This window comes from Chrysoperla carnea, chromosome 2 (assembly GCF_905475395.1).
Source record: "Chrysoperla carnea chromosome 2, inChrCarn1.1, whole genome shotgun sequence".
Classification (NCBI taxonomy): domain Eukaryota; kingdom Metazoa; phylum Arthropoda; class Insecta; order Neuroptera; family Chrysopidae; genus Chrysoperla; species Chrysoperla carnea.
Window position 1 is genome coordinate 32,636,396 of NC_058338.1, and position 72,089 is coordinate 32,708,484.

Genomic DNA, 72,089 nt, shown 5'->3' on the forward strand with positions numbered 1-72,089 from the left:
AATATAATATCGATGTATTTTTTTCGCATTTCTTCTCAAAATATAAAAATATCGCAAGAGAGATGACAAAAAATGATTTTAAAATTAAATTCGGTCAAGAAAAATGAATATTTAAATATTATAAATACTAATGGTCTAAGAAATGGTAAAAAGCAAGTACGAATGTAGTAAAGATGTAATATGATAAAATTATGTTCCTCCTAAATGATATAAATAAATAAAACTCGACTGTCGCTAGTAAGAGGTATAGATAGGTAGCAGTCTCACTTACGGAGGTCCATGAGGGAAAAACGACTCTCTCTTACAGAGGTTTCTGTTTCTCGCTAATAGAGGTTTTGGGAGCTTAAAATGACGGTTCCTGGCTATTACTCTCACTTATAGAGTTTTCTCACTTATCCAGTTCTCACTTACCCAGGTTTGACTGTATTTTAATTTTTCCATTCAATTAAACCAGTATGTGGACCATTTTTAAAAATGTAGGTATAATTTTTTGTTAACTTTTAAATGATTGTCATATTATTTTGATTTACAAACCAGTTTGTATTTATTTCTAATTAAACACACGCAATATAGAATTATCACTAATGATCGTAATAAGTATGTTCAATGTTAATTAACACATCATTAGTGTAAAAATGATTGAAAATCTTCTTCTTTTATTTCCAGGAAGGTATCCATATTCCATCCATAAAACAAGTCATCAAAATCTAAAAGAATTTATGTTTTAAGTTCAGTGACTTTATATAAAGACTAATTAGCTAAATCATTAAGACAAATTAGGACAATTTGAAAATAATGCAACCCATCATAAAGATATTTATAAATTAAAGTAATATTAAAAAACACTCATGAGCACCAGAGCTGCAACTCTAAGTCACATTCCCCCTTCGTTAAATATTCTTTACTTAAATAAGTTTCTTGCTAAAAGAAAAGAGCTTTTTATTGAAACTGGATTTATATGTTTTTAAGTTTTTTAAAACATGTAATATCTACATAAAATTGGTGGTGCGCAGGGCCGGAAAGTTTATATTTTGTAAAGACACATCCTTGCACTCGAATATATAACGTAACTCAAATTTTTTCAAGTTTTATTTAATATGCTTCATACATCTGCTGATCTATTTGGTTCCAATCGTGTATTTGAAAAGTTAATTTCTTATGGGATACCCATAGAATCCCCGTCTCCCAAATAACTCCTCCCTAAACAAATTTCCATTCTCAATTCGCCTCCAAGAAATTACACCTCCCCTTTCCAGAGATTCATATATACCTTATAAAAGAATTGCTCGTTTAAATATATAAGATTCAAGAAGCGTGAAAAAACTTCACCGGCAAAGCAACTAAGTCAAAGAAAACAGTATTCATCAGGATCGGAGCCGAAACGAGAACTAGCCAAAATGTCAAAAATTACGAACGAAATAAATTTTTTAATTTAATTTAAACATGTCCCGGTGTAGTGTCATGCTAAAACTAATTTGCAATTCCAGTCTCTTTGTTTCACTCCAATGAATCCCCCCCCTTTACCACACTTCGTTCGAAAGATGTACGCGGCGCGCATATTTATCCACTGCGATCAGTTACCCCAAATGGCTCTAACACAATTTAAAAGGCACAATAGGAGGCTATTTCCAAAAGAGCAAAATTTAAAAAAACTAACACGTTATTTTTCTCTAAAATTAAATTACAAATGAAATGAATCTCCGTCACAATTTGTCCAGGTTCTAAAAATTATGCTTCGAAAACACTGAATGACTGCTTTAATAGTATAGCAAATAGGTAACAAATATACAATATTTTTAGCTCCGATTGTCACGAGTATACCACCTTAAGACACTATATATAATGACTGGAACAGTATGTTAGTGGGCTCCTTCATAAATACTTACATCTCTGTGTAGTAGTTGCAATGTATATTACGGTAATAACTCATAATTCTGGGTCACATGATCATAATATTAGCAAAACTGTCAAGAATTTTTCTTATATTCCCAATAAGATATTAACAATAATTAATTATAACATAGAATTTCACATAAGGAAAGATTGTATCAAATTTTTTTTACATTTTATTGCAAACATACTTCAAATAGTTTTAATAGTCTTCAATAAATATAAATATTACATAATGAAAAATTTCTCATATCTTTTATTTGTCTAATTGAAAATATTTCGAGCAATTGTCGAATTTCATTAAAAATTAACACAAAGTTATAAAATTAATTTAGGTTTTACAATACATATGCATAACTTTATGACTCAACAAATTTCCTAATCCTCCAACTTTTTTCTCTAACACTTTTTAAATCAAAGAAAATGCTCCTAAAAATTACATGAACAGCGGAATAATAAATATTTGTTAACATTGTTAGTCCCATCAAGTTAAGCGAAATTTCATAAGATACTAGCTGACTCCGTGAACTTCGTTTCCTATAATTAATTAATTTTATTATAACTTTGATCACCGATTAATTAATTCTAAATTAATACCTCCAGCTCTAATTTTGATCCAAAAAGTATAAAAATCAGGTTAATTTAATGATTGGATACAGAATTTATGAGATATCGCAATAATTGGATCGATTTTAGTCCGAATTTCAAAAACTATTCGACCAGTCATCAAATGCATCCGATTTTTGTACTTTTTGGGTTACAATTACTTAATATACTAAGTTTTATCGAAATTAGAAATTTAAAAAAATTCTCGAAAAAAATTTTGAAGAAATCGAGAAAATCGCAAAAAAAATTTTGTTTTGAAGCGAGCAAAATCCTCAAATGATTTTAATAATAAATAAATATCATTTTTCTCTAACTAATCTTTTCACCCAAAAATAATATTACTTCGTGCATGTGCATATAAAATATTTTCGAATAAATCAACCTTCATGTTAAATAAAATTTAATTCAAAATAATTTAAAGATGATTTCTCTTGAGGGTATAATTAAAATGTATAACAGAGATCCTCAACCGCCGGTTCACGGAAGAATTCAACCAGTCCGCGGCGTTCGGGATAAAAATGAAATAAGACTATTAAATATTATTGTTTTATTCTTTGACCAAAAACCATGGAATATCCACGTCCCGTATATGATGTCATTCGCCATGCTGCTTTGAGACATTTAACTAGAGTCCAAATATTTGGAAAGTTGGAAAATAAACCGTGTGAATTTTTTGAACGAACAAAAGCAAGGATTCTAGAATTACAAACTAAAGCATTTGAACAAAATTTTGCTCATAATAAGGTAAAACCAAAAAAACATTGATCACAAAACCAGTTCCAATAGGTAGACGTTATAATAAGAGATACGTCAGACAACAGCTGCTGATAAAATTAAATCGTTTCCCTTAGTTAACGAAAACAAACAAAAAAAAATAATTTCAAAACTTTCAGAAAATGTGATATCCCAATAATAAAATAATAATGAAAATTTCATTTTTAATTTATGCAGTATCGCTTTATAATACCGGGTAAACAAAAATCCGCATTTCGAAAAAGGTTGAGAAACACTGCTATATAATATCTTAATATTAATTTGCCAACAGGTTTAGGTCATTTGTATTTCTTTTATCAACATGCAAGTGTGTTACAATTTTCTAATAATATGATTAATTTTAAATTATTAAAAGACTAACTAAAAAATTCACACATAATTTGAGAATGACTACTTAATTTAAATATTAAATTAGATTTATAATTTCTCAAATGAAAAATTAATTATTTATTTATTTTTATTTAATACTAATTAATTGTTCTTTCTTTTTAACTAATGTCGTATTTTTAGATTTTGCTGTCATGAGATAAAACATTTCTTTTAAGAGAAACGTTAAAAGATTTATGAAATTAATGAACCTCTTTACATAAAAATTAATAGATACTTTTATTTAATAAACCAATAAATATTATACCATGCAATTATTTTCCCTAAGAAACTACTCTGCGGGTAGTTTTCGTATCCTCCAATTAGAGTAAGCAAGAGAGGTATCTTCTGAGGTCAGACTCATTCAGTGTAAATACAAAGTATCGTAGCAATTTTTTTTTTTAATTTAATTGGCATATGTATAGTAAATTAAAATTCCTCTTGTTTAACAACAGTAAACTATTTTCTGTGACACTCTGTATTTAAACTATTTTTAACACTTCATAACATACCTTTCTTGTTTAAACCCATAAAGAGTAAACCAAAGTCAAAGCCTGCCCAGCACTGTCTTAGGCTCTAAGACAATGCTGGGCTTTGACTTAGAGTACACTTATTAGAGCAGGCATGGGAAAACGTGACTTACAGAAGTCCCTCGGACTTTTGTATCTAAAATACGAGTAAGACAGTGACAATATAAACAGTGACAACCAAAAATACGAGTAAGACAGAGAGACAACATTTTTTCTACCTATCTCATTACTATAAGAGAAACTGAGATAGGTAGAAGAGTTGTATACCCGTCTCGCTTTCTCCTCTATGAGCAATGCGGATTTAGATAAAGAGACGCACAATAAAGTTGATGGCACACAATAAAGTTATAACAATGGTGAAATCTACTTAAAATAACTCGCCCATGCCTGACTTAGAGTATATAGATTTACTCTAAGTTAAAATAAACACAAAATTTATTATTTTGCAACTTTTAATAATACTTTACTTGTTTAAATAGTGTTTTCTAGTTGAACAATAATAAATTTCATTGAAATTTGTCAATATAATTTAATTTTTAAATGAATACAATATATTTTTATTATACACTTAGGTATTTATAAATATTTACAAAAAAAACACCATATGGTCGGTCATCACAATAACATGTGTATTTTAAAAATTAAGATGAAAAATGAAAGTGAAATTTTATGTTATTACGTACGTTTACGTTTTGTACAGTATGATTTTTATTTTTTTATTTTTGCCCAATTCATATTTTACAAGCCAAAAATATTATTAAAATTTGATACTCGATTTCCAGCCCTTATTGATGATGTATGACCTCAAATTTGTATTTGTAGGATTACATACTTGGTTTATCAAAATTGGATAAAATTTGGATGTGATAGAGCAAAATTAAATTTTTTTGATTCTGATGACGTCATAAAGTTGAAAAATTCGATTTTTTTGATAATACAGGCATATTTGATCCGATCTAATTGGAATTTTTTTTGAAACCCACTAATTTTGGGTCATTCTTTTCAGCTACGATGTCAGTTTTTCGCTAGCTATCACTAATGTGCTCAATACCGGGACCATGACTCCACATTCTTGAAATCTATTAAAGCTAGGTTAATTTTGATCACAAATTTGAAAAGAATGACCCAAATTAAGTAGGATTACATGTTTGGTTTATCAAAATTGGATAAAATTCGGATGTGATAGAGCAAAAGTAAATTTTTTGGATTCTGATGACGTCATAAAGTTGAAAAATTCGATTTTTTGGATAACACAGGCAAATTTGATCCGATCTAATTGGAATTTTTTTTGAAACCCACTAATTTTGGGTCATTCTTTTCAGCTACGATGTCAGTTTTTCGCTAGCTATCACTAATGTGCTCAATACCGGGACCATGACTCCACATTCTTGAAATCTATTAAAGCTAGGTTAATTTTGATCACAAATTTGAAAAGCATGACCCAAATTTAGTAGGATTACATGCTTGGTTTATCAAAATTGGATAAAATTCGGATGTGATAGAGCAAAAGTAAATTTTTTGGATTCTGATGACGTCATAAAGTTGAAAAATTCGATTTTTTGGATAACACAGGCAAATTTGATCCGATCTTGATGGAATTTTTTTTGAAACCCACTAATTTTGAGTCATTTTTTTCAGCTGCGATGTCAGTTTTTCGCTAGCTATCACTAATGTGCTCAATACCGGGACCATGACTCCACATTCTTGAAATCTATTAAAGCTAGGTTAATTTTGATCACAAATTTGAAAAGAATGACCCAAATTTAGTAAGATTACATGCTAGGTTTATCAAAATTGGATAAAATTTGGATGTGATAGAGCAAAATTAAATTTTTTGGATTCTGATGACGTCATAAAGTTGAAAAATTCGATTTTTTGGATAACACAGGCAAATTTGATCCGATCTAATTGGAATTTTTTTTGAAACCCACTAATTTTGGGTCATTCTCTTCAGCTGCGATGTCAGTTTTTCGCTAGCTATCACTAATGTGCTCAATTCCGGGACCATGACTCCACATTCTTGAAATCTTTTAAAGCTAAGTTAATTTTGATCACAAATTTGAAAAGAATGGCCCAAATTTAGTAGGATTACATACTTGGTTCATCAAAATTGCCAATATGGTACTTTTTGATACCTTTAATAAACAACGAATATATTAATAATAATTACAATTTTAATCCAATTTTGTTTGTATTAATTACTCTGTATTATTTACTTTATTTATTATCAAGTAGATTTGCATTTTGGAGGTTAATCAGTTTCTTATGCAAAATACCCCAGTCTCATTTAGGAGAGTAACGAATTCCTGGTTTTGCTCGGAAACGTAGAGAGAAATCAATATAATTTGATACTCTATCATTTGAATTAACTAAAAAGCTTATCAATTAAATGTACAGACTATTTAAGGTAAAATGGCTCGATTATGGCGACTCTCCTCTATTTTGCCTTTACTCTTATGTTAAATACTATCAGTATACAAATTTGGATCAAAATCGTTAGAGGCCATCCCGATATATATCAGGCGCAACTTAAATATTTGCCATCGCATCGACGCCGATTAAATATATGAATGAAAACAAAACATAATATTAAGTATAAATGTTTAAATAACAAGCGATATATTTACAACATATACATTTACTTAAAATAATAGATAGATTTCTAAATATTGACATAACTATATTTTAATAATATATGGTTAGATTTTGACGATTACACCTACACTATGTAGAATTATAAATAGTGTTGCCGGTTTAATTTCTAAATCGAAAGTATATAAATAAAACCTCAAAACAAACAAAAATTTCCTCTGGAAGTTGTATTATTATCAATATATTCGTTGTTCATTAAAAGGTATCAAAAAGTACCATTGGCAATTTTGATAAACCAAGTATGTAATCCTACTAAATTTTTGTCATACTTTTCAAATTTGATCTTAAGGAAGTTTGCTTACGAGTTCAAGAAATAACGAGTTTTTAAATCGAGTTGTATTATTTTCAGAACAGTAGGAATGAAAAATATAGAAATAATGTAGGGTTTTTGATTGCTTTAGAGTATCCAAAATTTATTATTAAATAATTTTAAATAAAATTTAAAATATCTAATAAATAAATTAATTATGTTAAACATTTTTTTTATTAAATAATTTTTAAAATATTTAAAAAATTAATTTTCGCTTTTTTTTTTAAATTTTGGTCATAATTAATTTAATTTCACTATATCCGGACTTTCTAGTTTATGTACCGACTTCCCCTGAATTTTGAGGTGGCAACTTTATTATTACGTCATCATCTTGAAAGAGGTTTAGAGATGTTTTGCAAGTATCTACAACCCCGGATCTATAAACTGGAAATGTTCATATTAAGAAACCAGCCTTCTTTCTTGAATAGAGGGCTGATTATAAGGTCACAAAAGCCTGAATAGCTCAAAATAGAATATGATCATGCTTTAGACGAATTTTCGGGAAAATAAAAAAATGTTGGTACAAAGCAATCATAAAAATAGAATAGTAAGCCGCCTGCTGATAGGATACTAAATATAGCTCAAAAAACAATTTCAAGAAAACATTACAAGTTCCATGCAAGAATGGAGAAACGATATCTTTTCAGAATTTCAAGGAGGAACAACTATTATTAATTATATTTTATGGCTTTGTGCACTATACAAATGGTAAGTGTCCATTATAGACAAATACTCTCAAGAGAAGCTAAGAATATTTTCAAGTATCCACGTGTCGGAGAGCGATTACCAACTTTCAGACGGTTTATGTACTATCAGTGAAGAGTATTGCTCTCAAGTGTACACTTAGCATAACTCATACATTAATTAAATGATTTATTCCTGTTTAAGGATGTATGATCACCAAGGCAATTTTTAATAAAAAGCTTGGTTTTTTTTAAATGAAGTTGGACTTAGTCTAAATCAATTCTGAAAATTTTAGGGGGGGGGGGGTTATTGTTCGTCTACATTCATAAACTTATAACAAAATTCATCACCAAAGTTGAAAATAAGGAACAAATTATTTTAACCCTAAATCTGAAAGTTAGTGCTCTTACTGCGTTGAGCTACTTGCATCAAAGAATCACATAAAGATAAATTTTTAGTATTAATACAACGGTATTATTTTAATATATAAATAATTTTTATCACTGCATAAATTATACTGTTCGATCTTTTATTATTAGGTACTCGTGCAAACACTTTTACTATTGATTTTACAAGTGTTTATTACTCGTAAACTAAGTAATAAACACTAATTATAGAAAGCAATTTAAACGAACAATGGCGTAGCCATTGACACATTCACATTAAGTTTTTATATTTAAGACCAGCGATGTCAAATGGAAACATATTTAAATAGGTGTCAGTCAACTAGGGTGTCTGCATTACCTAGCCTCAAATTTAAGAAAATTATCTTTAGTCGAGGCGGGAAAAAACGCCTTGAGAACTCGAGAAATCAATTCCATGCGAAAAAAAAAATAAGGTGGCATTTGAATTTAAACTGCGCGCGTTTGTTGTGCATTATGAATTCCTTCCGCCCAGCAAAACAGTCAACAAAGAAAATTATTTTATCGTTATGCGTCATTTGCGTATCCGTCTAAAAAGGCCGGAATTGTGGAAAGACAATTCATGGTTTTTATCCCATATCGTTCCGCAACCACCGTATTCACCTGATTTGGCGCCGTACGACTTTGGCTGTTCGGCAATCTCAAAAGACCGCTCCGGGGACATCGTTTTGATACGATAGGGGAGATTGAAGCCGCAGCGAAGACAAAACTGAAGGCAATCCCGGAAAGTGACTACAACCAGTGTTTCGAAGATTGGAAAATCCGTTGGCATAAATGCATTGCATCGGGAGGGGATTACTTTGAAGGAGATGAAATTGATTTGGAAGAATAGATAAAGAATTATCAAAATAAATACAATGTCACCTTATTTTTTGGACACAGTAGTATATAATAGATTATATCCAAAATATATTATCGTAAAAAGTTTTCTGGCGGAGGGGTACCACAGTATACGTAACGCGGTAGTGACGTAATGAGTGATCTGGCGGAAGAAGGAGAAATTATTTATATTCTACCCACTGTTATTACTTGAACCTACCTCAATACCAACAAAATTTAATGAATATTCATGTGAAATAAATCATCCTATACTTAAAATAGTAGTACTTAGTAGTAAAGTAAATAATATTTAATATACAATAATCATAATAATAAAAGTTAGCACACAAGCAAGTACAACTCATTCTATCACCAGAGTGCGAGTTATTATTTTCTCTTTTTGTGTACACACCAGAGAAGGGAGTAAAAATAAAGTTATTTGAAATATTCAACGTTCTTTTACAAACAACTTACTCTACCATAAGTTTTAAAATGATTATGGTCTGAATTTTTTACTTGAACAGAAGATGTCAAACTATTAAGAAGAGAACTACCATAAGAAAGTTAATTTCTACTTAATACATTAAGAGAGTAACATGATACTTTTATAATAACTTCTTTTTTTTTTTGTTGGTTCATGGTGAATTAAACAGACAAAAAATAAAACAGATTTAAGGATTGTTATTATTTTGTGTGACAAATTTAAATTAAATAAAAATTAAAGATGAAGTGTTATCAGAATAAAAGGACGCTATTATTTATGTTACAGTGGTGTTTAATATTTTTTATTCCATTGTTAATTGTTAATGTTCAAACTGATGAAGTGATTGTTGATAATAATAATGAAGATGAAACGTTATTAGTTAGTGATAGTAAACCTAAAAATGATTTTTTAGTTAATGAACATGTAAGTATTTATTAATTAAGTGGAAATAAAAATGTAAATATTAAAGAATATACTAGAAATTATTTTAAATAAAATGAGGCCACCAATGTGATTTATTATATCCTATATTCATTAACTTAAGGATATGATAACTTAAGTATATCCTTTAACCATCGTGTAGATTATCTCAATTAGATAAGAAATAGTTTGTTTAAAATTTGGCGCGTTTTTTAACGGTAATTTCAAAATAAATGAATGTTTGTTTCGAATTACAACTTCCTTCAGGTTGTTTTGTTATAAACTTGAAAAAAGCTTCGTAAATCCTCACAACAATTTAATTGTACAAAAAAGCTTTTAAGGGAATCTACGCTTCAACATTACTTTTTATGGAATAGGTCTATTAAAAATCTTTTGATTGCCACAAAGAAAAATGGGCTTGACGTTCGTTGCTTCTTGTGAGATACATTATCCAAAGTTTTGCATAAATGAAAACTTTCATTGAAAAAGCTGCATATCGTTACTGTAATTTCTAGAAGTGGTATGTCAAAATTTAAAGTTAGCTTTTATTCTATTTAGACGATTTTTCATTCCCGGCTGATTTTTGTGATTGATTTTTGAAATATAATCGACCATTAGTTGACCTTACATTATTTTCGGACATTTAAGGGACGCAAAACAGCCTTTAATATCATCAATAAAAAAATGTTAAAAATTAAAACCTTTGAAAAAAAAAATGATATTAGAATACAAAACAATAAAAACAGCATCAATCAAAACTAAACACCCAGAAATAGTGTATGTTGCAGGAAAAAAGGAAAAATAAACAATAGTTAACTGATTTTAATAACTTCCCTGCGCCAACACCAAAAATAGATATAATTTCTGTAAACCCAGCAAAAAAAATTGTTTACAAACAACCCAAGCCGAACCATTTTGAAAATCGAGGCTTTAAAAATTAATTTTTATAGATGTATTTTGCACGATTTGTTTTGAATATGCGTGGAAATAAAATTAAAAAAGGAACAGTTTTCTCCAAAATATGTTTTCTGTACCATAAAACATAATACCTTGTATATATGTGGCCAATATTTTTTACTAGCAAGCCAGTAACACACTTAGGCCATAAGTCCCATTGTGATACCATATATGGGTTTTACCATCTTTTCCGCTGATAATTTCTACCATTTCATCACTGCCATTAATAAAATTAATTTTTTGTTTTGACGGCGAAAATCGAACCCGCTACCCTAGCATACCGTGCACGGAAATTGGTTACGTTTTGACCAACTGATCTACTAGGGTTGACTAGCAAGCCCGTAATGCTGTTTAAAAAAATCATCAGAACCAGCACTAACCCTAACTACAAGAACATTTCAAGACAGCAAGCTAATAAACTGGCGTCGTGTAAACAAAACAGTCCTGGGTTTTTAAGACAGTAAGAATAGAATGAATTAATGAATTCTTAGTTACTGGCTTACCTACTACAAACCACATATACACTCGAGACCAATTTTTCAAACCAGTAAGCCAGTAAACTGATTTCGTGCAAACAAAATTTAATTTATTATTAAATCAGCGAATCAATAAAAATAAAAATGAAATATAATGATTCAACTACAGACTAAACTTATAACACCATTGTAAATAACATCTATAAACGGTATACAAAAGACAAAATTATTCATTCCTATTTCTATAACATTAAATTAGTCATATAGAATTATCTATATCCACAAGATATACGCATGAAGATTAAACAATTTACATATCTATTTTATACAATTATTTAAATACCTATCTGTATATAACTTATAGAAATTTGAAAGCAATACGTAAATTGCCACTGATAAGTGATAACAATGGTTCCAGTAGAGTCAGAATACCGCTTGGAATTTTGATATCTAATTGGAATCATTTCTATGCGCTACTAGTTAAATTAGTTTTTCAAGTTTAAAATTTTAAAACAATAAAATGTTTTACAATTATGCTTCTCCATGTGACTATGAATAACAATAAACCGAAAAAAAAATTCCCATTGATTTGAAAGCAGAAAAGTCGAATTTCATCGATTTATTATTTAAGTTCAAGGGAGCCTTGACTTTTTCAAGGGTCGAGTCGGTCTGTCCATCAACTCAGACCTATTCTGTACACTTCGAGGAACAATTATATACCAACAAAAAAAATATAAAAAAATTCTTATTAACTAGAGAAGCAAAATTTCGAATTTCACCAATTTATTCAAGGTCTAGAGACTCCAGACCTTTTTTAAAGGTCGAGTCCGTCTGTTCAATCACCTGGGCCTCTTCTGTACACTTCAAGGAACAAGTACAAACCAAAATAACCAGAATAAAAAAATTCATACCGCGGGCGGAATTGATTAACCAACGCCTTAACCAACTGAGCTAACAGGGCGACAAAATTAGTGAAAAACAATCCAGGAACGAGTTTAACCAGCGTATAATTTAAACTTGTCTAGATTATCAATGCTTCTTCTTCTTGTTAGGCTTTAAGTAGCATAAAATAAACTACCAAATAATTTTCAACACTTGCAAATGTGTTGAAACTAATTTAGACGGTATATTTCTTAAAATATCATTTTTACAATCCGAATTGACCATGGGACAGAAAGGGTGCTTTTTTAAATGATATTAGCACATACTTGAAACTTCGTGAGTTGCTTCCTTTTGGCAAGTCTACCAAACTTTGTCTCTACATCTTGCTGCGAAAGTGCTGCGTTTTCAAATAAACATGATAACGTCTTTAGTCTGACAAAATACAGCAGGTAAACCACACCATGATAAGGAAACCACGATTATTAACTTCACACTTTAAACACGTTTTCATCGAATTTTTTTTTAAAACATCTATAGCTTCCTTGAACCAGAAGCAACGTTTTTTTAAGGAATACTTTTGAATTGATGATTTTCTCTCACTAAAAATGTCAAAAGAAATTGAATTTATTTACTTTAAAATATTCGTTTATTATAAAAAATATAATTAATTAAATGTAGGTAATGAACCAAAACAAAGTGAAGTATACTATAAGTATATATAAAAACATTTCCATGTATAATGACCACACGAAGGTAATTAATGTGCATTCATTATAACTTTTTAGAGATGTAAACAAATTAAGATATCTTTCATTATACATTTTTTTTAAAAACACTTGCTTTTTAAATTAGAAATGTTAATTGTATATATAGTATTAACGTGGCGCTTAAAAATTAAATAATCAATGAATCTTAAAGAAGCTTCTTCTTAAGGGGGTCGTTTCGCCTACCATGTTAATTAAAAAAATAAGATTAAATAAAAATAATTTTTTTTATAATAGTTTAAGTCTTAATATATCGTATATAGTGGAGTTTCAATCATACCTTACCTCACCTCATACTCTACGAACTTTTCTTGAATTATACTACAGAAAATTAGCTTTTCGAAATACTCTTTTGATTTCTATTTTTGCACTGAAATATACAAATTATCGTGAAATTTATTGAGAAATAAATAAGAAACTGAAAAAAAGTACTGGCAGGAAAATTTTCTTAAGGCAGCAAGTAAATACTTTGATTTAAGACAATATTTTCTTGCTATACAATCAATAAGCAAATGCTTATTAAATTTCGAAAAAGTAACCATGCAATCATGAATAAGAGAGAATAAATCGGTAGTAAACTGAGCGAGAAAAGCTGCGCGTAAATTATAGCTTGAATTAATAATTCTATCTTTATTACGGAATAAAATAAATGGTTTAATTCATTTTCGAGAATCCAAGAAAATCGGTAATTCATTTTTATCTATTTGTTGAGATATTTAAATTAATATGTCATTTGATAGGCTCAGGTAACCTATTTTGAGTCCCATACTAGATAGAGTGAAATATTTTAAAGCTGAAAATGTTAAATTTCAACTAATACCAATTATGGGTAAAGAAAAAAGTAGAATATTAAAGTGATTTTAATTGTTTGAGCAAAAAAACATATATATTGAATAATGGTGGAAGCGCAAGTTACTCATATGAAATATACCGTTATAACATACAGTTTGTCTACCCTGCGCTTCAAATATTTCTTATATTACGTGTTCATCTAGAACGTCATGAAATAGCTTAAAAATACGTTCTTTGATAATTGCAATATAATACCTTTATTAATCTAATGTGAAAAGGAACAGAGTTGTGATTAAACTTCACTAAAGACAACCCAATAAAAAAAAAATTATAATTTCGTTTTTCTTATCTCAATAAGATTGAAGTTATTCGATATGCACACTCAAAAAATTTCGAGTTATAGAGATATGTTTTATCAATAAACCCCTTTTATAAAGAAGACAAAAATAATAGCTAAGGAAATCAAAAAACTAGAATAATAGCTAAGGAAATTACAATATTTTCTCTTTCTTTAAAAATATGCACAAAGTTAACAAATTTATTGTAACATATGTAATGTTGAACTATATAGTAATTATCTTGAAAGTTTAACAATAATTATCATTAGGAAATTTAATTACAAAATATTTAGGTTGCTTCACGAAATGATAAAATATTTTTTGTTGTATTTTGTGTGTCTTTTTGTAAGTGCGGCTAATGATCACACATCTCTGCCTAACGTAGTGTAATGATTGCTCGATATTCAACATACTATTAATTTTGTTGTGCAAATTAAAAATTTGCAAAAATATTAATTTTGTCAAAAAATGTAGGTTTTACATTTACTATATTTACATATGGACGAAGAAATAAAGTTCCAAAATTTGAGTAGTAAGTCGGATTTGAATGCAGTTTTCGGCATTCGATTCGTTAGAGCGTCAGGAAATTTTTTGATCTAGTCTGATTTATAAGAAATTACAAATATGCAATTGGTATAATTAATATGTATTTATAATTACATTTTATATTGACCGTTAATTTTAAATTCACAATTCGGTTAATAGTCATGAAAATGATTTCAAACTTGTTACACGGGGGTTTTTGGGGTCGCTGAACACGAATATCGTGACAGTGTTGGTCTCAGAGGTATCTGGTGCTCAGGGTAAATTTTTCCTCACCGCCTAGTATATTTTCCGGGAAATTTGTTATATAATCGGTCAAAACTCGTTATACGAGGGTTTTTGGGGTCGCTGAACACGAATATCGTAACAGAATTGGTCTCAAAGGTACCTTGTTCAACGGTATCGTCACGTCGCCTCCTGGAAAAACGCAGATATTATCCCATTTGTAAGAAATACAAAAACTATAAACATTATTTTCAAAATTTCAGAGAATTCTTTGAAGTTATAATTATGGAATGAATAATTATAATAAAAATTATCTTTTATAAATTATAGATAGTTCCGTGTAGATATTACTTAGATAGTACGTTTATGACAGATATAATTTCATAATTTAATTTTTTGTTTGCCTTGTTCGCGAGGTAATCAATAAGAAAAATACAATGCACGTTTTACACGTGGGCTTACAAATTCTCTAAATATTTTGTAGAAAAAAGAAGGTATTATTTTATCTCTTTTGGATTTATATTCACGTATTTTTAAATAATTTTAATAGATAATAATACCCAAGAGTAAAAACTTAAATTAATTCGTATTATTAATTATTACATAAACAAAAATTATTTAATTATAAGTGTATAAGACTGGAAGTATGAATCCATAAACGCAAGAACGTATTTGGGTACATAAAGAACCCCGCACACTGCACACAGAACATTGGTATCCAATCAAATTAGCTCTTAATGGCGAAATTATGTTGCTGATATTGTAAAAGAATCCCCTTTCGACACTTCGCACAAAAAACTTTTAAATTGTAAAGAATGGAATAATTAGAATATTTATATTTAATATATAAGAGATCTTTTTATTTAAAGTGGAAAAATATCAACCAAAGTCTAATTCTACCATTTCAACCCCTTAGGTGTTCAATCAGTCATGAGAAGTTTTTGCTCAACTTCGATTCTCTCACAGTCATGACAAAGTCGCTATTATATATTTTTTTAGTTAAATATAAAATTCAATTTTAAATCTTATGAAGAAACATTAAATATTGAGGAAAAAATTAGTAGCGTATTCCAAAAACCAAATTAACAAATCAATAAATATTTATATCAATAGTTTATTTAATTCCTAATTTTTATTAATTCGAGCGGAAACCGGATATAACGGCTTTAATAATATGATTAACGGAAAATATAACATTTCAATTGTATTTTTATCATTAATTTTTTTCATTGCCTATTTTTAATAGAATTTTTGACACACATTCAATACAAATATATAAATTGATGTTTTATCCACTAATTTGAATATGTTTCAATAAATAATAAACACATTTATTTTGTTTGTTTAGTTTATTTGTTTATTTATTAGAGTAAATCAAAGACAAAAAAAAGTCGGTCAAAGTTTTCAATGACAATTTGTTGTAGGTGTAAACCATAGATAAAAAACTTGTGTGTAAACTGCAAAATGACCAGTGTTCAAAATGGCAAAATGGGCAGTTATTTTTGTATGAAAAACCACAAAAACACCTTTAAATGCTTTCATAAAAGAGAAAAAACTATAAAAAAACTTCATTAATCTGACATATATTATAATCGTGAAAGTTTAGATGGGTGGATGGAAACAACTAAACGGATTTGGATGAAATTTTGAACACAGATAGTTTATAGCCTGGATTAACACATTGGCTATTAATGCGAAAAAAGGCGGTGAGGGGTTGAAATAGGGAATGAAATGGGTGTGCTTCAAAAACTTAAAAAGTTGTCCATTTTCAAACATACCCAAGTGGAGTATCAAATAAAAGAGCATGACGTGTGCATTACAAAACTGTAATCCCGACGCAAAAGGGTATAGGGAGGGGTAAAAGTTGGGTTGAGCCCCTAAATATACCCAAGTCTGATATCAAATAAAACTGCATGATGTGTACATTAAAAAACTTACAAAGTTACATGAAAATTAGTTTAGCCGTTTAAAAGTTGTTTCTCATCTATTTTTAGACATCCATAATGTTCTAAAGAGAAGCGTAGCAGGGTACAGTTAGGGCTTTTGTCCAACAACTAAGGTTCCGCACCAAAATAATAAAATCGATGAAATTGTGGACAAAAATGACGGCATACGAAGTGAAGGCAATATAGCTCATACATCAGAATAACCATGAGCTATAAATTAAAAAAATATAGATACTGAAAAACAAAAATTTTTTTCAATAAATTTAACCTGCGTTTTACTAATTTAAATGTTTACAGAAATTTTTAATTTATGGTTCAAAATGATAATCACAGGTGGAGCAGAGTTATGATCATCATTTTGAACCGTAAATTAAAGATTTCTGTAAAAATTTAAAATAGTAAATGACACAATTCATGGCTACCTTTTCTGATATACTCAATAAATTATGACTACTTTACAATTGAAAACTGATTGAAAACTGTGTGAAAAAAATTGAAAACTGTGCATATCTTTTCGCTGCGTTAAACAATCCCTACAAGTGTTATGGAACGTTGATAAGTGAGATCAAAAGAGGTGGAGGCTATAAAACGGTGGTTTTTACTTTTTAGCCCAGTGAAGCGGGCGGGTATCAAGTTAGTATAAATATATTTTTATAACAAATACCTATTATTCATGGAAAGTATTATAATTTTTATGCAAAAATCATGTTTTATTATTTCAAATAGTTTTATAGAAAGCTAATCAAATGTTTTTTTTTTTTTTTTTTTTTTCAAATTTCACAATCGTTTAAATATAATTATTATTTTAGATGATACTAACTAATTAATAAGTAATTCTTTATCCACACATAAATAATATCTATTTTAATTAAAATTAAATACTAATTTATATATTTATATTAATGAATATAATTAATTATTAATAAAAAAATATTTCAATAAATAAAATAAAAATACTTTTATATTGCTTTACATCCGAAAACGAATAATTAAGAGTAAAGTACTTCCGAAAGTTATTTATTTTTTTCCTTTACAAATCTGGTGAATGTAGTTAAGTTTTCAAAATTCCGATGATTATCTCTTATTAAATAAGCTCAATACACTGTTACAGATTGTTACAGATTTTGGAACTTAATTTTTTCCCTTTCGCTCCGCAGGGGAAAATGATTGGAAGGGAGTCCGAATTTTTCGTTTAGGAGCGGGCTATATGTTAAATATTCTAATATTTCTAGACTTCTAATAGTTGTTGATGAATAGACCAATCGGCTCATTGGGCATTAAGTCCTAGAAATTCGAACTTTCGAGATACGGCTCTTTAAAATCTGGTATATACAAATTTGTAGTTAATTGAATGAATCAAGTTTTTAATTATAAGAAATGTACAAAAATTCAATAGACGTCAATGCATATTTGTCCATGGAAAAATATAAAAAATTTCAAATAAATACTAAGCACTTATCAAAGTTGAATCATTTTAATTGTGTAATATTATTTAATATTTATGCGATAATCAAATTTAACTATTCCACCAAAAACAATTCTTGCAAAATTGAAACCTTATTGGTCTCAATGTTAAATAAGAACACTGAGTGTTGATATTAAAAGTTTTGACCCGAAAAATTACCTTGTGTACTGAGGCTTATTGTAATCGAAGACCAAGAATTTTTCTCGATTTTTTACAATTTTCTGAAAGTTATCACACAGAAAAAATCATAAACATTTTTTCGAAATTATGTCTGGTTTTCGAAGCAAAATAATCATTTCAAATATTTTGACCAATTATTTATAATAGGTGAATGCTCTTAACTAGATTAGATAAGATTTAATTCTAGTTAAGAGTAAGTCTTATTAGAGATTTGTACTGCGACCAATTTTAACTATTATTCCTCCGTTGCTTCAAAGGTGCTCCTGCAAAAGTGGAATGGAGATAAATCCATCCCAAATAATGGTGTCGTTTGAGAGAGGTTTTTACACATTAGCATTCCAGTTTCCTCCTTTGAATGACAAAATCTGCAGAGATTTGCAATGGCCTGTAGGTATACTCAATGAATTTTTTCTTAGTTGCAAGGGTTCTAAGTCCTTCAGTTGCAAAGGAAAAATATTTTATAAACTTTTGCATAGTCTTGGTCTTGAATGTTTCGCCCAAGAGTAGTTGGACTAGTGTACCATCTATTTTATTCTTTTTATTCTTTTTGTGTTTTTCGGTACACCGGGAAATGGCTTTTCGTCGTTTAAATGCTCTTCGTTTCCAATCGATTCCTGACTATCCGGTCTATAATTAGTTCGTTATGTTTATCCAGAGTTTTAGTGATTTGATACACTCCAAAAAAGTTATTATTTTAAACAGTATATCAAATTTTTGTTAACATAACTAATATTAGGTATAGGCATTTGACAAGAAAGCGTGCCCTTGAATTATTTCTACAATACGGTGACTTAGATATAATAGAATTGTACAGGCAAGCATAATGTATTGTGTTCGATGTTCACATCATTTATTAAGAACTTAGCCAATTTTTAATCTCATTTGTAATTTTAAACAGTTTTGCTAAATTTCAAATACCTTTGTTTAGCAAATAATTTTATTACAACATAAATAATTTTGGCTTATTTAATTTTGTATTGTTTTTAATTCTTAATTATATTTTGTACACAAAAGTGTATGTACCATATTGTTAGTTATTGTTTCTACATTAATTGACTATGAACTAACGATTATTATTAATACTTTAAATTTTATTTTAAAACAAGCAGTTACCCAACCGCTTCGATGACCAATTTCAACTTTAAAAACAATGGCTACAGCGTTATAGCCTTCACTTCCACTGCCTTCACTTATCTTTCCTTGTATTAACAATTGCATGTGTTTCAATTTTATGTTATAGAACCCTAATTATTTTTCTAAAAAAAAGTCATCCTTTATTATCCCGGAACAATGTTTCATGACACATCTTAATCAAATTTCAAGTTTTTGAAAATTCTATTTTTACGAGATATATGTGTTAATCCAGGTAATAAACTATCTGCGTCCCAAAATTAATCCAAATACGTTCAGCCGTCTTTGTGTGATTCAGTAGCAAACTTCGTAAAATTAAATGAGACCTCGATTAACTTGATACTAATATGACAGGTTGTTGATACAAAATAAAAATTAAACTTTTTAAAAAACAAATTCTGTTATGTAAGCAATCCAGATCCTGTGGAAACGTTAGAACGCCGTAATAAAAAAAAAGGCCATTAAAAAATCTGTGAAAATTTTAATCTGAAGCGCTCTATGTGATATACATTGAATCCGTTTCTCAAATCGGTTTCCAACTATTGCTCAATCTGAAGGGCCTGTACAAATGTATATAGCCATAAAAAGTCGTTAAAAGAGGTTTTTCAACCGAAAATCCCCTCCAAGTTTCCGAAAACGAATTCCGCTTTTAAAAATCGAGCCGCCTAGGAGGCAACAATACACAATGAATTTTAGCTCATTTGAGCTAAAGGAAGTCGCTAAATATGTCCAAAATCAGTTGGAAACAAACCTTCGTCTGCCCCTCCCTCCAGTAGACCTTCGACACAGAGAATAAGTCTATATTATCGGGGGAAATAAAAATTATTATCATAGCTTTATAGGTTAAAAAATTTTTATAAAATTTCAACTGTTATTCAAAAAGTTGTGAATTTGTAAAGTTCATGATTTGAAAGGTGGAAATAGCTTTTTCGTTTATAAAACAAATACTCTTTTTGTAAAAGGAACGGAACTCTAAGTGCATAAGTTATACTTATACTTTCTGAATGTTTGTTTTTTATCATTCAGCACAAAAGTTCTAACTCAATACAATTAATGTTGGTATTAATATTTTTTTTTTATATAAGTACGTAAATCAAATAACAATAATTACATTGTTTATATGATTCACAAGAATGAAGAATAAGTATTTTAATTTTTAAATTATTATAATTAAAATCGGATTTAATATTCATAAAAATTAATTCGAAAAAAATAAATTTGTTTTATATTAAGATAAAAAAAAATTAATTATTAAATTAAATACAACAAAAACAATTAAATAAGTTAATCGTTTAAACACCCTGCATGCTTAGAGTAGTAATATTTGAAATATTTATTATTATTAATTTTATCTTGAACTACAGTTATTGCGAATTTATAAAGTTTATGAAAAAATAGTTCAAGTAGTTTCTATTTCCGACATATTTGTTTAAAATTTGGTGGAAGTTACCAATAATTTTTTTTAAATTTTAGATATTATTTTATGGCATTTTTATTTAAAAATGATTTCGTGTTAACAACCGCCACTTAGACATCAAACAAACCCAGTTTCATTTTCAAATATGAGATCCAAGTACATTTCTAACCACAAACGTAAGTCAAACAGTTAATTTTGTGGATTTTAACTTGATTCATGAACATATTGATTTATCATGGAGTTTCGACTTCAAATGCGGCAATCTATGTTGAAGTAGGTTCACTATTTCATAAGAAGTCGCTGAAACTCATCTTTGGTTAAATGGCTCCGTGAATAAGCAAAATTGTTGCTTTGGAGTTAAGAATGCTGTTCATTAATCATGTGTACATTAACAAAAATTAGCAGGTTAATGTGGTTTTACGGTATGGAAGTGTAAGAGGCGTTCTCTTACCTACATGAAATCAGATTTAAATATAAAAATCCTATGATCCAATGTCTAAATTTTTTTAAATCGTACATACGATATCTCATACGTACGATTTATCTCATTCCGTTTTGCTTTTATTTTATATTACAAATGTATAAACTCAATTTGATAAGCATTGGTTTAAAAAAAATCTAGATTCAAAAATAAATAATTTAAAGAAAAAACACGTTTTATTCAAATGTGTAAACTAAAATTATCAAAACAATTTAGAATAATAAAATAAGAGCTAAATGATCCATTATCAAAAATCACCGTGGCATATCGTGTGGCGATAAATTTAGTTCGAAACAAAACCGTAGTTGATTAATTATTTTTGAAGTTAATTGTACGTCTTTGTTTGGCATTGACATTTATTTTTTATTTTTCAAATAATTTTCATCTTCATGATTTTTCTTACATGTTTTATTTATACATCAATGCACATGCAAAACAGCGCATAATAAATTTGACGAAGATAAATACAATAGTTTCCTTGTATTGTTTAAGTAGAATCTTACAAACAAATTTTAATTAGTAAAATAAGAGTTTTATTGAATCTACACTGAGATATTAATCATACATCTCAGAATTATCTCAGTATTAATCATATACCTCAAAATTAGATAAAAATCACTAAGAGTAAATTAAAACTGAAAACATATAAATTTCAACCTTTCCAAGCACACACAGACAAAAAAGTGCTCAATATATTCAAACATCTCATTGGATTTTCAATAAACCTAGCTCTAAAAGCTATCCAAATTAAACTCCAAATTGAAATACCATAAAACTTAAGTTGTGGTTACTTTTGCTCAAGTTATAAATGACTTTGAACAAATAGTTTACCGTTTACGCGGCGAGACTGAACGTCTCAACATAAAAGCTGTTAATACACTTTCGTGTTTTACTCCACCCATATCGCCTACTGTCTCATATTAAATGCATGTTCACAAATAAATGAATTATGTCTGAAATTCAACATTTGTAATGAATTACTTCTGATGAATTACACTTGCAATGGCATCACACTTGACCTTTTAATTATAAGAACTATTTATCCTTCGTAAAATATTGAAACATATGTGCAGCATATCTAACGAATTAAAATTTTAATCAGTTTTTTATTTGAATTTCAGAAATGGCGTGCCATAGATGAAGTTCGAGGTGGAGATCATGCAATAGAAGATTTAACAGTACCTTATGATGCAAATCATTCAGAAATAACTGTTACCCAAGGTGAAAGATATGATCAACCAAAACGTCGCCGTACGGTACGAAAACGTAAACGACGGCCGTATCCACCACCAATATCCAGTGATTATAATGATCACGATGACAATGATAGAATATTAAAACCAAGGCGATTACCATTACGCGAACAAGAACATTATTTAGATGATCATTGGCAGGGAGCTGCATTTGCTGCTGAACAATTAACTCATAAACGACCATATCATAAACGTCGAAGGCAAAATCCTGTATATGAAGAGGACGAAAATGATGAATTTATTCGACGGGATGAAGAAAATGCTTATCGAGATACTAAGGATGAGGAAAATATAACTTATGATTTACCAAAACATGAAAACAGTGATGCACAAAGGAGACATGAAACTAGATTTAACGAACAAACAGAATCGAATAATGAAGAAAAAGTTAATTTTAAACCAAAAAGCTATCGTAAACCGTATAGCACACATAAAAACACTGAAGATGAGCCAGATAATGGTACAAATTTAAAATCGTTATTAAAACAAAGTGGAGGATCATTGAGTTTAGTTGAAATATTACAACAACGCAATTTATCACTAGCCGATTTCTTAAAAGAAAAAGAAAATGCGATATCATTATTAAAAAATCCACCAATTTTGGATCGTGTCGACAACAATGAAAAGGAAGAAACTGAATTACCAAACAGAAAATTACAACCACAAAATTTCCATGGAGAGAGTGAAATGTCACCTTTAGGAGAAGTTTACAGTACAAATGAAAAAGACAATAATCGATTTTCAAATACAATTAGCCGACGATTACCACCAGCTCGATTGCCGAAAGTACGAACTGAGGATGCAACAGTACGAAATGTACGTAAAGAACAATCGGCTATGAAAGAACATATGAATGCCCAACGGAAACGTTTATCAAGTTTACGCACTGAAAAAGATAATCGCATCTTTGGTGAAATTAAACATTTCGATGTTGTCACAGAAGCTACTACAGAAAAGCGAATATTTATTCCATCAAAATATAATAATGAAAACTTAGATTCAACCTCGATGAGCACTACCCGTTTCCAACCGTCTACATCACGATTCACAACGACCTCTACTACTACAACAACGGAACCGCCTACGAAAGCAGCTGAAATTACGTCAAGTACCTCGACAACAACGCCAACTACATCCACCATACATGTAAATCCAGATCTTATTATCAAAGGAAATGGTATGGCCGTAACCCGAAATCGTTTAGCTTTAAAACCACGGTTAAAAATACCTATATTCGAGAATGTAAAAACAAAACCACCTCAATTATCAACATCAACAACCAAAAAACCAATCGAAACCACAGAAATTCCAAAGAATGCTTTTGCGATTGATATCAAAGAACTTGTAGGTATCAATAAATTTATAAAAGAAATCAAATCAACCGAATTAACTGAGTCGGAAAAAGATGAACCTTTGAAGATATCAATGAATATTAATGAGATGTTAAATAAATCCGAACAAATCAACAGCACACCAAAAACGAATAATCTTATATCAAACACAAATGATTATACAGATAATATAATTACTGATTACACATCCACATATAAATCGCCAAGTGCAAAAGACGAAATTATGGAAATACTCAAAGATAATAATATAAGGGTTCGATTAGCAAAAGTATTAGCTGTTCGAAATATGACATTCGCTGAATTGGTAGCGTTAAGAGAACGTGGATCTAGTCATGTTCATCTAGCAGATATATTTCATAGTCAATCAAAAGAACCAAGTCCAATCGAAAAAGAAACTATAGAAATAAATAATGATGGAAAAAAGTCTGAAGAAAAACTTTCAAGTTTTAGGTTAAATCCATTAACAAAAGATGACTCTGAAAACTATTATACACCATTGATTAAAATAACACCACCAAAATCAATAAATCGTGAGGCACGTAATCATAAGTTTTTTAAAATTAATAATCCTGATTATTCAACAGTCATTGATTTATTAAATCAACAGAATGTTGAAAATTTACCACCTCAATGGAATAAAAATACTCATTCAGATATTTCTTATCTTACAGAAAATATTCCAAATCCAATAAAAAATTATCAGAAAATGTTAAAACATGAAGAACGTATTGAAGCAATTGAGAATAGTATCGTTGCAACTAGTGATACAACACAAAATAATTACAATTATGCAGATAAACACATATTCGATGATGAAGATGATTATATGCAATTACCTTCTGGTGTTCGTTCAGCAATTGTAGCAAGTTTTGCAATTATTGCAAGTTCAATATTTATATTTATGACTATATTTATTATATTTAAATGGCAACAGAAAAAACGTCGACGATTACGTTACAATAGTAGTATTAGTACAATGAAAGGGCGTTTACCTATTTTACAAAAAAGTAAAAGGAAAAATGGCACAAAGGATGTAAATCCTATAATGGTGAATGTAACAAGTAATTCGAAGAATGTCCTGTACAATAATAATGGAGAAACTAATAATAATGCAAACAGCGAAGAATATCTATGGGATAGTTTACGTAAACCATTCCATTAAAACTGATTATCATAAGACTTTTAAAGCAGGAATTAAAGTTAATGTTTCAAAAAACTATTGAACTGGCATTGACATTGAATTAAAGAAATTTAGACATCTTTAGAATTTTACTTAATTACACTCATTGAAATTTTTTGCTTAAGTTGTTTTAAGTTTAAAAATGGCAGTTCACAGATTAAGTAAATATTAATTACTAAATAAAAGAGAGAAAGATATAACAATAATAATTGCAACAATTGCAAATATATCTATGGAATACTCTATTTATTATATATTGGACGCTATGGTTACATTATTCAAAAGAACTGCGCTCGCCATTAGTCCGTAAGGATGTAAGCATGGCAGTGAATGTTCTGGAATTCATCCTAAAATTATACATCAATAAAAATATTAAATAGCTTCATATCCGAACAATTTGTCATGTTAACAGTTTCTTATGAACTTCAAGTCCTTGCCTTACAGAATTGCAATTATGTACTTCAATTTTTTGTTTTATTTTTGAAACCAGGTTAAGAGTACATGAAAATTTTACATTACATGTAGGTATCATAATATAGTAAAAAAAGCTAGCAACGGCACGAAGAGGTGATTTCAAAACGGCTGGATTTTTGATATTTCTTTTCTTATTAAAATTAAGTACCCATGAATGAAGCACGCTTGGTAATTGCAAATATTGCTTATTTTAAAATCATTTTAAGACAATAATTTTTCTTGTTTTTTTAGCTATATAAATTATAGTTACCTAACAGACAAAGTTTTGACGTTGCTAACATCGCGCAGATATTATTCTAATTATTACAACAACAAAATGTTTTCTAATCACAGTTTTATAATTAAAAAATGTAATTTTAATTTGCCAGGCAGAAATGCGATAGCTTTACTAATGCGCATCCGGCGTTAATTAATAAAACCGCTCTAAAGCTGTCAAGCTTATGCGAAACGTACTTACTCCCTACTGTTTATGCCCGAAATTCAATCGTCTTATAATAAACTCTCAAAAACGTTGCCAACTCTCGTACTATTTGAAAAATATCTAAATTTCATTTAATTTAATATCAATAAAGGTTTTATTAATAATTTTTTAAACATTAACATTTATCCTGTATTTTTATATTTTTATATTATCATATTGATAAATTTTTAACTTAAAACATAACAAAATTCATACTTGTAATTTTAATTGTTACCAGAGTATTTTTTAAATAAAATATAATTTTAAGATAAGTATTTTTAGAAATAATAAAGAAAAACAAAATGTTTCGAATAGATTTAGAAGCCATGACGTATCCATAAAAATAATTCATTTTTTCAAATCACATAAAATTAATGATAGATAATAGACCTTTTTCACACTTTTTTTCTTTTTTTTAAATGAAAGTAAATGTCTTGATAAATGGGCTAATTTTTTTCCCCGATTTTTTTGAAGCCATATGACCGAGAAAACAGACAATGAAAATCATTAAAATTCAAATTGGCGAAAACGATTCGGAAACACACGATGTTACACGAAGGTTGGTTTGACGTCATTTAAATTTGATAATAGTGATATATTAATAAAACTGTTGACACTGTTTTACTGTCATTGCTTTTTGGATTGACATCACAGGTCACGTGTGCGGTGGAGCCAAAAAAAATCGTTTTAAAATATTTTAAATATTGTAACTTTTTAACAATTTTTTTCATAGTGTTTTTATTATCATAAAAAATCAAAAAGCATTTCTGTTTTTCGTGAAAAAGGTATATTAATAATATGTGCAATATTTGTATTTTAGCCATTGTTTTTGTCAACCAAATAAATTTTATTGTTTTTTTTTTTTTCTTTTTTTAATTATTATTTAATAAACAAATGAATAATTTATTGTTTTACCTTTAAACAAAAATACAATAAATCTTTTTTTAATAAAATTGTACAATTTATTTATATACGTACCTATATTCCTCATACGTAAATCGATCACCAAGTAATAATTCTATCGCTGGTAAACTATTTTTTACTGGTAAAGTCTTAAAATAAGCATATTGTCGAGCAATATTTTTACATTGTTTTAAAGCTCCCTCAAATACGGATGAACCTTTCAATTCTAATAATTCATCCGATGTGAAATATAAAACTGTTGAGTATGTATCCGGTAAAATATCAATATACGGTTTCCAAAATGAATCAGAACGAAATTTTTCATATAATAATATAAAAGCTAAACTAACATTTGGCATGGTTTGTAAAATTGGATCCTCATTAAGAAATTTTTTGATATCAGGTGTATCCACTGTTTCAATTGATAACATTAACGACTTTGGTATAGCCATTATCAAATCTCCTTGTGATATGGGTTTTAAGGTTTTTACACCGAGTCCCAGATTAGGAAACGTTTCCAATTCTAAATTTTCAAATAACGCGCCATTTGTTTTCATAAATGTTATGAAAGTATTTAAATATTCGTTTGATCTGTTACCAACATCATTAAATATGCCATTATCTTTTTGTATTAATTTAATCTTATCTTTTATTTCCTCATATTTTAAATGCGCTTCCCAAGCATTTTTCGATTGATTATCATGTAGTGGAATACTTGAGGTTGCAACAAGTAAATTATCACAAAGTCGTGTTAATAATTCATTTTGTTTATTATTTGCGGTTATTTTATTATTTTTCCCTCCTTTATTTTGATGTTTCTTCCCCATATTTTAAAATTAAAGAATTATAGACACAAAATTTTAATATTTGACTTATTAATTTCAAAGTTAACAAATTTTTAATCACATGGAATTTAGGATGTACTTTTCACACTTCGTTAACTAATGAAGAAACCATATTAGGTTATACATGCTGTAAATACTGAGAATTCTAACCAAACAGAAAACTCAACAATATGTCAACAAAGATTTATTTATAACGTAAGACGAATTTTTTTCTAAAATTTCAAGAATATTTCTTTCAGTTTAACTCATTAAATTTAAAAATGTTAAATTAAAAAAAGTTTAAAATGAGATAACTTATAAAAATCAGTTTTTAACTTAGGTTAAAGTTGAAACGATTATTCCCAATCCCTGCTTATTAGACTAAGTAGGTACTTCAAGTAAATTTACTGAGCAACAATATACTAATTTATGTTTATCTCAATTATTGTGACTGGGCGAAGCAGCGAGAAAGAACCTGCTAAATTTCATTGGTAATGATTACCTTTTGGTCCCTCTTTATATTTTTTAGTCTGCCAGTTTCAAGTTCATATTTATCCTAATGATTACTAGTAAATGCTTTTAACTGTTTGGATAAAAAAAGATTTTTGATTTTAAAAGAATATAAGAATATTAACGTAAAAACTTTGTACGTTTTTACTGTGATGCTTTGAAAAGCATTTTTCGTTGGTTTACTCGGAGTTAGTTAAGGGCGGAACAACTAGGTCGCTGGTCTAGGAAATAAAAGCAAACCATGACATGATTGATGGTGCCTAATACGATCTACTGACCACGCGGCATTTACATTAAACAAAATCAATAACAGTACCATGAACAGCTTCTGAGATGTAGCACACGGTTACCTATTACGATTACCGTCATTGGCTAGAACTAACATGCTTTCTGATTAATTATCGCGATTGTACGCGTGTATTTGCCGCATCATTTGAATACAATCTTAATAATACTTTGAGATTATGTTATATTTTGGCACCACTTTATTGACGTGGAAAATATGGCTTCTGTTAGGTTTGCCATATACCAAGATGTTCGTTATACTATCATATACTGTGCAAATGGAGCTGAGCTTTAATAGTAGTCGCATTGGTAATATTCACAGCATACGTAAAAACAAACAATTGACTGAGTTAATTGTTGAAATACCATGTATAGACAGTGTTGATTATTCTGTCACATTACACATACATACATGTCACATAACTGATATTCCCGTATAATACATACTATACAATTTGCGCTCTCACGGGTAAACAGTGATGTTTACAAAAAAATGTTTCAAACAAAAGTTGTATTTTTTATAAGAAACATTTTTTACATTTAAATTTTTGTTCGATCTCTAACGGTTTACAAGATAGGTCCTACGGACCCAAGATCAACTTGATCTATGTTGCTCATTTACGAACTCGACCTCACTTTTAACGTCCTAAGCACGCTATCGTGATGACAGACGGACAGATGAAAGACAGACAGACAGCCGGAAATTGGCTAATAAGGTGATTTTATGAATATCTAAACCAAAATTTTGTTCACAGTATCAATATTTTTAAGCGTTACAAACTTGGGACTAAACTTAGTATACCTTAGTATATTTCATATACATGGTATAACAACTGAAGATATTAAGATATAATTTAAAATGAATTACTTCCTGCCTTATAAGACTTACAGACTTGGAACTGTCTAGATAAAGGATGCAGTCACCCGCTAATTTTCAATATACAATTCTAACATATAATTTTATAAATAATAATCTTTTTAATGTTTAAAAAGAGCTTTGAATATTTATTATTAAATTTTATTTGTATAAATCATACATGTAATTAATCATTAAAAACAAAATTACACTCAGCGTCATAACAAAAAATATTTACATACAACATACGAAAACGTACTCACAGGGATCAATTTTTTTTTCAAATTCTTTATTGACAACTCAAATAAAAAGTAACTGATGATTAAACTATATCATAAAAAAAACACTATGTACATTTACTATTTAATCGATTCACTGGATTACATCAGTAATACTTTGTCTCCAAGTTGCATGAAATGGTATTTTTAATATTTTAACTTTTGTATCTTGTAACTTATTTGTTAAAAGTTTTTGTAAAGCTTGTAAAGATAAAATTTCAACTTGTGTATTGTCTTGTATTGTATCACTAGAACTTTTGGAATCTTCCATAAATGGCACTGGTTTTAAAATTGGGATACTATCCCCACTACCTTTTTTATCCTTCTTTGGTGGAGTTTTCTTTTTTGGCGTCTGGTCACATTGATCAATGAATAGTTCAGTAACACGTAATAATTCTAGCGTCACTCCCCAAATAAAGTGTGTTAAGCTTCCCGATAATTGAAATATTCCATTTAGAACCATATTGTTTGTTGTCGCAGATTGTGTGATGTAAGTAGGTATTAAAAGTAGTCGTTTAATGTTGGTGCATAGTGCAAGCGCTTCATCGAAACCAGGTTTAACATCAAAATTAACTAATTCAATTTGCTGTAATTTCGAAAGCTTACTAATTGATTCTAGAATATTGTAAGTACTGGAACCAGATGGACCTTTTTCTAATCGTAATTTTTCAATGTTTTCAAATTTAGATAACACATCTGTACCAAAATTTTCAGACAAACCATCACATTCGCCCAACTCTAACGATTCTAAATCAATTAGATTTGCAATTTTTTCAATATTTTTTTTACCCAAATCTTTAAATGATAATAACGATAAATGCCGTAATTGTTTCAAATGTTCTAAAAATGAGAAATCATCTTTTAAATTAATACCAGTTTGTGATTTCAGTCGTAATTCTCGTAAGTTTTGTAATTTTGTATACATAGACAAATCAATTGTCGTACAACGAATCGCAACGGCATTAATAATTTCTAAATTACTATTCGAATTTGCTAATTGTTCTACAACAATTGCTGGACATTTACATAAATCAATTTTTCGAAGTGAATCAGCATTTCCTATTTCATTTGAAAAGGTACTCCACATTTCATCTCCATTACCAGGAATCAACATTTTTCGTAAATCAAGTGACACAGTCCCATATCGTTTTAGAGATGTTACCAATCCTTCCCAATCTCGAACTTGAGAATTTTTCATGCGAACAATACGCCATAAGGCTGAATTGCTAGCTATATCACGCCACATTCGACACACTCGGCTTGCTCGTAAAAGTTCTTGCACTTTTAAATATTGAAATACTTGAAATAGTACTGAGTATCCAACAGATACATGAGATAAGAAATTTTGCATGTACTGTTCTTTCTCTAACGTTTCTACTTTAGTTTTTTCACTTCTATCCGTTGATGATTGAGTTGATGAAGATGACATTCGTTGACTGTTGCGTTTACTTCTCGCTGATACTTTCTCTGGAACTGATGTATTCAATCTGTAACAATGTAGAAACAAAAAATTAACATATAAATTATAAAAGGCAACTTTTTTTAATTAAAAAAAAAAATTATATGTATTGGAATTTTGGATAGAAAATTAGAAAGGATGCACAGGAGATATTCTGTAACAAAAGCAAATGAAAAGTCACTAAATAATCCTGATAACCATGCAAAAGTTATTTACTCCTTTAAAACACTTGTGCAAAGCAAACACCAAAAAAATTGATACCTTTATTAGAAAATTTCTTACATCATTTTATGCAAAAAAAAAATAAATAAATAATAAATTTTAAATAATTTTACTTTGCGTATATAAAAAAGAAAATGTTGCTAATGACGTAAGAAAAATTAAATAACTAGCACATACCAAAAAGTGTGATATAATTATATAATCATAATAACAACACTCACTGTTTTAATTGAGGCCCACCATCTTTCTGCCATAATGTTCTTGAATGGATGTCAACTGGACTGGGTGACTCTGGCAGAGAATGTTCAAGAGGTAATACAGGCTGTGATGCCTGATGAGAATGAGCATTATTAGTTGTAATCGTTATTACTTCGGAATTGTATGTAAGAGGCCCTAAGGATGCGGCTGTATCAGACAATTTATCTGTTGCGGATGGAACTGGTACAGTGTCTAAACTATTTATAGTTGAGGGTGTTTGAGCATTTTCGGATGGGGGTACAACATTAGTTTGTTCATTGGGATGTATTGATAATAAATTTTGTTTTGGAATGATTATGAATTTACGACCTCCGATTGTTGCTTGTGATTGAGCCGATTCAGTATTATTAGTTAATGAAGCAATTGATTCACTATTCGATTGAATCATTTGAATTTGTGAACTAGGTTGTAACCAGGTTGTTACTGATCCAACAATACTTTTAGAAGTCTCTGGTCGATAATTTCCAGAAAGATTAGACGTATCGTTTAATTTTAAATGTCGAGGTGGATTTAATAATTTAGAAGAACGTGAACTTTTCTTAGGTGAATCGCGCAAGGTCTCAGTATTAATTTTATGAAGTCGGGGAGGAATCGTTGAAATTGGTGCATGTGTTTTAATAGCACTAAAAGGAGTAAGTGGTGGTAAAGAAGATACTGCTTCCGCTGCTTCTCCATCCTTGAATGTTTCCTCTTCTGGTTGGCAATTCTACAGATATGGAATTTAAAGATTAAAAAAGTAAACGGTAGAGCATAATACCCAAAACAATGCAGCAGTACCTTGCAAACATAATGTTCTTGTACATCAATGATGAGAGGTGTTAATCCAACACACTCTGGATGATACAAACAGAGACAAAGACTGCATTGTAATGTCGGTACCACAGGATCGACCCCCTTACATCGAATTGAACACTGTTCGGTAAGCTTCACTTTCTCCAATGTGCTGCCACCTTGTCTGCAACGCGTGCAATGGATGGAAAATTTTAAGGAACAAGGACAAATAGGATAAGGAAACAAACATTTCATAGCAAAATAAGAAACAATTTATTTGCTGTTGAGAAATTATTTTAGCAACGATCAAATTTATTACAATCATTTCAGTGGAAGAAAATCATTATTGGCAAACTTATCATAAAATTTAAATATCAACCGTTAAAGCAAAATATCAATATCTCTTGGATTTACTAAAATTTTATGATTATCACATACATCATCAAACAAACACATTTGGTGTTTGTAAACCAGAATATAAAAGGATCAAAGCGACGTTATCATTTTTGAAAATGATAATTATAATTAATTTTTTTATTTAGAGTATATTTTGAAATTTCATTTGTTTTTATGTAGAATCAAAAAATTAACTTTTTACGAGCCGTCGTTATTAAAGACAATTATTAATAACAAGTCTAAGGAGAAATTAGATTTAAAATACATCTAGAAGTAATTGAATCGGTATTTCAAAAAAATCCACAAAGATGATTTCTGACAAAAATTCATTTTGTTGTCTAAAATATTTAATCGCAAATGTCCGGATACAGAAATAACATGTAAATCCGTTGCTTATATTTTGTGGCTGTATAATTGACTAGCCGTCAAATAACAAGACTGTGTCAAAGATTCCTCCAGTTTGTTATTCCGTTAAATGTATCCCAAGTTAAAAAGTTACTCGTACGAACTAAGTTCAATTTAATACTTGAAACAGATCCAGATGCTATTCAAATACTTAGAGCTTCTGACATATCATAAATCATTGCTTTAAGTGTCAGTTAAGTACTTTCAAAGCACATATAATCGTAGTACGCTAACTCTGAATAATTTGTCTCAGAATCTTCAAAATGTGATTTAAGCAAAAGTTTGTGTTGTCTTTTATTATTTATTGGTATTTACATGTATTCATCTTTATTGTGGGACACTTGAATCTGAGGAATAGGAAAGGGTTGTGCATCGAAAATTCAAAGAATAGCAGTACCACGAAAAAGCCTTGTTACTTGAGGGTTAAAGTTATATTTTAATTGACACCTGTAGAATTACTGCCTATGCTATATTTATTTAATTTTTAAAATTGCCAATTCAATTATGTAAAGCACATCTGGTAATAATTACAAGCGAACATTTATTGTGCAAATTTGAATTATAGTTGAACTGAATCAATCCAAAAAATGTTTATATAATTATTTCAAATTATTAAATTTTATTTCAAAATTATTACTTTTTTTTTTACTTAATTTTAGTAAATTTCCCAAACAAAATTTTGAGCATAATGCTTTAATTACTATAAACAATAAAAGTTTAAATAACTGTAATAAAAATGACCGTAAATATTATGCACAACTTACAATTTTTCCGAATTTTTCTTGGAAGGCGATTGCCAACCTGGTGGTAGTGTTCCCATTTGTAGTTGTGTTTTTGCTGATTTATTTTTCTTATCTGATTTACTACTATTCGATAGCGATCGTTTGCCTTGACTTAATCTAGCCCCTGAAAATTTTACCTAAAATAAAAAGATAATATTTTAACTAAATATATTTTTTGTTTGGTCATGGATACAAAGAAAATTGTAGCGTAAAGTCAATGGGGTAGTTAGCCCCAAATCTCACGAAGAGAGCAAAATTAATTATCAAATAAAAATCTTCAAAAAGAACAATAGTTTAATTTCATACTTATACTTTTTAAAGATTCAAAAAATAAACTTACTTTTAATGCATTTCCAAATTTAGGAGTTTTAGATTTCGTAATGATAGGTTTTTCAATAACTTTTTGTTTTTCTTTAACCTTTAAAACTTTTTTACTAGGTGTAAACCCAGTTGTCGGTGTTGGAACTCCTTTTACTTTAGCCACTCGAATGATTTCTAATTCAGGATTATTCATTCCAAGAGGTTCTTTATAAAATGTAAAATTTTCAGTTGATAATTCTTTATTTTTTAAATTTTCCAATACTTCTCGCATGGATCGTACTTTTTTACCATCGGGTGTAAAGTAATAAATATCACCATTTCGTTTTGGTCCACTTTCGGAATTTGCCCGATAAACCAATTCTCGTCTCCAACCATATTTGAACGGTTCTTTATATGCTGGATTTGACATATCTGTTGGCAGTTTTGGTTTTTTAACTAAAAACGCGGCTGGATTGCTGTTTCTATTTGCTCGAACACTCTGTCTAGTAGCTTCAGTAGGCGTTTGTGGACTTTTTTGTAATTTTTGTTTTGGAGATTCTTCCAACTTATCTTCGGACTTAATCATATTAGGTACTTCATTTTTTGTAATGTTATCTTCACTTTTGGTAATGACATCTTCACTTCTAGATTCTACCGATTCTTCACTAGTTTTATTAACAGTATCTAATGTTTCATCATTTGGTTTTTCATCTTTTTCATCCGTAATCGATTCAGATTTTGAAATATCTTTTTCCTCGGTTTGGGAGTTCGATGAGGAATCAAGATCAATACCATCACTATTTACAGAGTCTTCTTGACCATTTTCATCGTCTAAAAAAAAGTCAGAATATGAAATAAAATTATGAAAAAATAATAAATCCATAGCCGAAGAAAATCTTAAATTTATCCAGTCAAATTAGTCCATAAAATATAAGTAAGGTTACAAAAATTCCCATAGAGCTAAAAATTGGTATGAATGTTCAGAATACTATTATAAATGAATTGTGAAAAGTCCCCATCAATCCCCCTTGTGCAAAAAATTTTATTAAGGGGGGAAGTTTGCAAAAATAGGCTTTTCGCATTTTTCAGCAAAACGATGAGTTTCACAGCAAAAATTATAGATAATCCGATTCTCTACCAAAAGTGTCTCTACACCTTTTTTCATAAGTATTACCATTTTCGTGATATAGCGGTTCAAAGAATTTAACAAATTATTTTTTTTCTAATACATTTTTGAACCGTTATACGAGTAAAAATATGAGGACTTATTTTTGATGAACCAGCTTCTTCTTCTTGGCGCTGTCTTTTCACAGCATCAATGCTACTCTATCGATTATAATTTTTTCGACACTGCACAAGAATTTTTACAGATGTCTGGTCTTTCAGGTACTCCGAAAATTCACCACCTCTTTCAATACTTACGACTAACAGTATTTTGTGGAGTATGAGACCTTTGAAACGAGGCAGGTATACGAGCATCACCACCCTGACAATTGAATGGAAGACAGATGTTACTCAGGCCATGCTACTAAATAAAAATAAGGACGGAGTTCTTGCCGTTGATTTATATTCTAAAAATTCTAAAATTTGTATGTATAAGATATAAGGACTATTACGAATAAAATATGACAGCACTTATGGAAAATTTTTTGTAGCAAATTGAATAATCTACAATTTTTGTCTGAGCTATTTTTGCTGTTAAACTCACCGTTTTGCTGAAAAACGCGAAAAACCTATTTTTGCAAACTTCCCCCGTCAATAAAATTTTTTGCACAAAGGGGAGTGATGGAGACTTTTCACAATTCATTTATAATAGTATTCTGAACATTCATGCTAATTTTTAGCTCTATGGGAATTTTTGTAACCTTCAAAGTGTAATTTGACTGGATCTAATACTTCAACACTGGTTAGGATTAAAATTTGAAAGTTTATATTCAGTTGTAAGCAGTATGAATGTTAAATATTGAAATATAAAATCAAAAATTAAACAAGAAAGCATTAAATATTAAACATATTAAAAATTTAACATTTATACGTTTCACAACGTATTAAGAATTATCACATATAACACTTAAATCATGAATAAATTTTTTCGGAAATGGTTTATCAAAAAAATCTCTTCAATACTTTATCAAATGTCATAATAATAGTAATAATAATTTTATGTTACCTCCATTCTTAGAGGATTTATCAGATATACTAGAATTATCAATTTTTGGTATTTTTTGTGATATTTCTATAATATTTTCATCTGCTTTCCGTTTAATGCCAACTTTTTGATAATTATCAGTTATTTCGTTATTTGCATCTTGTGAATTTGAGTCCATGACAGTTTCATTTGCATCCACCGGTTCAGCGTTGCTTTCATCTCCATTTACCTTACTCTCCGTACCAATATCTATTTAAACAACCAATGCATTTAAAAAAATGACTTTATAATCACACAAATTCAATAAATTTACCTTCCACAGAAGATTCAGACGTCTCCATATTTTACACAAAACAGAATATGTATGTAACGATACAAAAATTCATGTAATACACAATTCAACATAGGAGCAATTTTCAACTTCGATCACAACTCTAAATTTTTAACTGTATCATAATTTATATCTTACTAGCGAATAGTCATATATTCTTTAAATTGAAATCACATTTATTAATATTATTTCATCACATTTTTCCTATATAAATATTGTTTAGTTTTAATGTGTGAAATAAATTTCTTCATAACTTATATTAAAATTAAACAGCGCTTGGTTTATTTAATCACTCATAAAATATTCGGTAGATGGGAGTGCGAGCGATATTTTGAAGGTCGATTCAATTCAAAAAATGAAAAATAATTTTTCATTAATAATCAGTTTATTAAAAATAAATTATTAATGATTATTAAAATTTAAACTTTAAATATGTATTATATAAAATTTTGTTTTTTTGTTGTATGAAGTTATCTTAAATTGTATGGAATAAAAAACATTACACATTTAAAATATTATGCACATGGAAATATACAGTTTCAAATTTTAAACTTCATTGCATTTGGTCTCTACGAATCAGTAATTTATTTTACTATTTAATATAAATAAAATTAGTTTTAATAAATGATAAAATCTTATGTCGCAATGAAGAACGAGCAACAAAGCTCTGTTTGTATATCAAATAATGAAATATGAAACTATAATATTAATAGTGAACAATCTTTAAATTACAATCGAATTGGATTAAACTAAATAAAAAATAAATAAATTCGAAATAATACATTAATAATTGGATTCCTATCTTGCTCTATTAGAGTTTAAATTAGTTTTAAATGATATTTCATAGACGAACAATTGTGCAAGCGATTCCCGCGTTGTCAGCTTTCGAATTTAAAATAAAAAGCGCCAAATTTAGAAATTTTCATGCCGGTGGCAGGTTACCAGATCATAAAAGGCGCCAAATTCATATCTATGTAAAAGAATAACTGCCCTTTTTGTACCCTTATGCATTATCTATCTCTTTGTTATTACAAGAAAAGTGAATAACGGGTAATAAATTAAAAATTAATAAAAGATACGGTCGCTTTTTTTTATGTCATACTATTAATATTAAAAATTAACCAATTCAATTCAATTTATTCATTCTTTTTTTAAACAAAACAAATATTGTACAGAACATGTTATAAAAAGGGATAAGGAAAATGAAAGCAACCAAACGCAGGGTAATGATGAAAATGGCGTTTTAAAAAGAAACATTTTTGAATACTGGAAATTGTGACAAAACGCAAAAGACGGAAAGTTTACAGTTTCATGGAACGCTTAACGCTAATTTCGAGTGTCAGATCACGGACGTGCGTCTCTTTTTTGTTTAATAGGTTTTTCGCACCTGTCCGATTAAAATCGAATATAGAATTTTGTATTTTTTCAAGAATTTTTATTTCGATGCATGTTTTAATTTATTGTTACTTCTGTACGGAAAATTTAAATTTCATTTGTTTGATTATTATTATGTAATGAATATCAAGGGCAATAAAATTATTTGAGAGGTAAATGGACTGTTTGCTATAAATAATAAACTGTAAACTGACTGAGTAGGATATTAAATCCACAAAATTTATTTCAACAAATATTGAGTGTATATAGTCAATGTCATTGACGTATAGTCAAAGTACCTAATTATATATGTATCTAAGTGTTTAAGGATTTATGAGCACGGTACGGTAGTGGGGTCACAAATTTAAAAAATGTATATTTTCAATTTTGATGATAAATTATATTATAACTTGACGATATAAGACGAAAAGTAAGAATCAAATTTTTCGATATCTGACGTAATTTTCAAAATATCGAAAATTGAAAATTTTTGTTGATTATTCAGCTTTTGATATATCGAAAAATTCTATTCTTATTTTTCGTCTACATTCATGAAGTGATAACAAAATTCATCATCAAAGTTGAAAATATGAAATAAAACATTTTTATCCGCCACTGGGCAGATTTTAATAACCCTAATAATATACACTTAAGGTACTTATGTATACGCATTATAATCGCAATCCATTTATAAATTTGATTCATTATTAAAAATTTTATAACTTAAGAGACTTAAAAAAAAAATGTAATTGAATCTCTCACAATAATAAATTTAATAATTTCCATTATTGTTTATGTAATTATAATAATCTTATCTTGCTGTTTGATGCGTACAAACTACTAATAAGTAATTCAATTCAAAACAACAATATTTACTCCAGGCGCTAGTAAGGGTTTATCGACACTGAGAGGGTTTAGTTGGAATATAGATTCAGTCAAATTATACATTAAAAGTGGGTGAACCTTGCATCAAATCAGGTATTTTTGTTTTTTTGATATGTTATTTACAATGTGAAGGCAATGTTAAATTTCAGTTTTCGACCTTGGTAAAGCACTAGATCATGAAGAAAAATAAGAAAAAACTCGAAATATTTGACTTTATTTCAGTTTTTGCCGATTTTGACCCGGAAGTACTGGTTTTTAATCCAAAATTGTTGTATTTATTTTTAAAGCAGGTTAAATTTGTACAATTTTCGATGAAGCCGGTTTTTATAGGACCGATAGTTTCAGAGATACAGCTTTTCAAAGTTTGTATATTTTGTCAAGTTCAAGTTTGTGTTCACAGATATACCTTATACCTTAAGTTACTGTTTATATATTAGCAGATAAGTTTCATCGATTTTAAAAATTTAATGGTTTGGAGGCAATGGTGTGTTCTGAGTTGGGTGAGTCCTGGGCATATCTCGATGATGTTATATTATATCTCGGCTTACAGAGGCTGGTTCGTTGCATGCTCAGCATATTTTGGGGGTGGTCTTACTCAGGAGATGTCCATGAGAGAATGCTGTAAGTCCAATTTTCAGTCGAGTGATATAGCACTGGTCCTCTCTGCTCTGAGTGGATGGTTTTGATTCAGTTACATTGTTCCTGCTTTTGTGGAGGTGATACTAACTGGTAGACCACCTAGTGTCCCATTCTTTGGTGATGTGATTCTTTACTGCCTTTTTGAAGCCGGTAGTAGTTGTAGGAAGTTGTTGGGTTAGATCTGTACCTGTGATCGTAGCTTCTTTAGCCTCTTTGTCTGTTAATTCATTTCCTCTTATACCTTGGTGAGAGGGGATCCAGAAAACTTCCATTTTGTTTGGTAGGTAATGCTGCCTGCTCAGTTTCATCTAAATCTATAGTTTGTAAGCTAAGAATAAACAAAAACAATTTTTTTTTTAATTTTTTGGGTACGATAGTTTGGAAATGGAAAAATTAGTCAAGTTTTTGACTTAACTAACAGAGACGAAACTGAAATCATTAAAAACCGATTCTTTGTGAAAATAAATCTCCTGCTGGCGCCTGCACTAATTCAAAGAAATAATAAAACATAGACTATTCTACACATTCCCTTCAGTGTTGTAAACAGTTGCATAGATCGGTATACATTGATAGACGTATTATTTTTTTTTTTTTCTATTTAGTTTTCGTAATACAATGTAGAGGTACTTTTAACATTTGTTGATATTATTACTATTCAAAACGAAGTAGTGTTTGTGAACGTTAAAAAATGGTTTGTTCCTTTTAAATAACTTAATAAATTATTCATTCAGTGATATAAAAAAAGTACCTTAGGCTCTGTTTTAAAAATTATCAATTCATAATGCAAGTGAAAAACGCTGATTTTAAAAACAATTATCCACAAAAAGAATTACTTTTAAAATTTTTAGTTATTGGTGAATTTGGTGTTGGTATGTATTGTTTTTTTTCAAAAGTTTTTAATTTTCCATTGTTATTTCAAGTTTTTCACTTAACAATGACCCAGTTAGTTTTGTATGGTTTCTTTTACAGTGCAAATAATTAACATTGACAATAGTAATTATTTTAGCGGGAAATTACCTTGTGTAAGGATTTTATTCGAATGTTAATTAATATTTTCTGTGGTTTAGAAGTGTCGATCAAATTTCTGATGTATTTTATATGTTTGTACTAAATTTTTGATAATGTTGACATTATTTATTTAATCTTTCATACTAATTCCTTGCTTGATAAAGATTTATTATTTGTTTAGGCCCATTTGCTATTGAACTTGATACATTTAAAGCATATTTTAACATTGACTAATATTTTTCTATCCAGTCTATTTGTAACTTATAAGGGCATTGTAAGTTTAGTTTACAAATTATGTGGGCTAGAAATATTGCTTGTAAATTTTCGATTGTGTTTATATTATTTACCGTTCCGTAATAGGGTTGAGTTAGCACAGGTCGACGGAAGTTTTAGTCTTTGCATTAATCATAAGATTTCAACTGATTGGCTAGCAAAGGTCTGTGCTAACCATTAATGGAGTCGAGCTAGCACAGGTCTGTGAATTTTTTTTATCCTTGCGTTAATCCTATTATTACCACTCACTGATTCGCAGATTGACCTTGCCTCTAATAGGGTCCATATTTGAATTGTGGGTGAATTGCTGCACGGATGAGTTGGCGTTGGTAGAATGTCACACGTGAATGGGCGTGAATGATTTGACTTTGGGAAAGTTACGCAGTCAGATTCCAGCTGGATGATTCCTTTTGTTTGTGTTATTTTCCCGCTTTAAGGAATCTGTTTATCTGAAGAATGCAAGTGTAATAATTTGATCATTTTTCGAAAACTTGTATGCAATCACTTCAACCCACTTCAAATATAAATAGAGTAAATAAAAAACACTAGTTAGATACCACAGCAGAGTAGTGCTGACATAACGTTTGATGACACTTAAATATCTAAAGATTATAAAATATCTTAAGATAATGATAATTTGTATGTATCAAACTTCATACGTGATTAGCCGAGGATATTCGTTAATTTATTTTGGGATAATATCCAAAGTGCTTACTTTTCATAAAAACAAAAATATAAACAAACAATCATATGCGTTGTACAAAGTTTAAGAAATCACTTTTCAAACATATTAAAGAGGTATGATATACATATATGTCTAAAACTCGAACACTGAGTCAAATAATCAGTAATTTCATAAGTTTGCGTGTCATGCAAAATTATTTTAATTGTGCTTGATTCTATTAAAGATAATAATAGGTATACAGTTAAACTTGGGTTAGTGAGACTTGGAGTTCCGCCATTTTAACCTTATTAAACCCACTGATCTATATAAAACACCGAATAGTTGATGGCATCACAGAAAGCGTCGAAAGTAGAAGCTATGTGAAGTTAAGTATCAGCGCAAATGTATGTGCATTTACATTTGATGCTATACCTAACCTGACTGGCTTCTAATGTCGACACAATGGCCAATGTTTAAAGGCATCCACTATTTAAGGTTTATTACAGGTTTAGTGCTAAAATCTTTATAATTGAGAAACAGTAAGTCGTTTTCCCTCGTTGACCTCTATAATTGAGCCTTATACTTCCTTTATCTCTCTCTGTAAGCGAAAATTAATCGCATTCAACATATGCTGTTTATGACTCATTCTTTAATTTCGTGGAATTAACTAACATTGGTTTTGTCTGAAACTTCTATATGTTAGAAAAACTACTCCTGTACCTATATAAGCAAGAAACTGGTTTATTAAGAAAAATGTAATGATTATTGAAACATTTCTTACAATCTGAAGTTGTGAAATAAAATTTTTTAATGGATGTTATTTCGGTTAAAACATAAATTTTTTATTATTATTCGTATAGAAATGTCATAAGATTTTACCATTTGACTATCTGGTTAGGCTGGCTAGTGTACCCTAGAGAGTTAACAAACATCTTTTAGTTGTATCTATACAATTAATAAATTTTTTTATATTTAATGACATTTAATTCCCAAGGGAGCACACGCAGTGAGCATTTTATATTGTTAAATTATATACCCGTGAATTGATATCGTGAGTTTTTCAAACGTAATATCGTGCAGTTTCCTGTTATCCCAATATCTGGTAATACTTCTTCGGATAAAAACATTCTTCTTTTATAATATATTCAATTAAGTTTTGTTATCTTCGTGCTTTTTTTTAAATTTCACCAATCTCATTTTCTGAAAACTAACTAAGATAGTGACAAAATTTACAGATAAAAGTTTTAAGGTCTAGGGAGTCACATAACTGAGACTTTAACTTTGATTTTTTAAATGGAATCCTATGTTTTTCTCTAAAGATTTGTGTTTTATTTTAGTAATTTTTTGTGAATATTTAAAATTATTTTTTAATCAATATTTTGGAGATTAGAGCCAACAGGCAGACATACAGACACACAGACAGAAACATCAATTTTATTTACAGGAATGAGCTAATGGTGCTAATATTTATAATTAGTTAGAAGTCGATTTAATATACTTAAAAATTTATTATTTTTAAGTAAAAGAAATCTTATATCTTATAAGTTCTCTGCTATTCTATATTGAGACAAAAATTGAAACTTTTAATCTTGTATAAGAATGTCGCGAAATTCCAACGAAAAAGAAGTTTTTCAGAAACGTAGAAAGAAGTACATATTGCAAATACATTTCTTAAGGGATAGATTATACTAGAATACTAGATAGTGAAGCAAGATAATAATGGAGATCATGCAATTTATAGAATACAAATGTCAGCCTCCCATCCTCAAAAATTTTCTGGTTCATCGTTTTGGAATAATAGTATTAGTGCAGATGAATTCATTAAAGGTATTAAATGACAAGTTGGTATACATAGATTTCTTTGAACACAAAATACAGACATTAAAAATCGTGTGTAATTATAACATATATTTATTGGTAAAATTTCATCCATTACAACGGAAGTAAACAAATGTTAATAACAAAGTTAATATAAGAGTTAATATTTCCTCATTTGTAATAATATAACTGATATATAGTGATATATAATGGTGTGTCGGGGCTAGATTACTAAAAAAATAAAGGCTATATCTATTTTATTCTTTTACATAAAATAATAGTGAATAGATCCATTAAGCAGGTTCGAAATAAGCCTGGTGGAGACTGCAGTTTTAAATAAACTAGTTGATTTTCGTAAAACTTTTAAATGTCAATAATTAATATAAAACATAGAGGACGTAATATAGATAGAAAACGCGAGTGGTCTGTTAGCCTGTAGGTGGATGTGATATACGTAGCGAGACAGAAGACTGCCAGTGAGTCCCATTGTGTCCTTGTCTAATGCATATACTTATATGTAATATACTGACTATCGTGTATAATTAAGAGACTCACTGACAGTCTTCTGTCTCGCTACGCATATCGTTCTCTCTCTGTGTTATCTATCTCTATGATATAAAATAATACTTTTTCATACAAACTCTCGCTAGCAGTATGTTGAAGTTTTGTTTATAAATAATAAATATAAAATACCAAATAATAAATCTAAAATACGAAATACGATGAAAGAATAAAGTGGGATATAATACTCCACTAAAATTTTTGTAAGAGCCCTATTTGTTGTTCATTAGTGTCATTACTGTGATCGCACAAGGGCTCTGTGAATATAAATCAAAAATAATTATTGATTGTTCAGTACAAAACCATGAAGGAATCGTTGCTTACCTTTGTAGCACTATCGGTACACGAATGATTAATTCAAAATACCGAGGCCCAGATATGCTCTCTGACAAATTCAAGTTTAACTCGTAGAATCTAGCTAATTATCGTGGTATCAATTCAACGAGTATAATTCCGTTAAATAATTTGAAATGAAATGAAATTTGAAAGGAACAAAATTTTAACCTCGATTAAATAATCTAGCCTTATTATTTTTATTTAATTAAATATTTAATTTGAAGGAATTCAAAAAAGTCAGGGATGATGCTTTTAAAAAATTCGCAAATTTAATAGTTCCCATTGTCCTCATTTTGGTTTTCTATTTTCTATTCAGATATTACACAAGAAGCGCCACGCAAATGTACCCTCAAATGACAGTATGCTTATTAATAAAATTTAACACTAACTTTTAAATTTTTTTATAAGCTAAAAATAATGTTTTTTTTTTTTACTTTTAGGTAAAACTGCTATAGTGAGAAGATACACAGAGGGTAGGTATAAAACCCGAAACTTGTGAATATTCAATAGGGGGTTTAACATGCGGGAATGATTTATAATCTTTAAAATGTGTATATTTAAACAGATCCGGCTCTCGAAAGAGGATAATAACTTTATTTTAAGTATATTATGACTTTTAACTTTAAGTAATATAGACTTCAGAAGAATATTTCTAAAAACTTTTATTTGAAACTTTCTCCCAAATTTAAAAAGATGTATATTGTTTCAAAAATTACAGCTTGAGGGATAGAAAAGAGTTTTCCAATTTTACACCGAAATTATAGACAAGACGTTTTAAAAATAATAACATTTTAAATACACCTACATAATTTGAAAAAAAATTATTCGAATTATTTCCTTACAAAATTTTTAATAGACCAGGTTTAAAATATTCCATAAAAAAATTACTAAATTGAAGTAAACACGTTTTTTGTTTAGTATTTCACTGTTAAGAACATATTTTCCTGCAACGAATACTATCTTTTACAGTAAAAAAATATTTTCCCATTTGAAATTTTAATTTTTGCTATTTTAACTCAAGTTTATTTTTATATTATAAGTTCATTTAAATCAAAAGAATGCATTGGCAGGTTCGAAATAAGACTGGTAACTAATAAATGTAAAATACATAATACTTTTTCACTCAAGCTCGCGCTAGTAGTATGTTGAAGTTTTGTTTATAAATAATAAATATATAAGAGTAAAGAACATACTTAGTCTGGATCGTAGGACCTAGGTGGGAAACAATTCTCCACTAAAATTTTTGTATGAGTCCTATTGTTGGTCAAGTACTGTGATCGCTCAAGGGCTCTGCTAATATAAACCAAAAATAATTGTTGATTGTTCATGTTTATTTGTTCATTTTACAGTAATATTATACATTACAGACTGCATCAAATTCGGTAGTTCTGTTTTTTTGCAAACTTGTTTATGATGTTATTTCAATGAAGAATCCAAGTTTATGACCTCGGGCGCCGAATGCAACCTAGTCAAAAATCGAAAAATCCGTGACAATTTCGGAATTTCGTGATTATAAAAACCCTAAAGGACTAGAACTTTTTCAGGACGTTTTTAAAGTAGACTAAATTTTCTACAATATGCGCCGAGATTTGACTCTGTAGGCCCAATATTATCCGAGATAAAGCTTTAAAAAATTTATCGGCGTAACTTTATACATCAGAGCTAACGTCAAATCCGGTAGTTCTGATTTTTAGCAGACTTGTTTATGATTGTCAAACAACTAGTCTTTAAAGGTTATAATCGCCAAAATCCAAAATTTTCACGAATTTTTCGATTTTAGACAAAGTTGCGTTCGGCGCTCGAGGTCACAAGCTTGAATTATTCATCAGACCAACATCAAAAACAAGACTGTAAAAAATCGGAACTACTGTATTTGATGCAGACTACCCCATACTTTCAAACGACAAGGTTACTGTATTATCAGTACAAAAGTACGAATGAATCTTGATAGCCTTTTTCCGCAAACCGTATAATCTAGGCAAAAACGGACTGAAAATTTATACTTTAAAATTTTCCAATAAATCCAATAAAAGTTATTTGTTTTTCTATAACGACCATTTTTGTTCAAATTGAATGAACAAACGCACAAAATGCTAGATTTTTGTTATCATTTCATGTCTTAACTATTCGATACAAAAAAGAGTTTCTAACCAAAAATTTTTGCGTGTTTATAAAGAACAACTTTCTAGTTAAAAGTGTTCATGTTTGTCAGTTATGAATCAGAGTGAGGTTTTAATTGAATCTGAAAAATTAGATCGAATTTGATGCTGGTATAAGATGAGTGTCTTTGAAACTAACATTTTTCGTTTGAAACATTTCCTAAATTAAATTTCATCAAGTTTTAAGCATATTTCAACTTAAAAAAGATACCCCCTGTTTAATAGATTGTGAAAATTAAATTGGAAGGGAGAATTACTGAATTTTTAAAGAACGCGTTTTTTGTTTAGTATTTGACTGTTAAGTTAACATAGTTTCTTGGAACGAATAACTTTCTTTTACAGTGAAAGAATATTTTGCCGTTAAAAAATTAAATTTTAATTCAAATTTTTTGTTATCTCAAAATTTCATTTAAATCATAATGATGCATTGTTAAATTGTTCTACCCTCGTTTTATATTGGAACTCACCCAATATATAGTACACATTCCTAACTGATCGATATTCTCTGAGCTACTACAAACATTCTTTGAATTCCATAAAAATCAATATTTTAGAACAAATTGTTAAGATATTTTATTATGTACATAAAAAATGAAACATTCCTACAACAATTACTTCAGGGTCGTCGCACGAACCCATATGGATCCCGAAAAAATGTTTACAATAGAAGTAGTTTATTTTTTTAAGACGAATAACCTTACAACATATAGTTTTGGCCCAATTTTACCGTTTTCGCAATTATATTTTTTGATGTGGGTGGAAGTATTGCTCCGGATGGAACATCCATTTACCCTAACTTTCTTCTTTATATCATTTCCTTCCGAGTAATAAAATCCAAAATCGGTGTAATTTTACTAAAGTCTCCACGACCGTTATTCTGAACAATAAATGCAACTTACCAAATTTTGTTGATAACAATGTTTGTGGGGCCATACAGGGTTGTTCGGTAAACTTTTACCATTTGTTTGTATTTGACTGCCTTTGTTTAACACACTGATATCATCGTTACAACCCTGTAGTTTTCGGCATGCCTAGACATTTCTTATTGATATCTTCTTATCCCATTTAATCCCTGATTATCTTAAGGTTTCACAAACGTTCCTCATAGTCACAGGTTACTAAGTAGGGGAAGATGTCGTACTTAGGATTAAAATTTACATTTATTTGTTTTTTGAAGTCAAGCATGAAGATATCATATATATCATCTTATCGTACCATGGAGTTGTACCGATGTACAATCAGTGAGGGTGTTTCTAATTACATTAGGTTTAGATGAAATTAGAAGCACCCCCCCCCACTAATTGTACCTGATGGCGCTCTCTTTAACATGTATAATCATTACATTCCAGTTCCACTGTAGGTAACAGCTAGGAAAAGCATGACAGAATGTGTGTGATTGAAAACTCTACACGTTTCTCTTAGATTCACTATTCTGAGCGTCAAGCAGTAGCATCAAATGTTATCAAAAGAATCAAATTTGTTTACTTTTTTCGGGAAGTTTGTTTTTTCTTTTGGAATTTTTATTTCGAAAACTAAGCGTCTAAAAGAAAAATCACAAGACTACTTTTTTGCTTAAAACTGATCAAAAAACAAAATTATTTTATTTTGAAAAAAATTCAAAATTTTGTACTGTGCGAACCAGCTTCTTCCCACCCATTGTTTACCCGTCCGTTTCCTCATTACCGAACTTGACCTTTCAAATATCAAAACCCTTCTTGATTCCAAATTTTATTCAAATTGGACTTAAATTGCGATCGCTAGAGAGAATACAGACACATAAACGTAGAGATATACATATGTATACATTCATACATTTATATATATAATATAAACTTTAACGATGGTTATTTTTGACATTTATGTGATGGGATCGATGAACATTCGAAGACATATTTTCAAAATTCCATTATCAGTACCAGTTCCATCCATTTCCTTCGAAGGAACCATTCTTCAGCCTATTTTTATTCTCATAAAATACTCTTGATTTCGGTTCCTAAATACTGGCTAGTAAATAGCAATGTCTACCGAGAAAATACAAAATGATTCAAGGTATGTATATACATAGGACTCGAGGGTTTACATCTTACCCTACTGTTAAAATTTACTTCCGTAAAGTCATAGGCTTTAATTGAATATCAAGTAATTTTCCAGAATACAAAGCAAGCACCATGAAATGATTTAATATGATATTGATTCCTGCTGAGTCAGATAATAATGCGGGCAATAGTTATTATTTATAATTAATCATTTTATTTTTAATAATTACTAAAAAAAAAGATTTGAATTCTCTCATTAACTAGAATACGCCTCTGGGGTGAAATAATTTTGACATAATATGTTTTTTTCAGAAACACTGGAAACGTTAAGCATTCCACAGATACTGTAATTTGTACGTAGACTATTACGCGTACAAATCTGAGTGATTTGTTCACGTACAAATCTCCATTCCACTCTCAAAACTACGCACTCTATGCGTCGTCTACTCAGACTCGTCAGGGTTGGTTTTCGAGCTGGAGCTAGAAAATTAATGCGTGCTTTTATGGGAGTTTATATACTCGTTCTTATTGTCAATACAAGATATATTTGAAATAAAAGATTAATTTCCATGGACTTTCATATTAGTTTGTCGTTCCTAAATTTAGGATTTTCCACCCCATTTTAGTAGTGACCGAAAACTGATTTCGTATTGTTTTTGGATAGTTTATTCAAATCATAAAATTATTTATCAAAGTTTTTGATGTACTTAAGTTTGTCCAGATTTATTAAAAATTAGTTTGGACGAATAAAGACAAACTTTTTGTAATTGCCTTTTATGAACCTCTAACAGTTGAGTTCCACTTTTATTATATACCTTTCAAATTAATAGTTAAACAAATATTTTTGGAAACTATAATTTATTACTTCGTAACTACTTGCATGCAGTTAACTTATTTTATATCATAAAAAAAAATTTAATAAACAAATTAACAGGTTTTTATTTAGAAAAAAACAAAAAATTTAATTCAGTCATTCATTCTATTGAAGGTCGGATAAAAATGCATTTACATATTCTATTTTTTGTGTAGCAGATTAGTGTCATTTTGTTTTGATTCTCGATACTTTGGTAGACGAAAAGCGATTATAAATGTAAAATAAAACAAATGTTTGAATGTTAGTCTGGTAATAAAGAATAATCTTCAAAATAATAACGATAATTTTTAAAACTTACGATAAGGTCCTTTGCAGAACGTTCAAGTTCCGACAAAAATATGTTTTGAGATTTGCTGTACGTTCAATAAATGGCAAGATATGAATAGTTTCATAATGGATTGAGGTAAAAATGAAAACTTTGATGAGGACCTCCCTAATTTTCTAGAGAAACCACTTTTTCGGTATCGATAGTTTAAGAAAATAGTCTATTGTTTTGACCCACCCAAATGTAGATGCAGATGCACCCCCCTGAATGTAATCCTCCTTATACAGGGTGTTCTGTTATTGACTGCAGATCGTCGGCCTACAGAATAAGCTCATAAAGACAAAGGAAAAAGTCATTTACCAATTTTGGATTTGAGCCCTAGTTTGGGCGCTACAGGTATGGCAAAAATTGATAAATTTGTTCATTCACTGACTATGATTCGATAACCAGCAGCCAATGATAATCAGTAGATATTAGTATCTATCATTTAATAATATTAAACTAAAGAAGGGATATGAACTGATTTCAATTGGATTTTATTATTTTAAAAAAACATTTTAAAAATGTATTTGATTGGTTTGGTCGAATCCTACTTTTTTTATTTTTATTATATTTTTCCAAGAAAACATTAGATTCTTAGAAAAAAAACAAATTAAGTCATAAAAGGCGTGGTTTTAATTTAACGTAAATGACTTTTTCCTTTGTCTTTATGAGCTTATTCTGTAGGCCGACGATCTGCAGTCAATAACAGAACACCCTGTATAACATCACGATTCGCAATCGTGTATTACGAATATGAACATCGGTATAAATCGGAAATATTCGTCAACACAACGCGTGCTGTGTTTTGCTCTGTCGAAAACATCAACAATTTTATGATTTTCCGGAAATGGTTGATTTTGGCGCTGGAAGTGGCGATATTAAAAAACAAAATCGAGGTGAAACAACATAAAAACCACTATCTGTCCTAACATACATATTATTTTTGAGTCAATCGCCTACTCGGAAAAATCATTCAAAAAAACGGTAAAAATGGGCATAAGGAGTCATACCTGGACCTCATGACCTTTAAATGATCATTAATTAGTTGGCGGAAAATTGTGCGTATGTACTTTAGCTACTACTTTTGCCTGAAACGTTTTTGATCTGACCCCTCTGTTCAAAAAGGAGTATAGATTCAAGAAAACCGAAATTTCCACGTTCAATTGAAATTTTTCACTTAAAAATGGCCATATTTTCTCTCACCTCGGGCAGAAAAATGATTCAAAAGTTTTTGATCAACGCACAAAATATCGTCTTAGAAAAGTACTTTCAGCCAACCATTCGCAATTTTTTTCGAAACGGGCTCGATTTTGACTACCATTCGTGGCGTATTGTTGGGTGTTTTAAATTCTTTTTTTTTTTTAATTAACGCTGTAAATTACATATTACACATTGTATTGTGTAACTAGGTATACCTAGTAACTAGGTATAGTTTATATAAACATCTCTTTATATATATTTTTTCTATACGGGTATTCAATTTCAAATATTTATCTAACGATTGTTTATCTTTTTCCAATATACTGACATTTAGAACAGACTGATTTAAAATTAATTCAACTCTATATAAAATCTAAACAAGGATTCTGTAAACCACACAACAAAGCCGCTAGCAAAGCTAGTTGTATAGTAAGAAAATTTGAAGTTATTTTGTTTTGAAATTAGATACATTATTTACCAAACTAAATACATTTGATTCGAAAATAAATAAATATACAACAGATTGACATATACGTTTAATTAATTTATCTTACTTATTTATCTAGGTACAAGTAGGTAATGTATGATCTTGACAAATATCTCATATTACAAGATATTGGTTAGATTTTAATTCAAATGTAAATATCAACTATTTATTATCGATATTAAATTTCAATCGTTCAACACAATCACTGAAAATAATTATGTGTCAATGAATAATTTAAAAAAAAAAATAGATTTCTGTAGGTACATCGCAGAATCGAATTCCTCAAATTAACTTCGAGTTAATTTGAGGAATTTGAATGTTTTTAATGTCGTCGTACCATCTCATTGCTGATCTAACCATTCTAACGTTTGTGCCATATTATTCAGTTCTCAAAACAGAGACTTCGTGTTCTGGCATTAAATTTGACCTAGTTCTTTGGGTTTCTTTAATATCCAATTTAGATCATAAACGTTAAGAGATAGAAAAACACTTTAAATTAGAAAGTTGATTCTCATAAAAAAATTGAAATTTAATCGAAAGTTAATACGCTAACTACGGAAAAATGCTTTAGCCAAAAGTTGTCAAGGGCAGAGGAGGACATTTTCCTGTGTCCATGTGTCTGACATACAATTATGGATAAACTTTAAACATATTTTCTTTCGATTAAATGCGATAATGCCATATTTTTTAGTCGCACTTCCGCCGAAAGCTAACGTTTTTCGAAAAAATGTTTTAAACGCTTGCCAGCAATTCATAAATATCCCAAGAAAAGATTAAAGATTAGGTATAAGGCTTTTATTATGAAAGCTAACTTCCGTTTACAACTTTAAAGCTGACAACTTTGAGCATATTTAAAAATGCATATGAACTTCAAATTTATATAAATATTAAATATGCTCATTTTTTTAGGAAAATTCTCATCAAATTATAAAATTACAATTGGAGCTGATTTTGCAATAAAAAGTATATTATGGGATTCAGACACACGAATTAATTTACAATTGTGGGATATTGCTGGCCATGAAAGATTTGGATATATGACTCGTGTGTATTATAAATACGCGTAAGTACCTACTAAGTAGTTTATTTATTAATTTTTTTTTTATAATAAGTTTTTCTCTATTTGACTCATAACTCTTGTATCAACTATAACCAAAGCAAGGGAATGAGAATTTATGTTGCAGCCCTTTTAGAAGACCCAAATGATACCACTGATCATCAACTCTTTAGAAAGAAAGAACGGAAGGATACACACTTCCGTCTAAATTTCAGTAAAATAAATTTTTTAATACCTAATTCTAGATAAATTTATAGTCTAGACGCTCACGCCCAACTTTTTTAATGTCTTTATGGGCATCGTCTTACATTTAAGAAATTGGTATTTTACGAAGTTCGGAAAAGTTTTGATTGCCCCCAAATCTTGAAATTGAAAGATATGGGATTTTTTGTTATTCTAACAATATTCGACCTTCAATAACATGAGTGTTTTTTGACTGAAACCTTAAAAATTGCAATTTTTTGAGTGTTCTTAAACGAACTTCTTTTATTTTAAACCTGGTTATCCTTTAAAGCGGATATCTTTCATTTTGAAGCTTGGGAAGGCAATCCATAGTTTTCTAAGCTCGTGAATTATTTTATGCAAGACGCTGCTTGCAAGGGCAGAAAGAACGCATACATTAAGTCAGTCTTAGCGGTGATGTAATCAGAAAGTTTTTTGAGCGTCCGGTTTGTGAACTAAAATTTTTTACTCAAGAACCTAACATGAACTATAAGAATAAATTTGGTTTTTCAGGGTTGGCGCTTGTGTTGTGTTTGATCTATCTAGAGTTGCAACTTTGTATGCCGTCGATAAGGTATGTATTTGACTACAGTCGACTGAATAATAATTTTGAGCGATGCAAACGACTTTGCAAAATCACATAGTTATTATATATTTAAGCAGGCTTAACCAATATAAATTAGTAGTTATTGCGGTTCTCTAATGTTTATCGAAATCAACATTTCTCAAAAGGCGATGAAGAAGTCTGAAGAGCTTTCTGTTGTTTTATCATACGTAATTTATTTTAATTTACTTTTGATTTCAGTGGGTTTCAGATTTAAGAGAAAAAATATGTTTACCAAATGATCAACCAGTGCCTATTATATTGTTAGCTAATAAATCAGATATACAAGGATGTTCAATTCCCTCTGATGCAATAGCAAAAATTTGTAAAGATAATGGAATTGCAGCGTGGTACATAACATCAGCAAAAGATAACTCCAATATTGGTAAGTATAAAATCTATAAAGCTATCAGCCTTGTAATCTATCTGCTAATTTTGATAAACCTTACAATCAAAATTTCGATTGATTCTAATTAAGAACAGCTAACATAGCTGTGATTCTAATGATGACAATATAAAGAAAAGCACGCTATGAAAAATTAAGCCTGCGAGTTTTGTCATGAAAATATTCTAAGCAATTTTTTCAATAATTTTTTTCGATATCTCTAACCATCTCTGACACTAGGCAAAATATAAAGAATCGACCCTATTTGTCAGTTTGTAGTAGGCTGAATTAAAAGTTCTGATTTCGGTTAAGTATCTTAAAAAATGTGACCTATCACCCTGTATGACTGTGCAGAATTTCAAATCGACGTTCCTATAAATAACGAAAATATGAAGGTGTCTTGATCTGTATAATTCGATTGGCCTTATAAAAAATTTTATAGGTGAAGCAAAAGTGTGCTTACTTGAGGGTACCAAAATTTTACAATTTCGGACGAGTCATCTAGTATACATATCTGTTGATAGTCGTATGATAAATTACTTGATAAGGAATATATTTATAGACATAAAAATAAATCAATTTTTTTTAGAACAAGCGTTTAATCATTTGATGGAAATTGCAATGGAAAATGAACAAACAAGTTACGAAAATAAGCCAGATAAAAATGGAATTATTTTAAAAGATAATAATAAAGGAGTTGTAAGCAATAATCTAAAACCTAACTGTTGTAATTAACATTTACAATGGGTCCTTGTTCACATGTTGTAAAAAAAATCATTTTTTGAAAATCTAAACGAAATTGGTATCAACCTAAAAAACACGATAATCAACTTAGAAAATATAAATTCCATACTCTTATGTTGTACTGGAATGCTTCATTCAAGAATAAAGATTATAAATTTTCTAACGTCCATCAAGAATAATGCCCTACATTGTGGACAACAAAGTAATACGTATTTATGTCGAAGAGAACAGGAGTAAGGAGTGATATATTATAGACTGGACCGTACTTTTTTTTATTTAACGGGTAAGAGTATAATCAGCTCAAAAATATATAAAAGCAAGATTTCTATTAACGTGAATTCGGTTGCTGTAATTTTATAATGTTTCGAATTTTTTTATTGCACCATTTCAGAAATGTATGTCATAGGAATGTAAATAAATTATGTTTTAAAATTGTAATTTTTTTTATGAAATAAAAACTTAAAATTTAGTTTCTAGTAGAATCGTTTAAAGCATTTATCCTGTATTTTGTCAGAAAACTGGAAACAAAAGTTAGTTCTTTGTATTAAAATTAATATTTAAAAATAAATTGGACCTCTTACCTGTCTTGAGATAATTGAAGAATATTTCTATCATCCACGCGAAAACTTTACCGTAATCGTGGAATATTCAGCGTATATTATAACACATATATTCTTCACTCTGGAGTGTGTTACAACATATTTTCAGTATTCAAAATCGCAGAAAATAGTTAAATACATGTAATTTTCGATATCTGCACCATACATAAGAGTTTATAGGTTTCCTGGATCCTAACATTTTAGTTAAATATTAAATACATAGTTCTTAAGTGTTTGAAACGAACTCAGTGCTTGCGACAGAATTAAAATGGCTACTTGGAGACACATTACAATAATTCGATTTGAAGATGTTCAAGCACTTATAGAAGAAAAAAATTTTACTTAAAATGGGCAAGTGGAAAGAAACATTTTTTATTTAAAAAAAATCTACCCAGTAGTTTCGCGATTAATCATTTAATTTGTCGGAATAAAAGTGCAAAAACACCTCGAAAATAATTTCGATCCTCTATTATTTTAAATGTTGTTCTGTGACTACTCAATCGACTTAAGCCTACCATAACCTGTGTATTGATTAATCATACATGAAGTTTTGAGTTTAGGTATTGTACGGGACATCAAATTTTACTACAAAAATTGTGAACAAAACAAATTTTATGCATATTATTAATTTACTTGAAACATAATAACTTCAAATAAAATATAACATGTAAGTATTTACAACAACAACGAATGTAACAAAAAAAAAACTATATTTAAGTTGTGTACTCTTCAAATCAAATAAATCATTAATTTTGGCTTCATTTTTTCCTACGACATCGTCCTAAAGTTATGAACGGGGAATCATTCCCTGTTTTTGAGCATTTGCTATTGAATTTTCACTACTAATTATTTGAAATTCTTGGAATCGTTCTGATATTCGTTGATTAGCTTTTAAAAACTTTTCTGCGCAATTAACTGCACATCTTTCCTACAAAATTAAATAATAATGTGAATCAAATTTTTTTAATAGCATTAAACTGAATGGATTATTCTTCTCATACCTCTTCTGGTTTAACATTACGGCTCGTAAAATCAGAAATACAATCAACAAAACATAACTCTGATAATTTGTTATATGATATTAGGAAATCCTTAAACTGCAACAAAAATACTTGGTTATATTTAATAACTTGTTGGGAAATTTGATTTGGACATATAAACATATAAGCTGGGAAAGGACCATCTATAATTCCTACAAACTCAACTTTTTTCTATCCTATGCAAATGCTGTTAATAATGAGAATTGAATGAGAGAATTGAGTGTATTTTTTTCAATTCTCTTTAATTAAGATTACTAGACAAGATATTTGTCAATATTTAGTTTACGCCTGTATGTATCATATTACATCAAATATAATCGAATAGACCATGATGTAAATATCGTATGCATGATTAAAAGTAAACAACAACAATAAGTGAGAATTGAATGACTAAGAAATTGCTAAGTTATAAAGAACAAGAAGCGGATATTTTTTAATTCGCTACTAGTTTCAAATCAGATTTGATTCTACCCCAGGCAATCAATAATACAAATAATTATACATATACTAAATTGATAAAATTAATAAATCTATACATTAAAATTGATGTAAAATTTATTTATATAAAAACTATGAACCTTCCCATCAAATTATTTTTAAAACTAAAATAATTTGAAAGGTTCATAGTTTTTATACAAACAAATACATGAATTTTAAGTTACCCTAAAATGGGGTGAATAGAGACAAATCCGAACTTCATACATAAAGAAAATAAAGGTATTTTTAACAGATAAATTGCTTTATAGGGATGGATATAATTGAGTCATTATGGTATCTTTGTTATTTCAGGAAGAATCCAATTTGATTCGAAACTAGTAACGTTTTAAAAAAGTGTAAACAGTTAATAACAAAATATCCAATAAACCTGCTAAAAAGAGTTTTAATATGTAGTTAAAATGCAAAAATTCTATTGTAATTTTTAGGTAGATAGTTCTGTACTTAGTACTTGAAGGTACAGTGTTTTATAAATGTATTTGTATAAGGAAACAATAATTCTTTGATTTGGAAAAAAATTCCTAGGGAATATTGTATAAAATAATGCAAGTATGAAGTTATAACTCAAAAGTAAATTATTTTCATTTATAAATTAATAATTAATCAAGAAAAATAGTTTTAAAATGCAAAGTACAAAAAACTGACTAATACATTGTGATGAAATGATATGTAATGGAATAAAATACATACATTTTTAATTTGGCTTGTTTCTAAAGTATCGTAGGATCCAGCTGGAGTATTTTTTTCTGGCATTTTAAAAGATTAATGCAATAATTTTTGAGAGAAAATCGAAATACAATCAAATATTTGAGGTTAACAACTACTGTGGAATATTTCAATTTTTTAAATATTTGTGTTGGTAATATTTGTGTTGGTAATCAGCTGTGCATGGCAGTTATTAAATAATAACTTCATTTCATAATAATTTGATTTTCATACAAATCCATTAATATTCCGAATAGTTTCAAATTTAAAGTTTTAAAGAAATATCAAATAAAATGAAGTAATTAATATTTATAATGAAATTATAGAAATGTACGTTAATTAGTTAGTATATTGTTTCTATGGGTTTATTTAAATTCCATTCAAAATTCTGCCATGTTTAAATATAAAATTTACGCGGGAATTAGAATATAATGAAGAAAGTTAAAAATTCACAATTAAACAATGCAAAAATTAAAAGTGCTCTTTACGCGACGTCTGGACCAACGCCGCATGTGGAAGTTCGGGCGTACAGACCTATAAACAATGACAAAGAAAGAAGTGATTGTGATTTACGAAGAAAAAAATATGGATTGGTTCATGATTTTTTACCGAAAACTGTTACTAGTGACGATGAAACCATTGATGTTCGAGAAAATCTCAATTATTCAAGAATTAAAAAGAATGCATCCAAAGAAAGTTTTGCGAAGAAAGACTTAAGCAAAGAAAGAATAATAGTAAATGAAACGGAAAAGAAATGTTATCATCATAAACAACCAACAATACCAAAAATTTGCGAAAGTGAAATTTCTTACTCGCATTTATCAAAATTTGATGGTAATCGCCCTAAAAATGAACGATTTTGTAAACAATCAAAACCAGATTCAAAATATACTAAACGTAATCTTCCATCAAAGTACAATGAGGAGACATATCAAATAGTAGCTAAAAATAATAATGAGCCTTCATCAACAACGAATTCTTCGGGTTTAAGTACTAATATATCAGAATACCCGGACGATGTACTTGAAATCTACCGCGACTTATATCTATATCGTAAAAAATTATTGAAGGAGAAAACAGGAGAAACATCGACAAATAAAATGTCTTCAAATACAGGAATTTCTTCAACAACTCAGAATACACAAGAATTTAATTCAGGTTTGTATTTGTTCGATAATAATCTACTTCATTTTTATATCATGCATATATGTAATATGCAAGGTATACTAAATTTAGTCCCAACTTTGTAACACTTAAAAATATTCATAGAATCACCTAATTACTCCATTTCCGGTTGTCTGTCCGTCTGTCCGTCTGTGTGCCAACACGATAACTCAAAAACGAAAAGAGATATCAAGCTGAAATTTTTATAGCTTACTCAGGTTGTAAAAAGTGAGGTCGAGTTCGAAAATGAGCAACATAGGTCAATTGGGTCTTGAGTCCGTAGGACCCATCTTGTAAACCGTTAGAGATAAAACAAAAATTTAATTGTAAAAAATATTCCTTATAAAAAACAAAACAACTTTTGTTTAAAACATTTTTCCGTAAGCATCACAGTTTATACCTGTGAGGGCGCAAATTATGCATAAATTATATAGTATGTATTATATGGGAATAACAGCTATATTAGTTATGTATGTGTGACATGTATGTATGTGTAATGTGATAGAGTAATCAACACTGTCTATGCATGGTATTTCAACAATTAACTCAGTCAATTGTTTGTTTTCACTTGTTTAAGATAAAAAAATGTTACTATTATATTTAAACTCCAATTAAATAACTTAATATATTCTTTTAGCTTATTTTGATAAAAGTTAGCTACCAAATAACCTCTTTGCGTTTAACGTTAACGAAAAGTTTTGTTTATATTTTTAAATTCTTTACAATTGATTTAAATTATTAATTTTCGGACAGATGGCAGTGTGTGTTCAATTTTATCGTATTTTAATTTTGTTGATACGATCATATTAAATTAATGCTAGAATAGTTTTTTATTTTATCTCTGAATAGATTTTTCATTTCATTTAATTCGTATTAGATAATCTATATCAACATTATATGTGCTTATTTCTTATGTAATTTTTGAATAGTACAATTTTTAAGTATTTGCTCATACAAGCCGAAATAGCTCAGTTGGGAGAGCGTTAGACTGAAGATCTAAAGGTCCCTGGTTCGATCCCTGGTTTCGGCATATATTTTTTTAAATAAAATATATACCCGCAAATTTTTATGCTGTATCGGGTAGTTTCAGATTATGACTTTGACTGCCCAATTAGGCTGAGAACATATTATAACAATTTCGTATAAGATAATAAGTCATTGAGAATTGAATAGGACGATATAATCCGACACCATCTTTAAACTTTCTAGGGCCGCTTCTGCAAAGGGTCCTTTTGGCAGCCAGAACTGACAGCTAGACTCTAGGAATATGCTTTTCAAAGTAAAATCAACATTTATTCTTTCTTAAATAATTAAAATTGTTAAATTAAATAAGAACTTATATTTGGTTTTACCGGTGCAAAATATTATAAGAGATTTTTATGCTCAAAATTGATTAAAAAGACTATTTAGATGCAAAAGTACCTATTATATGAAAATAATAAAAAAAAAATTTCTAGTCAATTTCGTCTTCAAAACAAATTATTTCTTTTCTTCTTCAATTTTTGACTTTGTTCTTTCTGCTTCTGAGACTTTTTTTGCCTTATCTATGCTTGCTTTTGTTTCCACGTAACGTTATTTTGGAATTATTAGTTACAAAGTTTCACTGGAAATCTTCTTGCTCCTTTTTTTGACTTTTGATTTAAGCTGCCCTTATCCATTATTATCATAGTTGCGCAAGATTTATTTTTCATAAACATAAAATACTTAATACTTACAGAATACTTAAACTTTGCCTTGTTACAAAAAATTTTGCCCGACAATACCTTGCACATAATCACAAAGTTTTGAGTATGATAAATTTAATGAAAAAAAGTACCTTTCTTAACTTCAGAGGTAACTTCAGTGGCTCGCCTAATGCAAAACAAAAGAGTTGTGTTTTCTGACTTTTGGCTAGAAATTTGATATAAATATTCCATTGTGAGATGGCCTTTAGTACATTAGCAAGAATTTAGCAAAATATGTTAGCTTTTAAGGGAACAACTTGCTAATTTTGAGTGTGCTTGTATCTATTATTATTGATGAACCTGAGTTCATTATTTAATTGAGCAAAATCATAAAAATCTTTTCTATTTTCAGAAACGTTCGTTGGTTATAAAATTTTAAATTTGGAATAATTTATTTCTGTTTTATGTTTCAGAAACTACATTGACTAGTTCAGCTACAAATGCACATTTGGTTGGGTAAGTAAATTTTAATTATATATTAGTTTATAGTCCCTATTTAAACAGCCCTATATGAGATTTTCTTAAGTTCTAAAATAATATATTCATTAATTTTGCATGACTTGTGCTGGGGAGGGAAAAAATAATTCTTCCATTCGTCAGACGACGATAGTCGCTATTCGACAAATACCCAACAACAAATCAGACTACGTAATTACGTAATAAATGCAGAATTTTTTTTGTCTGGCCAAAGCCGAACATTTCAAGTAGTACCTAGTCTCAAATTCAATTAAAATATGATTTTTGTTAAAAAGGAAGTTATATATTCAGAGGTTTTCCCAAATTTTGGATAAAAAGATAATCAATTTTCTATAATCTTTTTAATCCCCTGGCCCACGTCTTTTGTTCGAGAAATTTAAAGCACATTACTGAGTGATTTTGAAGTGATACAAAACATTTATATTGGTAGGTAGTTTGACAATTTTAAGGTAAGTGCTTTTGGTTTTTTACCATTACGATAGCTTTATTTTTATTAAATATTTATAATAATTTCAGTGAATTATTAATTACTTTAAACTACATTGTAATTTCGATGTTAGTGTTTATTGCCATCGAAATTAATAAAATAATTTCTTAAAAAAATAATTAGGGATGCTTATTGTGCCATATTTTTAATTTTATACATATTTTTAAATATATCATTTATATTTTTGATAAAAAAAATACATCAAATTTTAATTACATGAGAATGAATCTGCCCATTAAGTTTTTTTTAAAAATTATTATTAACTAGCAGATATCCGCCCACTTTGCTGGGCAATTTGTACTTTTAAAACAAAGAAATTCACGTTATAGCCCTCACTTTTCCTCCCTTTTGTTCACAATTTTATGGTTGGGAACTCTAACTTTTTTGAAAATGAAGTTTTGCCCATGGTACTCGCTGACATTGTAACTTTCTATATTTCCAATCATTAAATTAACGTGATTTTTATACTTTTTGGGTCTCATTACCCTATCCACCGAGTTTCATCAAATTCAAAACAAAAAATTTTTTTTTGCGTTTTTCTCGATTTTTTCAAAGGGGTACCCCTTAAAAATTTCCAAAAAAATCGAAAATTTTTGTGTATCTCCAATTTCGATAAAATTCTGTTTATAAGGTAATTTTGACCCAAAAACTACAAAAATCGGGTGCATTTGTTGGCTGGTCGAATAGTTTTTGAGATACGGACTAAAATCGATCCAAATATTGCAATATCTCAGAAATTCTGAATCCAATCAATAAATTAACCTAATTTTTACACTTTTTGGACCAAAATTACCCCGCCTACCGAGTTTCATCAAATTCCAAAACAAATTTTTTTTTGCGTTTTTCTCGATTTTTTCAAAGGGGTACCCCTTAAAAAAATTGCAAAAAATCGAAAAATTTTCTGTATCTCCAATTTCGATAAAACTTAGTATATAAGGTAATTTTGGCCCAAAAAGTACAAAAATCAGGTGCATTTATTGGCTAGTCGAATAGTTTTTGAGATACAGACCAAAATCGATCCAAATATTGCGATATCTCAGAAACTCTGCATCCAATCATTAAATTAACCTGATTTTTACACTTTTTGGATCAAAATTACCCCTCCTACCGAGTTTCATCAAATTCTAACACAAATTTTTTTTTGCGTTTTTCCCGATTTTTTCAAAGGGGTACAAAAAGTGCAAAAATCGGGTGCATTTGATGACTGGCCAAATAGTTGTCGAGATACGGACTAAAATCGATCCAAATATTGCGATATCTCAGAAACTCTACATCCAATCATTAAATTTACTTGATTTTTATACTTTTTAGATCAAAAGTACCCCATCCACCGAGTTTCATCAAAGTCCAACACAAAATTTTTTTTTACGTTTTTCTCGATTTTAAAATTTTGCAAACAAATCGAGAAATTTTTTGTATCTCCAATTTCGATAAAACTCAGTATATAAGGTAATTTGGACCCAAAAAGTACAAAAATCGGTTGCATTTGATGACTGGTCGAATAGTTTTTGGGATATGGTCCGTTTGTAGTTGAAAGTCATAGATACAGAATGTCCTCTATTGATGACTAGTTAATTCTTACTGATGATGACTACTTGGTAGTCGAAATACGTATTTATAAAATACAAAAAACTGATCTAGGAAATTGGGGCAAAAATCAAAATTTATTTCGAAATATCCTAGAGTTCTCATTTATTATCTTCGATAATATTTATACTACCGAAAGTACCTTATTGACTGTGGTCTCCTTCGAATAGGAGATTAATGAATAGATATTTGTATAATTTATGATACTTTGCCCAATGTTGATACTTTCAATGACGATTACTGTAAAATATCGAATATGTCACCTAAATTCATATTATATTGAAAGTTCGTAGCTACTGAGATAAGGGTTGTAAAGGGTTTAGGGATTAAATTAAAAAACGGTTTTACTTTTATAATAATAATTTTTTTTAATGAAAATGGTAACTTAATATATTATAGACCGTGCTGATGTAACGGACTTGAATATTGCAGGTGCAATATTTATTAGAATTTGTACTCTACAAAACACAGCTTGATAAATACGTATGCTATTATAAAATGTCTTAGGGGATAAACAACAATCTAACGGTTATCTGTTTCTGTTGCACCCCATAATATTAAAGAATAAAGTAAGTACTTTCATACGTTCTTACTATTTCTATTTGCTACCTACCGTTAGACTATTTTAAATACGTAATTGTAGTTCTTGTTAAATTAATAATAAATTTTAGTTTGCTTCATTGAAGCAGATGGTAAAAAACTAATTCTAATTTGCATTTCCACAACATTTGTAAGATGTGTTTTTTTTTGTTCAACTGTTCTTTAAATTCGACATAAGATAGGCATATTTTTAATCGCAAAGCACGAATTAATTTGAAGTATACCTACTGGAAAAGACGGTGGTCTGGTGGCGAATTTTCTTTCATCTTAATCCAAGTCAAAAACTTTGACCGGTTCTCTCAAGCATCATTGGATCGATTTTAGTTCGTATCTCAAAAACTATTCGACCAGTCATCAAATACACCCGATTTTTGTACTTTTTGGGTCAAAATTACCTTATATACTGAGGTTTATCGAAACTGGAGATAAAAATTTATTAACCTCATAAAATCGAGAATATGTGTCAAAAAGTAGTAAAGAAAAAGAGAATTTTATAGAAATTTTATTATCTTTACTCTGTTAGATCAAGTCCCCGAAGATTAAACTAGCACCAATGACTTAACACTTGAAAAGAACATTGTTGACAACGGAGACAACGGAATCCTAAAAATTTTTATAAACTAAAATTACTGCAAGGAGTTAGGGTTAATAATAATAAATGATATCAGCAGTTGTTTCCTTACAATATAAATAAACGGGGGACATTGTGAATAAAAACGTTAATTTTTTATTAAAAAAAATCATAAATATATTTTTACATTCTTATTTCCGTCTTTTATTTGAATGGCAGCTGTCTTTAAGAGTTTACTATACTTATAACTACTATTGCGTTAAAGAACAAAAAAAATTTTATTTTTCTTTCATAGATATGGATATAATAGATGTTTTTGTTATATTTCATATTTTTATCTTACAAGATTACGTCATATAATATGGGGTCAAATTCAATAAGTGTGTAAATGACAAAGAAGACTATTGTCCTTTATTTATGACAGTTTCCTTTACCAAAAAAATAAATAAATACAGGATATACCACCATAAATTGAACGCGGATATACTGATGTTAAAATATGCAAATTGAATTTCATAGGCTATTATGCTGAGAAGGAAAAGTGTATATTAGTAAAGCTGCCCTTCCAGAATAAAACCGGATTTGAAGATTAATTTGAAAATTTATCGTTTTTTGTAGATATTCCTTGAAAACTGTACGTAGAATTTTATAATGAAGCGAATTCGTTTCGCCTTTTTAATACCTATACAGTTTGATATATAAGGTGTTTGATAATTCGATACAAATGTTAAAGGAGGTTATACTAGGACTTTCAACATATTATATTTTTGGCCAGTGAACCGGGTGGTGAAAATGTACAGTATTCGAACTGGCGCAATACACGCCTTAAACTTTGAACTTTGAAATGCCTCAAAGCTTGGTTATTCGAGTTATTTTTTGCCATACAGCAGACTCAAAGTGTTGAATACCTGGGAGGAACTCTTCAATGGAGGTTGAATTGGCCACAGAACGTTAAAAAAATCGTACCCTCGTAAATGTATCCGTTGCAGGGTTATACCCGTTACTCTTCATTATAATTAAGTTAGACAAACGTTTACAACATAGACTTTACCAGTGAATTATGCGGCTTATCAACACTACCCCTATCTGATCGAACGTTGCAACTTCACAGTTTTCAAGAATGCAAAAACTTCAAAATTTTTGTCTTTGCTCTATTCGTTCTTGCGCCCTCCGCCGATAAATTGACCACCCCACAATATAATCTTTATACCAAACAACCTCAAAAACCTTTTGGCCAACACAAATCTGTTACTGCAAATCAAATAACTGATCTGATTTGACCCGCGTACGTTGCTCTTCGGGAAAAGATACCGCATGCCACACGATATTTTATAGATGGCTTATCTATCCAAAGTAGGTTAAATTATGATTTCAATGGTTTCTTTTTAAATGTGTCCATTTTTAACACGATTTGTATTTTTATTTATAATACGATATATTTTATAGGTAAAGTTTAAGCTAGGAAGTATAATTTGAAGTATTTTTGTGATGTACATTGTAATTTTGACAGTTTATAAATCAATTATGAACTTGTAGCACGCCCATATTCTATAAAATATAACTGTGCTATATTATACAATTTATTTTCGAGAGTCCTCTCTGTACATATTAATAATAATAGCACATGGCGCTGTTATTTGAATAAATAATTTGGTATTTTTTATTTGCAAAATTTTTTTTATTTATTCAATTATAAGTGTGCCTAATATTTGATTTTATATAAATACTGCCCCTTACGTATGTAAGTTATTTACAAACCGTGGTTAATGACTAAACGTCTTTATTGTGTAATTGTATTTTTTTTTGTTATGGCTCTAAGCATGCATCAACTTAGTGAAAGAAACACCTGGATTTTAATTCACGTTTCTAGATTCATCACCTTTTGTAATAAAAGCTTTCTTAGGGTGGTAAATAGTCATACCATCTTCGCATACTTTATAGCCTATAATATCAAGAATCAAAGACTTAAAAAGGTAAAAAAAAAATAATTTTTTTACTCACTTTCAATCAATCAATTTTGTAAAAATCGATTAAAACATTCCATTTTAATACAATTATTTTTATAATTACTATCATTTCTACCCAAGCGTATAGGAGAATGTGGTTCACAAAGGGAATCACAAAGAAAAACTGACCTGAGTTTCAACAGAGTTGTAAACTGGGCCCCTCGGGTAGGGTTTTAGCTAGTTCTACACGGAAAAAAATGCATGACGTTTACTACAATGCTGGTATGGTACAGAGACAGATGCTATAGTATCTATGTTAGCATAAGTAATATAACAGTATTGAATAGGGCTATCCACCAGAAGTATTGTGATATCAACAAACAATATGGGCCTGACACCCATACTCGTCCGACATAACTATTGCTTATGTTAGTATTCCCTCAATGGTCAAATCAGTACGGAATTCACACCGATACTGACATAGTGATATCCCAAAAAATTTCTTACAGTGTATAATCAGTAGAAATATACCGTTGCTTAAATAGAAAGTCAAAATCAGGGTATACGAAAAAAAGTGCATAACCTGCAGAAAAAAAGCCAGCTATTCAGATCAAGCCACAGAGTATACGCCATATTTTGTCATAAGTTTTTGATTTTCATGTAGAGACGACAAAAGCAAATATAGCGATTTTTTCACTATGTAATAGTTATGGTCTCTTTTATCCTCAGTATCTATAAAAGAAATTTTGTGCTTAGTTGCAAATTTAAAAAAAAATGAATATTCTTAAATGTAATGAATCATTTTCTAAAATGTGTTCAATGGGTAAAAAATCGATGGTTTTTGGTTTCTCTCTTTTCTAATCGTTAAAATTTGGTCAGGTTTGTGTGTATTTTGATCTAGAGATACTTAAAATTTTCGATTTTGATTTAGTTGGGATTTGTCTTTTCATTTCAGTTCTTTAGGTTTTAATCAAAAAACTTTTAGATATAAATAAATTTATATCATTTTGAAAATTGCATGTTGAACTGGTTTTAAAACTTAGTTTCTTTTAAAGTATACACAACTCTTATACATTTGTGAAATACCAGTTGCAGATACTTATTTTTGGATCTAAAAACATAAAATATTAAATTTTATATGGATTACTTACTAATAATTATTGTTATCAGTTTTTGTTATTTCTTCGTTGTTTGTTTTTTTTTTTTTTTTTTTTTAAGCTTTTAAAATTTTCATGAGGTTATTAAAAAATAACATAACATAATTTTAGATATTGGAATAAAATTAAGAAAATTGATAGAAGAAACGTAGTTTAAAGTTTCTGTCATTATATTAAAGATACAAATATCTATAATAACGTTTGTTAATAAGATAATTGTTTAGTTGCAATTTATTTACAGGATTTGTTTTAATAAAATTTGCTATTAATAAATTTTCAATACTTAGAAATTAGTACATGATTTTGGTTTTGAAAAACGAATCAAATTTTTTAAATGTTATTACTTTTACTCAGGGATATCAACTTTTATCATAATTTGTAGTAAAAATATTTTCAAAAACCTAAAATATTAATCACAAAGCATGTAGATATAGATTTTATTCATCAAGTTTATAATGGTTTATTTTACCACTGAGAGTACGAGCCTCTTTAGCTCAGTGGTAGAGCACTGGTCTCGTAAACCAGGGGTCGTGAGTTCAAACCTCACAGGAGGCATCATATTATTTTTTTTTATTTGTTTACACTTTTTTATTTATTTATATCCTTAATTTAATTCATAAGAACTATTTTAGAATCATTTCTAGGAAACATAAGATAATTCTTAACATAAATTGTGTGATCAAAACTTTAAATTTATTAGTTTTGGGAAAAAATTGAAAAAGTTCCACCAACAAACATCGTATCTCAAAAAATATTAGATATACGAAGCTGTGGGTTGTCTTCAATTGTTTCAAATTTAATATACTTTTAAAATGATAGCAGAAACTAATGTCAAAAGGTCAAATTTTTTGAATTAAACTGAAAAAAGTCCGAAAATTTTGCAGTTTTTCGCAGATTACAAATTTATCGAAACTTTTTTTTTCTAGCAAAATGTATCTCCTCTAAGTAATCCAAATAACATACCAAAAAAGTAGCTTTATGTCGCGTTTTGCCATTTTATAGTTGTTTCATTTTCGTAAGATTTTACTGGCGTATAAATGATTTTAAGATTATTTTTGGTTTTTGATTTTTTCTGCATATGAATAGTATTGTAGGGGAGAAATTGTTTTAAAAAAATGGTAAGGGGGTCCAGAATACAATACGTTTTACTGAATTACATTATATACCTAAGTATATTTCTGTCTCGAGGAAAAACCGGACATTTTAGTATAAAAAGTGGATAAGCGGGTTTGGGACAGAAGCATCAGACATATCCGTTTCAAAGCCCTATGTCTGGTTACCCTAATTAAATTTAACCTTATTCTCTTTAGCGAATCACATTACGTGATGTATAAAAAATAATGTAAAATACTGATTATCAATATTGTCTACACAGGGTATTTAAACAATTAACTCAATTAGTTAAGTATTTTATTATCAATTGACATATTTATATGACCTTGCTGATAGTATGAAAAAATATGTATAATTATGAAATTGTATTGATATCGCCAAGCTGTCTCCGTATATGTTTTCCAAAAAATAAATCTGATGCTTTATAATTCTTATGAAGCTATAAATATGCTTCTAGTTGTTCAATTAACATTAATTATTTTAAACAGTTTTTCTTCTTTTTTTTTATTTAAAAAAGTTATTACGATTATAATCCAAGACAACATTTGTATGTACAAGTCATTGCAATCAATAGTGGGTATTATTAAACAAACTACTATTAATGATTTATCGTTTTAGCTTATATGGTTTGGATTGTATATTATTTCTTGGAAATTGTTCTGAAAGGCTGACCAATATAATAGATATGTGGTCAATTTTGAAAGACAGTTGAATCAAAAAGTATGAAAATATGTATAGAGTTTTATGACTGATGCAATTCAATCTTACTGAATACATGAATATACAGAATTTTCGATTTACCATCTAGGCATATAAATATCACGAGTATGACAGAATACATGCATTAAGCAATGCATCTAAGTGAGAGGAATTATATACACGTGTTGAAGCTTCGATATGCGTTGAGATAGTTGTAAGACGCTTGGAGAGTGGAAGTTTCTTAGTTAAATAAATGAACTACAACAGATAAGCTACCAACAAGTTACTTTTGTAATTTCATATAACACCTATAATACCTCTTACTTAGATGCATTGCTTAACGCATGTACTCTGTCATACTCGTAATATAAACCCCTCCCCCACATAAGCACATGAATAGATTTTTTAAGTTAAGTTGCGTATAATTTGCCAAGTTGCGTAAGACAGTTAATCTAAGCTACGGCAGATATACGATGAAAGTTTGAAGCTTAAAATATCTTTTCTTTCCAATAAATTTAAAGAAATTAAGTTTTTCAAAATATTACTTTTTACGTTTGTCTGGTTCGAAGTATTATCTCTATTGTAAACAGAAATTGCATTCTTGTTTGATATTTAAAAATTATTACAGCATCTTTCAGTACTGTATTAGTAATGCCACAAATCTGCATCAAAATCATAATTACAAATAAAATTAGTCTATTTATAATAGATATTATTTTTTATTCTGTTGGCGGGGAAATGCAAATGTTTTTTTTATTAAAACATGTTAGCAAAATAACGTTAGGAACTAGCAAATTCTCCGCAGTTTCAAGAATTTACGTCAGCTGGATGTACATTTTGGCCCACTGTACGGCTATAGGTCTTAGTTATTTGTAGACATACTTGATATATCTTATTGATACAGCCACATTTCGTTACGGTTATCCAGTATTTGTTTCCTTTTTTATCTAGAATGATCATGAAATTCATTATCAGACATTGTCACTGAAATTAATAAACCTACTGTGTTGATTAAACTTTTCGAAAGAATGAAAGGTATTATGCTTTTACGTCGAGATAAGAAAAAAGAAAGACTTGGGAAGAGGTTAAGCCATGGACCGCTGATTCAAAAAGTAGTGGTAATAGTTTTTTTTACTCCAATGGTTTGTTTTGGAGTCTTTGATTATTCGTCGCATTACTATGTGACCAGTATGTAGCCACTAGCCAGCCAATCTCATGTATTGAAATCCAGTAATACTTGCTAAAATATAGTGATATTGTTTTATGCCTCCAGTAAAGTTGTTCTTATAATAATAAAGTAGGAGTAAAATATCTACAAAGTGATTTTTTAAAAATTCCACTTTTATATTTCGAAAACAAACGCAAAATCGAAAAACGCGGAAACACTTATTGGTCTTATTTATTTATAATCTAACTGCCGAATTAGGGTCGACCTTCATCCATCTATTTATCGAATGAAAGCTATTCTTTATGCGACAAAATATCGATGAAAAAATAAGGTTTACAAGCTTTCAAAGTTTTGAAATTTTTATTAAAATTAGTCTTGACCATATTATTATTTTTTTAGGCAACTTATAGGGATATTTGTTAATATTTTATATTTCATGAAAAATAATTCTCTTTTGGTAAACAGATGACTGAGGGTCGACCCTAATTAGGCTTTGTACTATAAAGAAAAATAAAAATAAGGAATTTAGCTTTCTTATAAAGGGGTCAATTGTTTTTTTTTAGTAACTACATATTTGTTGTATCAGATTCTCGTTCTTTGCCGCAAAAAAGTAATAGTTTTGTTTTCCTAGACCTGATTTTTCTTTTGCCTAGTTTTGGCACTTTTACAGATTTTTAATTTTATGAAAAAAAAAACTTTTCCGAAAAATTTTCCCTATAGCATTCGTATGCATGTGACGTTAAAAAACAGTAAATTCAGATGCCTTAAATTTAGATTTATGGGGAAAAAAGTTTCATTAAAAAAAACAAAGTCGACACCCGTATATAAAGAAATGTATAATGATATATGATGAATGGTGGAAACTATTTAAAAATTCACCTGTATATAGTTAGATTGTGCACAATAGAACCCGTTTTGAATTTGTGTGAATAATAAAAATGTTAACTGTTTAACGCTTATAGATATCGATCGAATAATGGAAATAAGCAATCGATACATATATTCTATGCATTTCAGAGTGCATTACATCATTATAAATATTCGATATAAAAATTTTATTTGTGAGAGGCTTTAAAACTTTAAGAAGTTTAAATTTTACATGCAGATTGATAAAAGGCAAAAACCACCATATCATCCTTTTAGGTAAGATTTTGTCAATAAATTGACCGTAAAATGATAACAAGTACCTCATTTTTTTAAATTTATCTGGGATGGTGGTAGGTATAATAAGTTTAGTCCCAAGTTTATAACGTTTGAAAATATTGATGCTACCAACCAAATTTTGGTACAGGTGTTATTAAATCACCAATTAGTCCCTTTTTGATTGTCTGTCCGTCTGCCTGTCGACACGATAGCTAAAAAAACGAAAAGAGATATCAAGTTGGAATTTTTATAGCGTGCTTAGGACGTAAAAAGTAAGGTTGAGTTCGTAAATGAGCAACATAAGTCAATTGTGTCTGGGTCCGTAGGACCCATCTTGTAAATCGTTAGAGATAGAACAGAAGTATAAATTTAAAAAATCTTGCTTATAAAAAAATAAACAATTTTTGTTTGAAACATTTTTTCGTAAACATCACTGTTTATCTGCGAGGGCGAAAATTAGGTGCAAATTTTTTAGTAAGTATTATATGGGAATATCAGTTATATGTGTGTGGCTATCTAAGAAGGGATACCTTTATTTACTTACATGACGTAAAAAAATAAACGATTGGGTCATCAACACTGTCTATAAATGGTATTTAAACAATTAACTCAGTCAATTGTTTGTTTTCACTTGTTATTAATGTGTTTTGGGAATTCAATTCTGTTCAACTGCCAGGCCTGGGAAAACCTAGTGATAGATTCTGTAAATATGTACGTTAATGGACAATAATCTGAAACAATGTTCCTTTCTATCTGATACAAGAAATTGGAATACACAA

General features: G+C 29.1%; 5 protein-coding genes and 2 non-coding genes across 7 annotated transcripts in view; 5 read left to right on the forward strand and 2 right to left on the reverse strand.

Moving 5' to 3' along the window:
- Positions 1–3,063: 3,063 nt before the first annotated feature.
- On the forward strand, positions 3,064–25,385 carry LOC123292633. Its single transcript, XM_044873347.1, has 3 exons — positions 3,064–3,240; positions 9,823–9,960; positions 22,676–25,385. The coding sequence occupies exons 1-3, from the start codon at positions 3,064–3,066 to the stop codon at positions 25,319–25,321; spliced, it is 2,961 nt and encodes a 986-aa protein (XP_044729282.1). The 3' UTR covers positions 25,322–25,385.
- A 4,493-nt stretch (positions 25,386–29,878) lies between these two features.
- On the reverse strand, positions 29,879–37,210 carry LOC123293404. Its single transcript, XM_044874215.1, has 7 exons — positions 36,985–37,210; positions 36,693–36,920; positions 34,563–35,353; positions 34,205–34,359; positions 32,646–32,823; positions 31,832–32,574; positions 29,879–31,416 (listed from the first exon to the last, which is right to left on the reverse strand). Exons 1-7 carry the CDS (start codon positions 37,010–37,012, stop codon positions 30,024–30,026), a joined length of 3,516 nt encoding a protein of 1,171 aa, XP_044730150.1. The 5' UTR covers positions 37,013–37,210; the 3' UTR covers positions 29,879–30,023.
- Positions 37,211–40,493: 3,283 nt separating this feature from the next.
- LOC123293435 (ras-related protein Rab-32B-like) lies at positions 40,494–55,035 on the forward strand. Its single transcript, XM_044874258.1, has 6 exons — positions 40,494–40,769; positions 45,001–45,033; positions 52,533–52,686; positions 53,416–53,476; positions 53,708–53,891; positions 54,481–55,035. The coding sequence occupies exons 1-6, from the start codon at positions 40,682–40,684 to the stop codon at positions 54,624–54,626; spliced, it is 666 nt and encodes a 221-aa protein (XP_044730193.1). The 5' UTR covers positions 40,494–40,681; the 3' UTR covers positions 54,627–55,035.
- Positions 55,036–55,864: 829 nt separating this feature from the next.
- On the reverse strand, positions 55,865–57,631 carry LOC123293452 (mitochondrial import inner membrane translocase subunit Tim9-like). The gene is made up of 3 exons (XM_044874281.1): positions 57,460–57,631; positions 56,236–56,331; positions 55,865–56,162 (listed from the first exon to the last, which is right to left on the reverse strand). The coding sequence occupies exons 1-3, from the start codon at positions 57,520–57,522 to the stop codon at positions 56,022–56,024; spliced, it is 300 nt and encodes a 99-aa protein (XP_044730216.1). The 5' UTR covers positions 57,523–57,631; the 3' UTR covers positions 55,865–56,021.
- Positions 57,632–57,751: 120 nt separating this feature from the next.
- LOC123292634 overlaps positions 57,752–72,089 on the forward strand; it is a 131,489-nt gene continuing 117,151 nt past the window's right edge. The window contains exons 1-2 of the mRNA XM_044873348.1: positions 57,752–58,632; positions 60,776–60,818. Coding sequence (XP_044729283.1) covers positions 57,906–58,632; positions 60,776–60,818 — 770 coding nt within the window. The 5' untranslated portion in view covers positions 57,752–57,905. The remainder of the gene's footprint in view (positions 58,633–60,775; positions 60,819–72,089) is intronic.
- On the forward strand, positions 59,596–59,668 carry Trnaf-gaa. Its single transcript has one exon. It is a non-coding gene; the product is annotated as a tRNA-Phe (tRNA).
- Trnat-cgu lies at positions 67,671–67,742 on the forward strand. The gene has a single exon. It is a non-coding gene; the product is annotated as a tRNA-Thr (tRNA).

Bases quoted from the DNA above. Each gene is read 5' to 3' on its own strand.
- LOC123293452 (XM_044874281.1), bottom strand. From the start codon at position 57,522: ATGCCAGAAAAAAATACTCCAGCTGGATCCTACGATACTTTAGAAACA. The intron at 56,332-57,459 runs GTATGTATTTTA...TTTTTGTTGCAG, and splicing joins AAACAAGCCAAATTAAAAAT to TTTAAGGATTTCCTAATATC. The intron at 56,163-56,235 runs GTATGAGAAGAA...TTAATTTTGTAG, and splicing joins GTAATGTTAAACCAGAAGAG to GAAAGATGTGCAGTTAATTG.
- LOC123293435 (XM_044874258.1), top strand. From the start codon at position 40,682: ATGCAAGTGAAAAACGCTGATTTTAAAAACAATTATCCACAAAAAGAA. The intron at 45,034-52,532 runs GTAGGTATAAAA...TCATTTTTTTAG, and splicing joins AGTGAGAAGATACACAGAGG to GAAAATTCTCATCAAATTAT. The intron at 53,477-53,707 runs GTATGTATTTGA...TTTTGATTTCAG, and splicing joins CTTTGTATGCCGTCGATAAG to TGGGTTTCAGATTTAAGAGA.
- LOC123293404 (XM_044874215.1), bottom strand. From the start codon at position 37,012: ATGGAGACGTCTGAATCTTCTGTGGAAG. The intron at 36,921-36,984 runs GTAAATTTATTG...TTGTTTAAATAG, and splicing joins GTCTGAATCTTCTGTGGAAG to ATATTGGTACGGAGAGTAAG. The intron at 31,417-31,831 runs GTGAGTGTTGTT...ACATTGTTACAG, and splicing joins GGTGGGCCTCAATTAAAACA to ATTGAATACATCAGTTCCAG.
- LOC123292633 (XM_044873347.1), top strand. From the start codon at position 3,064: ATGGAATATCCACGTCCCGTATATGATGTCATTCGCCATGCTGCTTTG. The intron at 3,241-9,822 runs GTAAAACCAAAA...TTTATGTTACAG, and splicing joins AAAATTTTGCTCATAATAAG to TGGTGTTTAATATTTTTTAT. The intron at 9,961-22,675 runs GTAAGTATTTAT...TTTGAATTTCAG, and splicing joins ATTTTTTAGTTAATGAACAT to AAATGGCGTGCCATAGATGA.